Source organism: Geotrypetes seraphini, chromosome 8 (assembly GCF_902459505.1).
Source record: "Geotrypetes seraphini chromosome 8, aGeoSer1.1, whole genome shotgun sequence".
Lineage (NCBI taxonomy): Eukaryota > Metazoa > Chordata > Amphibia > Gymnophiona > Dermophiidae > Geotrypetes > Geotrypetes seraphini.
In genome coordinates this window covers 156,578,814-156,639,761 of record NC_047091.1, presented here as the reverse complement: position 1 = coordinate 156,639,761, position 60,948 = coordinate 156,578,814, and the positions used below count along the sequence as shown (strand labels likewise).

Here is a 60,948-nt window from a genome sequence, read left to right as displayed (position 1 = left end):
AACAAAACCCCCCGTCGGAGCCCCTACAAACTGTAATTTTCTTTGGCACGCACCTCCGTCTGCATTTTCTTCGGCACGCGCCTCCGGCTTGCGCTCAGTTGTCGGTGCGCGCCTTTGTCTTCCGCGGTTTTGTCTACGAACCGTCAGGAGGGGGGGGGTCTAAGCACTTACGTTACTCCCACAACTCCCCTATACACACACAATGTTGTAAATTACATTTACCAGGAATGGTTATGAATCACATGGGTTTATTTGATGTCAGCACTACAATAATTATTCTATGGTATTATATGAAAAGGAGTAACTTGGCTTCCAATTACTTATTCTGAAATTCTCATTCTCTGAGGATCTGTTTATACATAATTAAGTACGATACACTTTCAATACTAGAGGAAAACTAGAAAATGTCCTGGAACTCAAAATTGCATGGTCTCCATTTGTGTATCTGGGGCAGGCAGACTTTGACATCGATTAGATGGCACCAGAAAGCAGAGCAGATCCAGGGCTCTCTCTATCAACTCACACTCCGCCGTTAAGAGTGTACGCAGTGAGGTTTCCTCTCAAAGTCTGGTCATCTTCTAACGCTTTGTAAAGAGCCTTGAAGTTTCCAGCACCAAAACCCTAAAGCAAGCACAGAATCGAGGCATCAAAGTGAGGAAAGACAAGAGCCTGCAACGATTCTCAGTCATAAAATGCAGTTGACCTCAGTCAGCAAAGATTCCACCGTTTCCAAAATCTGAAACAATCTTGGCTATAATAAGACGTTTATCTGTCTTAACCCATCTCTGAAAAAAAAAAGACAAGATATTGATTTATAGTACACTAGTCATTAAGCCCGTTACATTAACGGGTGCTAGAATTCTGTTCACCCTCTATGTTGCCCCTTCCAGTCACTGCCTCTCTTCTCTTTCCATCCAGTGTCCGCCCCCTCTCTCTCTGTCCCATATGGCCTCTCTCTATCTCCTCTTTCCTATACCCTTGGTCTGGCATACCTTCCTCCTTCCCTCCATGCCCTGCCATCTGTTCTTTCCTCCAAGCCATTCTCTCCCCCTTCAACTACTTCATCGGGCAACATCAGCATTCACAATTCATTGCTGTTGCTGGCTTCAGGTATTCCTCTCTGGCGGGTCCTGTGTTCATGAAAACAGGAAGTAGGCAGGACCGGCCAGAGAGGAAGTCCTGAAGCCGCAACAGCAGTGAATTGTAAATGCTACTGCTGCCTGAAGCACCTGAGGCAGACGCTTCTCTCCCCTCTCAGCCCAACCCCCGCTGACTCTGCGACCCTCCCGGCGAGATGACTTAAATAACAAACCTCCCTCCAGTGTTGGCAGCCGCAGCACGCTAAACAGGCTGGTTCGCGGCTTTCTTCTGCCGTTGAGTCTCTGTGTCGCGTTATTGATGACATCATTAGTAACGCGACAGAGGGACTCAACTGTAGGATAAAGTCGCGAAGCAGCCTGTTTAACGTGCTGCAGCTGCCAACGCTGGAGGGAGGTTTGTTATTTAAGTCATCTCGCCGGGAGGATATGTGCAGAAGCTCTCCCCCTCCAGTACCTGTGCAGCACTTTGTGTCTGTGTCAATGCCGTCTATGAGTGGAGTCTGTTTCTCCCGCTTTGTCTAGCCGCCGCATACGCACTCTGGCCACGGACCTACAGATCAGGGATTACAGATCACGCAGGTCTGAGTGCGCATGCGCGGCTAGCGTTTTATTATATAGGATTGCCTTGGACAGAAAAGGCAAGCAGGTGGCGGGGAAGTGTGTAGCTTTTTCTATTCGCTTTTAATTTTTGATATACACTTCTCCCTCCGTATTCGCTGTGATAGGGGATTAACAGAACCGCAAATACAGAAAAACCGCAAATAACTTTTTCATATGTTATTCGCTGTTTTCTATTAAAAGCATCGTGGATATGGTGAAACCGCAAATAACATGGTGGAAGACCTGGCCTTTTCCTGAAGGAGAGGCAAAACACGGTGAAGAAAGTGCTGGGAATCAGAGATTTTCTCTGTAAACGCTTGGAATCAGCAATTTTTCTATGCAAGCTGATGTAATTTGGGGGGGAGGAGCCAGCAAGCTAAAAACCATGAATAATCAAAACCGCGATTGCTGAACCCGCGAATACGGAGGGAAAAATGTACCATCTTTTACTGAATCATCAGAGCCATTTACAATAAATGGAAACGCGAACGAACTACCGAAGCTTGGAACAGCCACAAAAAAGACCAGAAGAAATGTCACAAGGTGGTGAAGGATGCCAAAAAGGTTTATGAGGATAAAATAGCGCAAGAGGCCAAAAACCTCAAGCCCTTTTTAGATACGTAAAAGGGGAAAAAACCTGCAAAGGAGGCAGTGGGTCCGCTGGATGACCAGGGAAGAAAAGGGTGTATCAAAGAAGACAAACAAATTGCAGACAGACTGAACTCCTTCTTTGCGTCTGTCTTTACGAAGGGGGACATTACATCAATACCTGAAACAGTGAAAGTGTTCAAGGGAGAAATAGAGGACAGCCTCATTAGAAGTGGATTTGGACCAGATATACTACCAGATCGACAAACTTAAAAGCGGCAAGTCCCCTGGACCGGATGGAATTCACCCGAGAGTATTAAAGGAGCTGAAGGTGGAAATCGGTGAACTACTGCAAAACCTTGCCAATCTGTCAATCAAAACTGGACAGATACCGGATGACTGGAAGATAGCGAACGTCACCCCAATTTTCAAAAAAGGGTCAAGAGGAGAACCGGGAAACTACAGACCGGTGAGTCTTACGTCTGTCCCTGGAAAGATGGTTGAAGCACTGATTAAAGATAGCAAAGTCCGGCACATGGATACACACGACCTGATGAGAGCCAGTCAACACGGCTTCAGGAAAGGGAAGTCATGTTTGACAAATTTACTACAATTCTTTGAAACTGTAATCAAATCTATCGATAACGGGGAACCAGTGGATATAATATACCTAGACTTCCAGAAAGCGTTCGACAAAGTTCCACACGAAAGACTTCTCAGGAAATTACAAAGCCACGGAATAGAGGGAGACATACTAAGGTGGATAGGCAAATGGCTGGAAAACAGAATGCAGAGGGTAGGCATAAATGGGAAGCCCTCAGACTGGGAAAAAGTGACAAGCGGTGTGCCCCAGGGTTCGGTTCTTGGGCCCATCTTATTTAATATTTTCATCAACGACCTAGAAGAAGGAACGTCTAGTAATATCATCAAATTTGCAGACAATACAAAGCTATGTCTGACAATCAGATCAAAAAAGGACAGCGAGGAACTACAGAGAGACTTGAGCCATTTGGAGAGATGGGCAGAGAAATGGCAGATGAAATTTAATGTGGAAAAGTGCAAAGTGATGCATTTGGGCAGAAAGAACCAAGAACACCATGTCAGGTGCAACTCTGAGTAAGAGTGAGCGAGAAAAGGACCTGGGGGTACTGATAGATAGGACCCTGAAACCATCAGCACAATGTGCAGCGGCGGCAAAGAAGGCAAATAGAATGTTGGGCATGATAAAGAAGGGAATCACGAGTAGATCGGAGGGTGTTATAATGCCGCTTTATAGAGCATTGGTCAGACCACACTTGGAATACTGTGTCCAACACTGGTCTCCCTATCTAAAGAAGGATATAAAACTGCTCGAGAGGGTGCAGAGACAAGCAACAAAGCTGGTAAAAGGTATGGAGAACTTGAGCTACGAAGAACGGCTTGGAAAACTGGGACTGTTCTCCCTTGAGAAGAGGAGACTGCGAGGGGATATGATTGAGACTTTTAAAATAATAAAAGGAATCGACAAGATAGAGCAGGACAAAAAGTTATTTACTATGTCAAATGTGACTAGGACAAGAGGTCATGGACTGAAACTGAGGGGGGATAAGCCCAGGACAAATGCCAGGAAGTTCTGCTTCACACAGCGGGTGGTGGACACCTGGAACGCTCTCCCGGTGGAGATTGCTGCGGAACCCACCATTCTAGGATTTAAGGGCAAGTTAGATGCACATCTCCTCGGAAGGCAAATAGAGGGATACCGGTGACTAAGTTTTCGCCAGGTCGCACCTGGCTGGGCCTCCGCGTGAGCGGATCACCGAACTTGATAGACCCAGGGTCTGATCCGGTGATGGCAGTTCTTATGAGGGATTTTCAAAAGGTTTCCACACTTTTTTTTTTTTAAACACTATTTATTAAATATCTCAAAAGCAAATTACATTTCCCATAATCACCCTGTTTTGCCTGACTGACTAGTCACATGACATTCTATGACCCCCCAGCTCGTATGACTTCTCCCACCCCATTTCCCGCAAAAATATGAAAGTGCGGAAAGTTTTTGAAGAATCTTCCTGCAATAATAATAAACATTTCATATTCTAAAATGATTGAATATTTACATCTTCCAGAATATAGCACTTAAAGGTAACTCAAATACAAATTCATCAAGCAAAAATATCTTCTAAAAATAATTGGTGGCTAGACACACACACAAGTGAGCCAGATATACTACTGAATTGTTTCTTTCCCATAAATACAACATAGGAAAACCTCTAGTATTTTAGGATCTCTGGTCCAGTATTAGCTGTTGAAATTTTCTCTTTTCTAGAATGGAGAAGAGTCTAAGAGCCCCAAGGTCTGATCCTCAGCTGTTTTCTCAAAGTGAGTTATATTCATTTATAGTAAGTATTAACAGTTGCTCTTCCCCGAGTCATTGCAACAGTGCACAAGTCTCATGGAGTAGAGAATGATATAGGGACAAGTTTGTCCCCGCAGGAACTCAAGTTTTCCATCCCGTCCCCACAAGTTTTGTCCCTGTCCCATTCCTGTAAGCACTGCCTTAACCACCCAAGCCTTGAACACATGATTTTAAAGTGTTTGAGGCTTGAGCAGATGAGGACGGAACTTAGGCATTGGTGGAATGAGGCATTATGACATCACAATCTGAGCGCTAGAATGTTGCTACTTATGATTTTAAAGGGTTTGAGGCTTGTGCAGATGAGGACGGAGCTTAGGCATTGGTGGAATGAGGCATTATGACATCACAATCTGAGCGCTAGAATGTTGCTACTTATGATTTTAAAGGGTTTGAGGCTTGTGCAGATGAGGACAGAGCTTAGGCATTGGTGGAATGAGGCATTATGACATCACAATCTGAGCGCTAGAATGTTGCTACTTACGATTTTAAAGGGTTTGAGGCTTGTGCAGATGAGGACGGAGCTTAGGCATTGGTGGAATGAGGCATTATGACATCACAATCTGAGCGCTAGAATGTTGCTACTTATGATTTTAAAGGGTTTGAGGCTTGAGCAGATGAGGACGGAGCTTAGGCATTGGTGGAATGAGGCATTATGACATCACAATCTGAGCGCTAGAATGTTGCTACTTATGATTTTAAAGGGTTTGAGGCTAGTCAAATGTTTATTGTTAATTTGTGAACCTCTTTTAACTTACTATATATTGTAATGTACATCGCTTAGTGATTTCAATAGGCGATAAATCAAATTCTGTTAATAAACTTGATAAACTTGAATAAACTTGTGCAGATGAGGACAGAGCTTGCAGGGATGGGGCAGGGACAGGAAAAAAACTTGCTGGGACGGGAAAATGAGTTCCCGCGGGGCCAGGGAAAAATTAGCCTCCGTGTCATTCTCTATCATGGAGTCAGCTTCAAACGTTACCCCCTTCTAAACATAAAACAGAAGCTTTAACACCATCCAGACAGGGCTGGTGCAGGGGTATTAGGCGCCCTAGGTGAAATATTCAGCCTTGTGCCCCCCCCCCTCAATTAACTTTGATAATCCTAGCAACATAACAAGCACCCCCTCCCATAAGATTTTAATAATTGAACTGGTGAACAATGATCATCTCAACACCATCTCATTTGGACGTCAAACCTCGTCTTCCTGCAGGTAAAATTATGTGCTGCTGATCTTTGAGTTTTTGAGGCTATCGAGATCTATGGTTTTGCTTCGACAGCAGTTGCTCTTTGCTATCCCTCAGAAGGTTCTGCTCTGGGCGACTTTCTAGTTTGCTTAAAGCTTGGGCCGGCCCTGCATCCAGAGCCATTACTGCCTGTTCCCCCCACTCTCCCCTCTAGTCAAGGGAGTACAGCATCTTACCTGCTGTGTCCTCCTCTGCTGGTTTTCAGAACCACATGCGACTGTATTTGTGGGAGATCCAAAATGTGTTTATATTACAGTGGAGGGACTCAGTGGGCTGGTTTGCCAAGGGCCTACTCGGTGGCGCAGTGAGGGAGGGAGACGCCTGGGGCAGTGGAACTCGCCATCGCCTCACCGTGTGCCCCCTATCTTTCCCCGCAGATTGAACGCCCCCGTGTACCTCTTGAAATGTCTGTCAGCGCAAGCAGCATCTTTCACCTCCTGCTGGCGGCAGCCTCAGCTCCCCTCTAGTTTCAAGTTTATTTAAAAATTTGATTCAATTGCAATTTCATATTTCAAAACAATTTATAAGTATAAAATCGGGGTATCAATAAAACACAATATACATTAGACTCAGGGCTGGCTGGTTTAACTACAGTGTATTAAAGAAAAGGGAAAAACAATGTAGGATTAGAACATTAGGGTAGGGAGTTGTTACCCATTAATTTTCTTTTGTAAGGTTAGTAGATCTCTGATGAAAGCTGAGTACAAGGAATTCCTAATATATAACGGCATTGAAGTCCATATTTGTGGCGCCGTGACAGAGAAGAATGTGTCCCTCTGAGTGTAGATGAATCTTCGAGAAGAGACTGAAAGGAGATATTTCTCCTCAGATCTTAAAGATCTAGTGGGAGCATACGGAATAAGGTATCTTTCTAAAAATTCAGGAGCTTTATCCATTAATATTTAATGTGTCAGTAATGCTAATTTATAGGAAATTCTGTGGGTAACCAATGAGCTTTCTGTAAGAGTGGAGTAACATGCTACGTCCTGGTTTTGCGACCAGGAAGTGATGTCAGAAGGGAGCCGTGGCCGGCACGAGCAGGAGGGGTGGCAGATGCTGCTCATGGTGGCACACATTTCAAGAGGTACGCGGGAAGGATGATTTGTGCCGGTGCCCTGGCCAAGAATGCGCCTGGGGCGGTCCGCCCCCTGCCTTTCCTTACTGGGCCCACTGAAGAGCTAATCCTATCCTGTAAAGAGCAGATCAACGGTTCCTGTCCTTCAAGTGAAGAACTGACCTGGTGGTTATGACGCTGGATGACTTCCATAAACAGAGTTGGCCTGTCTTGCACTGGTTTGGTGAAAATCTGCAGCAGATAGCCCTTCTCATCAAAATCCACCAAGATGTTCAGCTCCTTGGGAAATAGAGAAAACATTTGGAAGGGTGGTTAAACGTCTCAAAACAGAAATAAGCTCTCTTGTGTCTCGCTTTCCAGGTATAAAGCCAGTACAGTCAAATCTCGGTTTACGAGTGTAACCCGGTTTGCGAGTGTTTTGCAAGAAGAGCAAAACACTCAGCAAACTTTTGACTCGCAAACCGAGCATTGACTCGATTTGCGAGCCCCCACCCGACCCGACCCCAGGAACCAACAGTATTGCTCCCCCCGAGGCCACCGGCGCTGCTCCCTCTCTTCACGATCGTCTCCTCCCCATCTACCGACCGGCCTTGTCCTTACCCGTGTGCCACCTGTGTTAGAAAGTGCCTGCCGCCGGTCTGCTGCTGAGCCTTGAGCATCTGCGCATGCTCAAGGCCTTCTGGATCTCATCCTCACCGAGATTCTCATGAGACTTGAGATCTCATGAGAATCTCGGAGAGGGTGAGATCCAGAAGGCCTGAGCATGCACAGATGCTCAAGGCTCAGCAGCAGACCGGCGGCAGGCACTTTCTATCACCGGCGGTGCAGGGGTAAGGACAGGGCCAGTCGGGGAGGGTGGGAAGAGGCGATAGCAGCACCGGCGGCCTCAGGTGGAGCATAGGAGTCGTGGTGCGTCCGGCAGGCGTGAGTCAGCACCTGAGAGTCCCAGCAGAGGGGGTAGTGGCATTCGGGAGGGGGGGCAGCGTCCGGGAGCGGCAGAGCCAACAGTGTCCAGTCATGCTCTGTGGCGGCAGTGGCGGTTTGCTTAGCCAGCATCACCCACAGTGAGAGGCAGTGAACAGCAGCAGAGGAGGAGAATCGGAGGAGCCGCGTGGATGGGTCTGTGGCATAGGCAGCGGTGGAGGCGTCCCTAATGGTAATTAAGTTTTTGGGGATGTGGAACGAATTGTTCAAGTTTACCCTAACTCTTATGGGAAAAGTTGCTTTGATATACGAATGTTTTGGTTTAAGAGCATGCTTCTGGAACGAATTATGCTCGTAAACCAGGTACCACTGTACATTGGTTTTGACCTGGCATGTTCTACTCGTACTTTTATATGTTTCCAGCTCAGTTGGTACAATTTCAAATATCCAGGGGTATTTCCCATATTTTACATGCACTCCCAACTGGGCTCCAGAAAAAAACCCCAAAAGGAGGACGGATCGAGACATCCGGGTTTTACTTCCGTTGCTTTCAATGGAAGTAAGGAAACTTAGACAGCGACATCTGGGTCTCAATCCATCCTCCTTTTTCTGGCGCCATACAGTAATATGTGTGTGTGTGTATGTGTGTGTGTGTGTGTGCGCATGTATGTGCATGCGCGTGTGTGTGTATGTGTGTGCGCACGCATATGTGTGTGTATGTGCACGTGTGTATGTGCGTGTGTATGTGCATCGTGCATATGTGTGTGCGGGTGTGTGTGTGCATCGTGCATATGTGTGTGTGCGTGTGTATGTGCATCGTGCATATGTGTGTGCGGGTGTGTGTGTGCATCGTGCATATGTGTGTGCGGGTGTGTGTGTGCATCGTGCATATGTGTGTGCGGGTGTGTGTGTATGTGCGTGTATGTGCGCGCATGTGTGTATGTGTGCGCATGTGTGTGTGTATGCGTGCGTGTGTGTGCATGTGCATGCGTGTGTGCGTTCTGCTAGGGTTCCAGAACTCTTGACATCACAGACCCTGAAACTGGACACTAGATGGCACCCTAAAGCAATGACCAGGACTCTCGCACACCCTCCCCCCCTGCTGCCTCTGCTCCAGCCAATCAGAAAGCCCAGTGCAGGAATCAAGCTTTCCCACGTAAAGTACAATACTTACCCATCTGAGCAGCTACACCATCTCACCAGTAATTTTAATATCACAATAAAACAGATAAGCATTAGAAACTTAAAGGCTACAGTAGTCTATATGCCAGGCAGGTCTCCAGTCAGTAAAACTTTCATGATATCATTTCAATACAGATGCACAATGCTGTTAAAATGGCATTTGTCAACTCATCCCCTTATTAGAAGGCAGATACCATCTATCCCCCCCCCAACACATATACTTTTCATCTCCACTATCTAAATAGCATTACTCTCCAAAATCTTAAGAGATTTCTGCAAGTTACAGTGAACTGGTGGGTGCTAAACTCTTTAGGACTGACCTGAAGTTTGTTGAAATCCTCCTTAATCTGAATCTTGGCCGTTTTCAGCTTCTCCCTCAATATCTTGTAGTATGTGGGCGGGACTGTCAGGAACTCCATGCCTCGCCGTTTAAGGTTTGTGATCTATAAGAAAAAGCCCTTACTCAGTCTCAGAAGTGTCCTCCAGTAGATCCCGGCTATTGCCTCGTTCATTTTCAGCAACCTGCCTCCTCTCCTGGAGGTTTTATCAACATAACGTGCTAAACAGAGATGTGTAACAAGAAAAGCTGTGGCATAGTAAGAAGGAGGGCAGTCAGCCGCAGGCACGATGTTGGGGGGGGAGGTGCTGGCACCTCCACGCCTCTTCCCATTCCTCCCCTGCACGCACACATCCCCTTCCCTTCCCCCTTACCTCTAGTTGAAGCTGTTGCTCACGGTGGTCAACAACATGCTCTTCGCGACCTCGGTGGCCCTCCCACTGATGTCACTTCCAGGTGCTGCGCATAGGAAGTGAAGTCAGAGGGAGAGCTGACGGGGTTGCGAGGAGCACATTGTTGACCGCCATGAAGAACTTCAACCAGAGGTACAGAGGAAGGGAAGGGGGGAGGGAGCACGCACGGCAGGCGGGATTGGGGAAGAAGTGGGGGAGGGGGTAAGCGTGTGTGGCAGGCGGGATTGGGGAAGGAGTCGTGGGGAAGTGTTTGTGGCAGGCGGGATCGGGGAAGGAATGGAGGGAAGCACGTATGGCAGGCAGGACCAGGAAGGAGTGGGAGGGAAGCAAGTGTGGCAGGCGGGATTGGGGAAGGAATGGGGGGGAAGCGCATATGGCAAGCGGGACCAGGAAGGGGTGGGAGGGAAGCAAGTGTGGCAGGCGGGATCAGGGAAGGAGTAGGAGTAGGAGGTAAGCGCGTGTGGGAGGCAGGAACGTGGAAGAAGTGGGGGGGGGGGGGGTGGAGACAAGAGCAAGGGAGGAGCGCCACCACCCCAGGAGCCTCTCACTCTTGCTATGCCACTGCTGGGAACTGCCAAACAGGCTGGAACAGCTCTTACGTTGGTATCCATTGATTCCATGCTAGTCAATCTACCAAGGCTATGTCCTCCTCTGTTGATTTTCCCATTTGTGGGAGTTTTAAAATATATTTTTTTTACAGTGAGGAATGGGAGGGGGGAGGACGGGCTGATTTGCCTAGGGCCCCACCAAAGAGTTAATCCTGTCCGAAGGGCTGGTTGGACTAACTCAATATATTTTACGACAAGTTTTCAAAGGCAGAACCAACACCTTCGGATCAGGTATGAGCAAATGATGACAATATCAAAATATACGTGAGACGTGAAAATCATTCCAATGACAGCAGTGACAAGACAAGAATCAATTCACAGAGAAATCACATCAAACATCACGAAATAGACCAAGGTGGGCATTTTTCAAAACTCGGATACTGCATCAATGTCCTTATAGCTAGAATATTAAGGGCTAGATTCACTAACCTGTCCAATCGTGTCCGTTCCATGTGCGATCCGTGGCAGGCTGACGAATTCTCAACGCATCCTCATGCAAATGGGGGTGATCAGAGGCACGCCCCCCCCCCCCCCACCGACCGCACGGATTGCTAGAGAGCGATCCTGACGCATGCAAAGGCCATCTTCTTTGCCTATAAGATGGTCTGCGCATGCTCACTGCGAAGGAAGAGCTGGAAACTTTTTTTTTAAAATACAGAGCTGTTCGTGAGCCTGTAGTTTTAACCTGTGGGTTGAAAGCGAGGCTGCACCATGGGTTAAAACCACGGAGTCGGGGCAGAGAGCGGGGCGGCAAGAGCAGAAGAATCAGGACAGAGAGCAGGAGAATTGGGGCTGGGAGCAGGGTTTTTGCACAAGTGACCGGTCCTCAGCAGACGCTTGTTTTTGAATCGGCCGGCCCAGTCGGTGTTCCTGAAATTGCTTTGCGAATCGTGTCCTTCCGACTTTGCATGTCGTTCCCCCTCATTTGCATGTGCGGATCGGATCGGAGGATGATTGGCACAGAGGTTAGCGAATTGGGTCAGAGAAAAATCGGGTCGGTATATGATCGGTGGGCTTAGTGAATCTAGCCCTTAGAGGTAATTTGAAAAAGTCTAGGAGCTTTTGCTGGCTTATACAAAGCTACATAGTAACATAGTAGATGACGGCAGATAAAGACCCGAATGGTCCATCCAGTCTGCCCAATCTGATTCAATTTAAATTATTATTATTATTTTTTTTCTTCTTAGCTATTTCTGGGCGAGAATCCAAAGCTTTACCCGGTACTGTGCTTGGGTTCCAACTGCCGAAATCTCTATTAAGACTTACTCCAGCCCATCTACACCCTCCCAGCCATTGAAGCCCTCCCCTGCCCATCCTCCTCCAAACGGCCATACATAGACGCAGACCGTACAAGTCTGCCCAGTAACTGGCCTAGTTCAATATTTAATATTATTTTCTGATTCTAAATCTTCTGTGTTCATCCCACGCTTCTTTGAACTCAGTCACAGTTTTACTCTCCACCACCTCTCTCGGGAGCGCATTCCAGGCATCCACCACCCTCTCCGTAAAGTAGAATTTCCTAACATTGCCCCTGAATCTACCACCCCTCAACCTCAAATTATGTCCTCTGGTTTTACCATTTTCCTTTCTCTGGTTTTTACTATGGGCAAGCAAAGTAATTGCTCCAACGTTAATATTAAGCTTCAAGTTTCTAGTTTCTTCATATAACTTCTATCAAACATATCTAGACAGTTTACAATAAAATTGGTTATATAAATAAAAGCTATGTTAAAAAAGTTAAAAGGTTTACATAGAGAATACTTAAATAATTAACATGAAGCCAAGAGGGGACGGGAATACATCGTATCGTTAAGAAAATTTAAAAGAAGGTGGGAAGAAGTGACACACAAAAGTTTGGGAAGATTGAGTTTTGCTCAAATGAAATGTTTATTCTCATGTGTTGAATGCATCCTTAAACAGGAATGTTTTGAGTTTGGATTTGAATTTTGTTAAGGAACATAAAAACCATAAGACTAGCCTTACTGGGTCAGACCAATGGTCCATCAAGCCCATAGCCCGTTTTCACGGTGGCCAATCCAGGTCCCTAGTACCTGGCCAAATCCCAAAGAGTAGCAACATTCCAGCATCTCAAAGAATAGCAAGATTCCGGAACCCCAATGAGAGCAACATTCCAGAGCTGAGATTGTGATGTCATAATGCCTCATTCCACAGAGCCTCAGAACCAACCTCATCAGTGATATTACAATGGCTTAATTGTCATATACTTGGATAACGTAAGAACATAAGAATAGCCTTACTGGGTCATATCAATGGTCCAGCTAGTCCAGTAGACCGTTCTCGCGGTGACCAATCCAGGTCACTAGTACCTGGCCAAAACCCAAGGAGTAGCAATATTCCATGTTACTGATCCAGGGCAAGCCGTTCCCCCATGTCTTTCTCAATAAAACAGAGTATGAACTTTTCCTCCAGAAACTTGTCCATACCTTTCTTAAAACCAGCTATATTATCCGCTCTTTCGTGTCTAAAGTCATGAGGCATTGCATTCCATAAGGAAGGAGCCGTGACAGAGATCATGGAGCATTTACCTCACTGATCCACGGTAGAAACAAGTTTCAAATTTAATTAAAAATTTGATAAATCGCAATATCACGATTCAAAGCGATGTACAATTTAAAAATGGGGGAAAACCAACTACATTCAGATTGCAATAAGACGACAAAAAACAGACCAATACAGAAGGAATGCGGGTGGAACTACAACATATTAAAGAAAAGAAAGACATAGAAAGGTAAAAACAAAAGGGGGAGGGGAATAACTTTCCTTTATGGTATTCCGTTAAAAGTGGGATCACCTCGTGAAAGTTTCATGTTTCGAATGCGTCTTTGTACAGCCAACATTTTAGGGTTCCTTTGAATCTATTAAGGATTTTTTCTTCCCTAATATGAGCCTGCAGCGAGTTCCATATTTGTGGAGCTGTAACCGAAAAAAATTGTATCCCGTCGCGTCTTTATGATTCTTAAGGACAGAACAGAAAGAAGATTTTTGTCCTCTGATCTTAAGGTTCTTATGGGAGTGTATGGAATAAGATATCTTTCTTGAAATAATGGGGCCTTTAGCTGTTAATAGTTTGAAGATTAATATGGCTATTTTGTATGAGATTCTGTGTGTTATAGGTAAACAGTGTGCTTTCTGAAGGAGAGGTGTTACAGCTTTGTAAAAGGAGACCTTAATTAATTAATTTGGCACCCACTTGATAGGAAACCCAGATCACATTACCTTGTCACTTTCTGATTACCCATCCCCTCTCCCTACACTGTTCTCTTGAGACTGTCATTGGAACATATTTCAGGCCTCACTTAAAATACATTTTGATATTATCATCTTCTGCTCATACCTGACCTGTAATCTATGAAATGAAGTAACAGAGCACTCAAAGCTCTGGACGGTGAACGGAGCCAAAGCAAATGACTGGGAATGGAGGGAAAGAGGCTGGCCATGTTTACTGGTGAAAGATAAAAGCCAGAGATCAACTGGGGCATAGTCTTCACCTGCGAGGCGCCAGGGTCAGGTCCAAAGTTAAAGGTGAAGCATAACTCGGGAGACCCATTTCAGAACCACGAGTTTACACCCAGTGACGTATATGACGAACTATTGAAACTCAAGGTGAACAAAGCCATGGGACCGGACAATCTGCACCCAAGGATGCTCAGAGAGCTGTGTGACGTCCTGGAGGAACCGTTAGCCGTACTCTTCAATCTCTCTCTCAGTATGGGAAAAGTCCCATTGGACTGGAAAACAGCTAACGTCGTTCCTCTGCACAAAAAGGGTTGCAAGGCAGAAGCTGCAAATTACAGACCGGTGAGTCTCACTTCGATTGTGAGTAAGCTCATGGAGACACTAGTCAAACGCAAACTAGACACGATCCTTGATGAGGGGAACCTACGCAACCCCCACCAACACGGTTTCACCAAGGGTAGGTCATGCCAATCCAATCTGATCAGCTTCTTTGACTGGGTAACTAGGAGGCTGGACCTGGGAGAGTCCCTAGACGTCGTGTACTTGGACTTCAGCAAAGCTTTTGACAGCGTCCCCCACCGTAGATTACTGAGCAAGATGAAATCAATGGGATTAGGTGATACACTAACTGCATGGGTCAGCGACTGGCTAAGCGGGAGACTTCAGAGGGTGTTGGTTAACGGTACCCTCTCTGAAACGTCGAGGGTGACCAGTGGAGTGCCGCAGGGCCCGATCCTTTTCAACATATTTATAGGAGACATGACTCAGGGGCTTCAAGGTAAAATAGCATTATTCGCCGACGATGTCAAATTATGTAACACTGTGAGTGACACCGCAAGTAAAAATGATTTGTCCGACAGCATGAGGCAGGACCTGCTTTTACTGGAACATTGGTCCACTACCTGGCAGCTGGGCTTCAAAGCGAAAAAATGCAAGGTCATGCACCTTGATAACAATAATCCGTGTAAGACATACACACTGAATGGTGAAACCTTGTCCAGGACTACAGCAGAGCGGGATTTGGGGGGGGTGAACATTAGTGGAGACATGAAATCAGCCAATCAAGTGGAGAAGGCTTCATCTAAGGCTAGACAAATGCTGGGATGTATCCGTAGAGGCTTTGTTAGCCGGAAGCCAGAGGTCATTATGCCGTTGTACAGAAGCATGGTGAGACCTCATCTGGAGTACTGTGTGCAATTCTGGAGGCCGCACTACCGTAAGGATGTGCTGAGAGTTGAGTCAGTTCAGCGAATGGCCACCAGGATGATCCTGGGGCTCAAGGATCTCTCGTATGAAGACAGGCTGCACAAGTTGCGGCTATACTTTCTCGAGGAATGTAGGGAGAGGGGAGATATGATAGAGACATTTAAGTACATCACTGGTCGCATAGAGGTGGAAGACGACGTTTTCCTTCTAAAAGGACCCTCGTCCACAAGGGGACATCCGTTGAAAATCAGGGGGGGGGGAAATTTCATGGGGATACCAGGAAGTACTTCTTCACTGAAAGAATGGTGGACCATTGGAATGAGCTCCCGGAGCAGGTGATCGTAGCCAGCAGCATACAAGATTTTAAGAATAAATGGGATGCCCACGTCGGATCCCTACGAGGGTAGCATAGAGGAGGGCAGCTTGGGGATGGGTGATAGAGTGTAGATTAGGGGAGGGTTGTTGGAGTGGGCAGACTTGATGGGCTATGGCCCTTTTCTGCCGTCATTTTCTATGTTTCTATGTTTCTATGGGATTGAAACCAGGAATGAAATTAGACCCACTAGATCAGTTTAAGGGTTCTTATCTTTCAAATATAGAAACAAAGAATACTTTAACAGAGAGAGATTCTGAGGCACTCTGGTAACCATAAGCATCCACCCCAAGGATCCAGTACTCCCAATCTCCTTATGCGATGGTGTGTCCATAACCCAATGCAGATGTTGACATTTAAACACTTACAGCAGTAATTATGTCAGGAGTGTTCATTCCAACGTGCTGGACACCTGCCCCGCCATAATAATCGATATATTCCTAAAAACAAAACCAACAACACCGAGTTAATCCATTCCCGCAGCAGAAATTAGAATTTATAACAGAATCTCACACTAAGAAAACAAAAAGACACCACTCCAAACTTTTATCTAAGCCACTGTAGAATTTTAAAAAAGTGTAAACGTAAATAGGCAAAGAGAAGCTAAGGGTTGTAGATTTATGGATAGGTTGTCAGAAAATAGAAAGAAACTTCTGGGAGGAATATAGGAACATCTCTTACAGCAGCAGTGTCAGCAGGTGCTGATAGGTGCGGAGCACTCTCAATATTGAGCAAGCTCCTCCATTGTGTCCAGGGAGGGAATTAGCTCACACCCGAACTTTGATTCCCCACCGGTCAAAGGCTGTAAATTTAAAAGTCATCACCAACATCTTTTCTCACATCAAGCAGCTCTGTGGGGTAAAGACCTAGAACAATTACTCACGCCTACTACCTATAGGGAATTCAGAAAACGTCTAAAAACACATCTGTTCCTGAAATATTTAGGAAACCAACCTATAGCCCTCAACAAATGATCTCCAGAGCTGTCAATCACCAAATCTATACTCTGTTGATTCTACTCTATCTGTAACTTCTTTAATCATTGTAAACCGCATAGAACTTCACAGTCCTGCGGTATATAAAAAAAACCTGTTACTGTTGTTAAACTGTTAGATTGCGAGGGACAGGGAAATATCTAGAATACGAGGGGGTGCTGAAAAGTTCTCAGCCCAACCAAGAAGAGAATGACGTGGATATGGTTCGATCAAGGATCTGAAACAAGGTCAAAAACATAGAATTTCGTTTCTGCAAATTGGTACTTAACGAAATAAGACAACAATCTTTTCAGCTACAAGGGCAATTTAGGAGGTTGGTAGGTTGGGCTAACTTTTCAGCCCCCCCTTGAAGTAATAAAAGTGAGCCAAGATTAGGGCAATCAAGCCATTGTGACATCTTATTGGTGGAATGAGGCATTATGACATCACAATCTCGGCTCTGGTTACCAGAGATTGAAAGTCTTCACACTACGAGGGGGTGCTGAAAAGGTCTCAGCCCAACCAAGAAGAGAATGACGTGGATATGGTTCGATCAAGGATCTGAAACAAGGTCAAAAACATAGAATTTCGTTTCTGCAAATTGGCACTTAATGAAATAAGGGGAAAGGGATTGGAACTTCTATACCGTCTTTTTGGAGTTTTACAACCACACTCAAAGCGGTTCACATACAGGTACATCAATCATTTTCTCTATCTGTCCTGGTGGGCTCACAATCTAATGTACCTGGGGCAGTGGAGGATTAAGTGATTTGCCCAGGGTCAAAGGATTTGAACCCACAATCTCAGGGTGCTGAGGCTGTAGCTCTAACCAGTACGCCACACTCTCCTCTTCAGCTAGAGGGGCAAAATAATGCTCAGAATTTAGGAAGTGGGTTGCTAGGGCTGACTGTAATTCATCTTGAGCTACTGCTGAAAACCTATTTGGCACTCTCAGTCTTTTAGAAATGTTGGTACCCATGCACACACTCCTTTCCCTTCTGCCTCCTCTCAACTTCTTTTCTTTTCCTCCCATTGTATCACCTTCCAATTTCATTCCTTTCCACCGACGCTCATCCCTCTCATTGTCTCCTTCCCCATCCACCTTGCCAAACCCCTTTTCAAGCAGGTCACTCGGAAACAGCCAGAGAGAGCTCTTTGTAGACCACACTAATTGGTTGGGTGTAGGGCTCTTTGTTCCAGTCCACTTCCATATTCTCTTTACGGTTTTAGTTTTGGCGCATTCAATTCTTCAATCTGGAGCAGGGGTCTACAAAGTCCCTCCTTGAGGGCCGCAATCCCGTCGGGTTTTCAGGATTTCCCCCAACGAATATGCACGAGATCTATGTGCAGGCACTGCTTTCAATGCATATTCATTTAGGAAATCCTGAAAACCCAACTGGATTACGGTCCTCAAGGAGGGACTTTGAGATCCCTGACCTAGAAATGTACTAATGACCACCCCTCCCGGTTTGATCCTGCATCAGTAACAATTACCAAGAAGTGCTCAGAACCCTCAGGTAGAGAAACCGCAAACGGGGACAAGCCCCTAAATGCGGCCCCCTTGCTCAATCACGGCACTCCCGACTGTGATAGGTTTTCACTTTTGTGCAAATTATGAACCTAGTTCACTTATTTATCTAATTACTTAAAGATCCATATGGATCCATCAGGGATCTCAAAGACCCTTGTTGAGGGCCGCAATCCAGTCGGGTTTTCAGGATTTCCCCAATGAATATGCATTGAAAGCAGTGCATGCACATAGATCTCATGCATATTCATTGGGGAAATCCTGAAAACCCGACGGGATTGCGGCCCTCAAGGAGGGACTTTGAGATCTCTGCTTGGAGTATCTCAGTTTCTGTTTAGTTCACTTGTTCCTTATTTTCCATCCTGTTCCTTATGCTCTTCTAATCAATGCTCACTTGTCATTCCATCTTATCTGCAGGTTCACTCTCGCTGTGCTAGGTCATCCTGTTTTTTCGATAGTTGCACTTACACAATGGAATCTTTCACCACTCAATCTTCACACTGAAATGTCTTTTCTACACTTTAAAGCTGCTTTGAAAACATACTTTTTAAAGAAAGCTCACATAAGGACATAAAAATAGCCATATTGGATAGTAGCAACATTCCAGAATCCTTAAGAGTAAAATGATTCTGGAATACCAAAGAGTAGCAACATTCCACATTACTGATTCCAGGACAAGCAGACTAGGAACTTTTCATTGTGCTTGTTGACCGCGTAACTACAAGTTCAACACAGTTTACAGAAGGCTATTAACAATAGCATAGTACAGGGGTAGGTAATTCCGGTCCTCGAGAGCCGGAGCCAGGTCAGGTTTTCAGGATCTCCACAATAAATATGCACGAGATAGATTTGCATCTCAAGGAGGCAGTGCTTGCAAATCCAGCTCATACATATTCATTGTGGAGATCCTGAAAACCTGACCTGGCACCGGCTCTCGAGGACCGGAATTGCCTACCCCTGGATAGTACAAAATGAATTAATTAATCAGATACTTGGAATAAAGATAGGTCTTCAGCTGTATTCTAAAATGTTTATAAGAATGGGATGTGAGCAATAAAACTTGGAATTCTTTATCGTGAGAGGCTGCTTGGTACACTAGTGTATGATCAAGACATTTTTTTACTTCTACAGCCTTGGACTGAAGGAAAGTTAAACAAGGGATGAGTTTTTCTACTGTGTTTATATGAAGCTAAAGAACTTAAACAGCACCCGGGCTTCCATAGAAAGCCAATGTAATTCGCAATAATAAAATGTGGCATGGCAATATTTCTTCAGGCCTGACCACTGTGTTCTGTATTAGTATCAGTTTCCCTAATTCTTAAACCCATTTACATTAAACGCTGTTACCACATCTTCTATCAACGCATTCCAGAGTTTAGTTATTCTTTGAGTGAAAAAATATTTCTTCTTATTGGTTTTAAAAGTATTTCCCTGTAACTTCATCGAATGCCCCTTAGTCTTTGTAATTTTTGATAGAATTAAAAAAAACCCCAAAACGATCCACTTGTTCCTGTTCTACACCACTCGTGAATTTGTAGACTTCAATCATATCTCCCCTCAGTCATCTCTTTTTCAAGCTGAAGAGCCCTAACCTTTTAAGTCTATTGTCATACCAAAGGAGTTCCATCCCCTTTATCATCTTGGTCACTCTTTGAACCTTTTCTAATTCTTCTATATCTTTTTTGAGATATGGAGACCAGCATAGCAAGACATGTTTTGAAATTTCACTGGGAGTTGTACGAGGGGGTGCTGAAAAGTTCACAGCCCAACTAAGAAGAGAATGACGTAGATATGGTTCAATCAATGATCTGAAACAATGTCAAAAAATAGAATTTCGTTTCTACAAATTGGCACTTAACAAAATAAGATAACACTCTTCATATGTAGTAGAAAAATAACGCTCCCAATTTAGGAAGTTGGTAAGCTGGACTAACAACTTTTCAGCGCCCCTTTGTATGTAATAAAAATGAGCCAAGTATAGGACAATCAAGACATTGTGACATAGAAACAGAGAAACATGATGGCAGATAAAGGCCAAATGGTCCATTCAGTCTGCCCATCCGCAGTAACCATTCTCTTCCTCTCTCTAAAAGATCCCATGTGCCTATCCCAGGCTTTTTTGAATTCAAACACAGTATCTGTCTCTACCACCTCTTCCAAGAGACTGTTCCACGCATCTACCACCCTTTCTGTAAAATAGTATTTCCTTAGATTACTCCGGAGACTATCACCTCTTAACTTCATCCTATGCCCTCTCATTCCAGAGCTTCCTTTCAAATGAAAGAGACTCGACTCATACGCATTTACATTATGTAGGTATTTAAGTGTCTCTATCATATCTCCCCTCTCCCGCCTTTCCTCCAAAGTATACAGATTGAGATCTTTAAGTCTGTCCCCATACGCCTTATGACGAAGACCATGCACTATTTTAGTAGCCTTCCTCTGGACCAACTCCATCCTTTTTATATCTTTTTGAAGGTGCGGCCTCCAGAATTGTACACAATATTCTAAATGAGGTCTCACCAAAGTCTTATACAGGGGCATCAATACCTCCTTTTTCCTACTGGCCATACCTCTCCCTGTGCACCCTAGCATCCTTCTAGTTTTCGTTGTCACCTTTTCAACCTGTTTGGCCACCTTAAGATCATCACATACAATCACACCCAAATCCCGCTCTTCTGTCGTGCATATAAGTTCTTCACCCACTAAACTATTCCATTCCCTTGGGTTTTTGCAGCCCAAATGCATGACCTTGCATTTCTTAGCATTAAATTTTAGCTGCCATATTTCAGACCATTCTTCAACCTTTGCCAGGTCTTTCTTCATGCTATTCACATCATCCTGGGTGTCTACTCTAGTGCAGATTTTGGTACCATCCACAAAAAGGCATAACTTACCAGAAAGGCAAATCTTACCAGACAGCCCTTCAGCAATCTAATATAATAAAATGGTAAGCCGCGCATGCGCACTTCCTATGCGTACGTCCGTTTTCCGTGAGCTGTAGTGGCCCATAGGAAGTGCGCATGCGCGGCTTATGGTCTGGCCTCATGCGAGGCAAGACAAGTGCGCATGCGCGCCCTTCCCTGCTCTCCACCTGCGGAGCGGCGGCTGCCGGCCGCTAGCACCCCCTGCTCTCTCAGTTGCCTCCCAGCTCCAGCGGCGTAGGCAGTACTATAAACACGCTGCTTCGCGCCCTTCTCTGCCAATTTCCTCTGCCGCGTCTCTGATGACATCATCGGAGACAGACGCGGCAGAGGAAATCGCCAGTAGAAGGCCGCGAAGCAGCGTGTTTAAAGTGCTGCCTACGCGGCTGGAGCCCCAAGGTTTGTTGGCGGTGGGAGGGTCAGGAGCAGGCCGGATCAACAACGGCAGTAAAAGAAGGGGGAGGGGCCGAACGGAGCAGGGAAAAGAAGGTAAGAGAAGTGAAAGGGGGAGTGGGGGAAAATGCTGCTACTGCTTTTACACAGGAAAGGGGGGGATAGGAGGGAAATGCTGTTGCTGCTGCATAGGGAAGTCGGATGGAAATGCTGCTGCACAGGGAAATGGGGAAAAATGACAGACAGACAGCGGGAGGGAGGGAGACAGAAAGAAAGAAAGACACAGGGGCAGGGAGAGGGACAGAAAGACAGACAGAGAAAGGGGGCCAGAGAGAGAGTCAGCGGGAGAGGAAAAGGGGGCTGCTTTGGGGGGAGGGCTGGTGCTTGGGGCAAACAGCTTTGCTCCGGGGGGAAGACAGAAGGGGCCATGGAGAGACAGGGAGAGGGATAGGGGGCTGCTTTGGGGGGAGGTGTGCTGGGGACAGACAGCTTTGCTCTGGGGGGGAAGACAGAAGGGGGCCATGGAGAGACATTTGGGGGGGAGGTGGGTGCTGGGGGCAGACAGCTTTGCTCGGGGGGAGGGGGAGACAGAAGGATACAGACAGCGGCCAAGGAGAGAGAGATAAAGAAACACAGACAGACAGACACATCTATTCTAGCACCCGTTAATGTAACGGGCTTAAAGACTAGTATTGTTTATAAAAATGTTAAAGAGAACAGGCCCAAGAACAGAACCTTGAGGCACACCACTGGTATCATCCCTTTATTCAGAGTGATCTCCATTGATCACTACCCTCTGTCGCCTTTCACTCAACCAGTTCTTGAACCATTCCATCACTTTGGGACCCATTCCAAGAGTACTCAGTTTATTTATTAGACGTCTGTGTGGGACACTGTCAAAGGCTTTGCTAAAACCTAAATACAACACATCTAGCGCACTCCCTCTATCCAATTCTCTGATCACTCAGTCAAAGAAATAGATCAGATTTGTCTGACAAGACCTACCTCTAGTGAATCCATGTTGCCTCCGGTCCTGTAATCCTCAGGATTCCAGAAACTTCACAATTCACTAATGAGGTTGGTTCTTATTGGTGGAATGAGGAAATATGACATCACAATCTCAGCTCTGGCTACCAAATATTGAAAGTCTTCACGGTGCGAGGGGATGCTGAAAAGTTCTCAGCCCAACCAAGAAGAGAATGATGTGGATATGTTTCAATCAATGATCTGAAACAATGTCACTGCTGCCCAACATAAGGCCCCTCAGCCTATATAGCAGTAGTTCCCAACCCTCTCCTGGAGGACCACCAGGCCAGTCGGGTTTTCAGGATAGCCCTAATGAATATGCATGGTGCAGATTTGCATTCCTAGCACCTCCAATATATGCAGGTCTCTCTCATGCATATTCATTAGGGCTATACTGAAAACCCAACTGGCCTGGTGGTCCTCCAGGAGAGGGTTGGGATCCACTGCTATATAGCATGTGGTATTTCCAGGTGGTCCGCCATCCAGTTACTAGCCAGGCCTGACTCTGCTTAGCTACCAATAATAAGAGTAGGCCTAATCAGGGTGGCTAGGCTGTAGACATAAATGGGCATCATAGTGTTCCATAATTTGTACACCTCTAGGTGGATCAACCAGAAAGTGGGAATCTCAAGCAGAACATTATCTGCTGAATGCAAAGCTCTGGATGGGTGATACAGCTTCTGAGTTGAAACAATAATGAGGGAGACCATGCCATTAAGGACTTTAAAAATCAGACAAAGAAACTTAAACTTGATTCTTTGTTCTATTGGTAGCCAATGAAGAGATTTTGGATCAGGAGTAATACGAATATATTGGGCAGTGCTAATCAGAACTCTTGGCAGTAGCATCGTGCACTATTTGAAATGCTCTCAGATAATTCTTTGGGAAGCCTAACAATAGACTATTGAAATAGTCAAAATATGGAAAATATTACCGATTGAATAATTAACGAAAAATTGGATGAGCTCAAAATATCCTGAAGACATCTAACTAAGCATAATTTGAAAAAAACACTCCACTCTTGGAAACCTGATCTTAGATGTTTCATAGTTAAACCAGTGTCCAACATGACTCCCAAATTATGCATTTTGTTAAGGATTTCTATCTCCACATGATCAATGATGCAACATCGAGGGATATCAGTTGAAGGATAATTGGACAAAAGAATTTGTGTCTCAGCCATGTTAAACTTCATACAATTACCCTTTAGTCATCGATCCCTTCAACATTGTGCACTGTGAGGGAGGGAGGAGTACCTGGATCTGTGATATTCTCTTGCCCGGGGCAGGCTCGTTGATTGGCATCTTGATGGTTTCATCATAGTTGGCCATTACAGTGGAGCGAAGGGAACTGTACTCCGTGTGAACCTGCTTGTCATCCACAGACCAGAAGCGATGGAAGAGAAGGGTCTTCTGGTACCTGATGGAAGCATGCAAGTGGATTTAATGCATTAAGATCATACAAGTTCATCACTGCTTCTCTGAATGTCTTGCCAACACTTTCTACCTATCAGAGTCATCATAAAAACGAGGTATTATGGTTCTTTTGTTTGTCCATGTGAACATAGAGAAATATCAGTTGTAGTTGATTACTGTACATCTATTAAAGCCCATGAAATGCTAGTCACAGATATATGGAGTTAATCTACTATAAAGTATCACCCAGAACTTAGTGGCCCTATTTCTAATAAAAGCAATCACATGTACTCTGGCCACTTTGTCAATTTACTGAAAAGACTTTGCAAATTTGCTCAACAGCTAGTCCGTGCCGATTGTAGCTCAAATTCTTTGAAAACCAATGAACGATTCATCTCTTGGGCAGCTTTAGCCCCCATAAATTGAGAGATGGGAGTCTCCATTTCCTCACAAGGTTCCAGTGCCATTAAACTGTATAAATATACTGTATGTCATTTCTTGCACTGCAAAGTGTAAAACAGGAGAATCACCTCCACAAGTCAGACATGACAAAACAAGCAGTGGAGACGTTTTTAAAATGTTAGTAATTTTTGCATTCTTTGCATTCTTTTGTGTGTCCATGATCGTAGACTCCTGATGCAGGCCATTGCGGCCGAAACATGTGCATGTCGAGTCATCGAGTTACTGAAGTAAATTAAAGAGATTTGTGAAACACATAAAGCTCACCAACTTTTATTGGGGATATCTCCACTGCTTGCTTTGTCATTTCTTGTACTGCACAATTACGAGCCAGTATCAAAGCAGTGATGTCAGAAGGGAGCCAAGGCCGGCATGAGCAGCAGGTGGGAGATGCTGCTCAGGCCGACAAACATTTCCAAGTCGTATGCGGGAGGGCGGCAAAGAGGAGGAGAGGCGCCAGCATCCCCTCCCCACCCCCACCTTACTATGTCGCTGCATGTGGGTCTTTACAAGGTCTCAGGTTCTTACCATTCTACCACCGGAAGCATTTCATCATCAGGCTGGTTGCCCACTATATGATCGATGAAATCCAATGTGATACTCGGTCTGAAGAGCAGAAAACACAGAGTAGAGAAATGTACACGTGACAAAATGTTTCAGGGCGCCACAATGAAAATACCGGGCGGTTGAGAACAGAGCATGGACAAAAAGGGGATGAAAGTTCAGGCAGTGTGGGCTCAATTCTATAAATGTCGCCCCAAAAAAATTGGTGCCAACTAGTGCGGCCCTAAGCGCAGTTCTATAAAAGTTAGGCGCACTGTAGAATCATGCTTTGCGCCACCTAAGTAGCGTTAGGTGTTGCTAGGCATCCCAACTTTTAGGCGTACTGTATTTATTCCAGGGGTTTCTTGGCCTACGTGCCTGCGTCTAAGCTGCTCGCACTGCGGTGCCTAAGTCAAAAGAAGGCCCCTAATCGTGCCCGCTTTAATTATGCGCTTTGGACTAGGCGCATACCACTGAGCGCTAGGTACGTAACTTTTGATTAATCCCAATTAACACCAATTGTGAGCTGTTAATTGCCAATTAGAAGCACTAGGGGTCCTGATGAATAAAGTGTAAATGAGCCTGAGCAATTAGTACGAGAATGAAATGACGCAGCCTAATGTCCGATTTTCATCAGAGTAAAAATGCTACTGTTTTAACTTTTATTTATTGCAATGTTCTTATTTCTGTAATCCTCCTTAAACCAACCGTATTAGTAAAAGTGGGATATAACTGTCAGCTCAATTAAATTAAAAATGTTTTTCTGCCGGTACTTTTTTTTTTTTTGTAAACAATAAAAAACAGCATTGTTTTGAAAATGCAAAACTATGTGAATTGTTCTCTCCCCTGATCTAACCTCGCCTTGGGACACCTCCTCCGATATGTGGATAGAGGTTGACACATGCTTTATCTCTGTGAAAGAGTGCCCACTTTTCAAGTAGTCCTTTAACTCAATTTGATAACTCTACGCACACATAAATGGATTTTGAAAATTGTCCCGTGTTCAGAAATAAAGATGTTATAATGAAAGGCAAATCCAACAAATTCCTTTCATCGCTCTCCAATAGTTGTAGAGGCATTAGTTGAGATAAAGAAAGGGAGTGAGGGTTCTTGAAGACACATTTAGAAATATGCACAGACCAAGTCTACAGAGCTTCCCGCCATTTCATTGGAGGCCCCCCTCCCCCCACCAAGAGTTTCTTGCATCCCTTCAGATCCTGTCCTGAGCTTTCAGAATCAAAGGGGAAGGATACAGAGATTGGCATGTGCCACACAGACACTTCCTGCCCTGAAAACAGTGTTACTTGAGTGGGGTTACCATATGGCTCTGGGAAAAAAAAAAAAAAAAAGAGAGGATGGATTGAGATATCTGGGTTTTATTTCCATTACTTTGAATGGAACTAAAACCCAGAGATCTCAATCCGCCCTCTTTTTTTCTGGAGCCATATGGTAACCCTACACCCGAGTGACACTCCAAGTCCTCACTGTCATGAATGGACAGTTCTTTCACAAATTCAGTATCGTCTCATTAAGCCACTAGCAATTAGTTTGCTATTTTTAAAAAAATGTAATATTTACATTGCAATTAAGACAGAGAAAGAAGGGCTCCAAAGAAAAGAACATTCCAGTTCTTGATATTTTCTATGCGTACTTACAGCTTAGGTGACAGGGGGTCCTTGAAGAGCAGAGCCTCATAGCCTGGCAAGAAAAGCCCCTTGTAACCTGCCTTCTCCACTAACGTATGTGTTGTGTCTCCAAACTAGGAAAAAAATTAATACATTGAAACATAGAAACTTGATGGTAGATAAAGGCCACATGGCCCATCTAGTCTGCCCATCCACAGTAACCATCATCTTTTTCTCTCTCCGAGAGATCCCACATGCCTATCCCAAGCATATGTGTCACATGTGAGAGAGCATGACAGATCACCAGCGTCGATATATTAAACACAACTCCTGCAGATTCAATGCAAGGTTCATTTTCAAGCCACAGGGTAAAGAAACACAGGTTAACTTCATTTAAGCTCCATCTGTGCATAGGTACGAGATGCCCTGGCCACCATCTTCGGCAGTTTATTCAAAATTTAAGCAGGAAGGTCCAGTCTAGACAAGGGCGTAGTTTGACTGATTTGATTCATGGGGAAGGACGGGGGGGGGGGGGGGGGGGGCAGGGGCTTGGTACATTAGCATACATACATCTCATATATATTCATTATTGTTATTTAAAAACACACACATCCCCCCCAGACTAAAACAGTGAATATGAAGCCAGCAAATCAAAAAAGGGAAGAAATATTTTTCTATAGCTGAAATGGTCCACCATCAAGGCAAATTTCTCTCATTATGTCCCCCCCTCTTACATTCACACCAATTAGCAAGGGGAGAATGCACTTTCCATTCCCCCCCTCCCCTAGGCCTGACACCAGCACCCTCCATTTTTCTCCTCCAAATCCCATCTCTTTTTTTCCTCCATCCTTACCATCAATTCCCCATACCATGTTACCCCAAACAGACAGCACTTTTTACCTAGGGCCATCCAAAAGAAGCATTTCCCCTTACTCTTTGGCTTCACTTTTCTTTTTTCTACCATCCTTAGGATTAAAAGATTTCTTCTCGAAGAAAAGAGGCCCAGTGACCCTGCCCTATTCCGCCCCCAGCCTCACACCATTCCTCCCCAGCCACATCCTGCCCCCTCTTCTCCTTTTCTGCACTAGGAGTCGCATCTGGAGAGCCTCTGAGCATGCGTGGATGCGGAGTGATGACATCACAGATCATCGCATCTGCTCAATGCTCAGAGGCCCTCCAGATGCACCCCTCACCCCCCCCCCCCCTGTGTTCAGAAAACCTGGACAAACTACCAGGGTTTGAAAATCTCTCTGGGCACCCATTCAGTCCTCTAAAAAGGAGGACATGTCCGGGTTTTCCTGGACATCTGGTAACCCTAACATCCTCTCCCAGAGGCAACACTTACCTCTGAGCAGGGCCGGATTTTCCTATAGGCTAACTAGGCTTCAGTCTAGGACCTCAAGATCAAGAGGGGCCTACATTCAAATTGTTAGCAAAATTAAAATTAAACTATTCTAAAAACAGTGAACACAAACACTGAACCGAAAATAAGGAGAAATTCTACGCTTCGGGATCGGAACCGGCTCCGGCCGCAACGGGGCGCCGACTCGGCTTCTCACTTTCTTTTTCTCGCCCTGGGAGGAGGATCGGGGAGGGAAAGACGTCAGTCCGGAAACAGCTGGGCAAAGCCCAGCCCTGCGGGGAGAGAGGCAAAACGTGGATCCGTCAGGACAGGGCGGCCCAGACTGTCATCGGGGGTGGGGTGGGGTGGGGGGTTTCAGTGGAAGGGGGATGGGAGGCAGGCAGGCTGGCATCGGAGGGGGGGTGGGGGGTTTAATGGAAGGCAGGCAGGCAGGATGGCATGGGGGTGTTCAATGGAAGGGGGATGGGAGGCAGGCGGGCAACGGAGGGGGGGTGAGGTGAGGAAGGACGCACTGGGGGCACTATGGACATAGGAAGGGGCAATGTTGTGTGTTATGTTTGATTAGTTATTGTTACAAGTACTATAAATGGTGCTGAGAATAAATGTCCAAATAAGTGTTCTCGACTTTTTTAAATTTATTATCCGTGTCACATTTTTTATAAAGGTTAGTACCAATAACAACATGTTTCATTTAACATATTGATATATATCACAGTAATGATGTATTTTATTATCTATCATGTAATTTACAAACTTAAAAATGGGAGGTGAAAGGGCCTCATAAGTGGAATAGCCTAGGGCCTCTTTTCATCTAAATCCGGCCCTGCCTCTGAGGCGTAATTTTTTTCCTCTTGGCCTCCTCCATTGACAGCACTTACCCCAAGGGGGGCGGCTCACAGCAATCTGCTGCCTGAGGTGAGGGTTGACGTGGCGTCCCCTCAAACACCCAAAAGACAGGGTCCCCTGAAAATTCTGATCAGAAAGGAGGGTGAGGAGGTCCCCTCATTCTAAACACTAGTCAAGCAGTTGCCCCATGAAAAGACGAATGCAATTTATATTCCCAAGCTATACAAAGAAAAACTGCCAACACTGGTTATACTTGACAAAAATTATTTGAGTTAAATTATGTGGCCCGGAACGCTAATGTAAAAAAATAAAAATACTGACCCCTGACTGTCCATTGTCACAGTGTTAAATGCAAGCATATATTCTGTGTCCTCAGGAGCTTTCCTCATGCAAGAATGGGCTCAGAGATGAATTAGAGTATTTCATCATACCAAAAAATAAAATTCTAATTCTGGGTTTACCTTAGTATCTTAGTACTCTCCAGTAGTAGATATATTGGGTTTGATATTCAGCCAGCAGCTCTCACTGTTTTGCTGACTGCTCTATTCCCCTCCACCTACATCTCCTAATCCCAACCATCTACTGCTCTTTCTCTCTCCCTCCCTCCAGTCCCATCAGTTTTCTTTGTTCCCCTCCTCTCAAACATGACCCCCAGTTCCATCCATCTACTGCTGTTCCCCTACCCCAAGCCCCATCCTTCTTCAGCTCCATACCTCCTTTCCTCCACTCACATCACCTAGCCCCAACCACTTTCTGCTCCTTTCCCCTCCTTCCCCCCTCTCTCTACTCACAACCCCTAGTCCTATCCATCTTCTGCTCCATTCCCCTCCACTCCTAGTCCCATCCAGTATCCCCTAGTTCCATCCAGTACCTCCTATCCATTCTCCTCTCTTTATGTCCACCACCATTCCTTCTATATCTCTATCTGTCCTCTCCAGCACCTCAGCCCTAAACCTCCCATGTTCAGTATCTGAGTTTCCATCCTTCTCCCTGTTTTCTTTCTTTTCTTTTCCCTTTCTCCTGCACCCCACCCCAACCCAGGGCCAGTATCTCTTCCTCATCTCTCCCCTGTTCCCTCCCATAGTCTTGCATCTTTCTCTCTCTCTATTTCTCTCCCACTCCATGGGTCCAACATCTTTCCCAATCTTCCCCCAGACGCCACTGTTCTCTGTCCTCCCAATTCCAAAATACCATATCTTTCTCTTTCTACTTTAAGCTCTGTGAGACACAGTATCGCTTCTCACTCTCCCCATACTACTTCCGGCCACCAGCAGGAACAAGAAGCTGTCAAGAGAAGGGCTTCTAGGACAGGTTACTGGTAGTGTGTCTTCATTGCTTAAGCCTCTGGTGGCCAGGAGATTGGAAGACTGCAGCACGGGGTGAGTGGGAAGTGGTATTGGACCTGCAGGGTTCATATGAGAAAAAGATGTTGCACCACTCGCTGGATTGCCAGCCTGGAAACAAATTGAGTAGAAATCCAGGTGAAGACAGCTTGTTTGAGGAGGCAATGCCCCCCTTTGCCCCACCTAAACTACGCCCATGAACCCAGATCAGGATATCCTCAGCCAGGTTGTGAGGTACAAATCCATGCAGGGATATGGAGTTCCGGTTCAGGCTCTACCATGTAACTCACAGACCTCAGGAACCTATTTCGAATTGCTGAGAACCATGCTGGATCACCTGGGTGGCTGTAAGTCCAGATTCCAGGATCTTCTGCACTTCATTTGAGCCAGCATTTGGGTCAAAGGCAGAGGTCCAGATTCTTGAACCAGCTGTTTAGCAAGTTCAAGGCCAACCAGAATGTTCTTACTTTGACAGGGTCATAGTTATTGTCTATGAAGGTGAATGACACAGTAGGAGGATGACGCTATAGCAGGGATCGCAAAGTCCCTCCTTGAGGGCCGCAATCCAGTCGGGTTTTCAGGATTTCCCCAATGAATATGCATTGAAAGCAGTGCATGCACATAGATCTCATGCATATTCATTGGGGAAATCCTGAAAACCCGACTGGATTGCGGCCCTCAAGGAGGGACTTTGAGACCCCTGCGCTATAGGGATGTGATTTTATTTCTAGGAAGGCAAAACCCTTGCAAAGAGGATGATCTGTGACTTATTTCAGAACTCCGATTGCCTTAAACATTTGGAAAACATCAAAATGGAAAACTCTCTTAAACAAATGCTATACAGAACTATTAGAGAGTAATGCTAGAGATAACATTTATGCACTAAATTTATATAGAACACTGGTATATTCATGCACATATGTGTGCAAATATAAAAAAACCCACTTAAGTGCTATTCTGTAAATGTGTTCTACAGTGTTTATTTTACAAGCAGGCATAAGGACAGGGAATAGGTGGGACTCGCACTTACACATGTAACTTCCAGCATACAATAGTTACACGGTTCACGGAAGTTTCGCCCCCCACATTTCGCCCCCAGCAATTCGCCCCTCACATTTCGCCCCCGCACATTTCGCCCCCCGGATGTTTCGCCCCCACACATTTCGCCCCCACACATTTCGCCCCCCGGATGTTTCGCCCCCACACATTTCGCCCCCACACATTTCGCCCCCACATTTCGCCCCCCCACATTTCGCCCCCACACATTTCGCCCCCGTCTCGGAGCGCAAATCCTTACCTCGGAGCGCAAATCAGTCCAGCTACTGTTGTGAGCGCGAGAGAAGCCAAGGGGGATCGAGGCTTCTGGAGAGATGCAATCAACTGCAGCATTAGACAGCTGTATTAGAGAAGGGTGGGATGTGTGTGCTGAACACGGCTACTTTCCCCTCCCCCCATACACGCCAGTGATTATCCAAGCAGGAGCACCTGGCCAAAGCGAGACAGCGTCCCGCGAGAGCTGTGCGCGAGCGAAGCCTAGGGGGGGTAGGTCAGTCCAGCTACTGTTGTGAGCGCGAGAGAAGCCAAGGGGGGGTAGGGAGTCGAAGTCTGGGGATGAAGGGGGATCGCGCACTTGGGCCAGAGCGAGACAGCGGAAAGGGAACATGAGCTGTGCGCGAGCGAAGCCAAGGGGGGGTAGGTCAGTCCAGCTACTGTTGTGAGCGCGAGAGAAGCCAAGGGGGGGTAGGGAGTCGAAGTTTGGGGATGAAGGGGGATCGGGGCTTGGGCCAGAGCTCCGTGCTATGTGTGTCATGCACACATGGAACGTTAAACATTGTGTGGCAAGCATGGCATGAGGGATTGTAGCAAGGCAGGAAACTAACTGCAACAACTCCAAATCTAGCCTCAAAACCTTTCTCTTTAAAGATCTATACCTAGGTTTAATTACTCATGAGACTCAGGCAATGGCCACATATCAGACATTCCATTTCTCCCTCTTCTTTTCCCCATGCCCCTTTCTTTTTATGCAATGTGTCCCAACCATTTTCCCCTTTTAGCGTGTTTTGTCTTTAATACCATGCAGTCTGTCTTTTTACTACCCCATTTTTACTTATATTTTAAATTTTGTACAATGTAAACCTCTTTGGTAATTAACGCAGTATATCAAAGCTAAATAAACTTGAAATTTGTATACATTTTGGCTTCTTTTATGCACCATGAAGAATATGCGCTCCCTGTGAAGAGTGCACACCATTTGCAGAGAGCATATATTGGGCATGACCTGGATTGGCCACTGTTGGAAACAAGAGGCTGGGCTAAAACAGGATTTTTCTGAATTTGAGAGGACCAAAATACATAATTAACTTTTTTTGCTTCATTTTATCATGTTAAAATGGTGATTTGTTTCAAAAATCGAAAATTTGGTGGAGATGTCTCCTTTATCCCCAGAGCGAAGTCATTGATTTCTGTGATGTTTATGATTTAATTTTTTTTATTTTTTACTGTGCTAAACAAAACAGTCAAATAACATTCAAATAACAAGTAAAATGAAATACAGTGATAAAGTGAACAAAAACTAACCTGTCAAATGAAATAACAGTCCAAACACAACACAGTCAAATAACAAGTAAAATGAAGTGATAAAGTGAACAAAAACTAACATGTCAAATGAAATAACAGTCCAAACACAACACAGTCAAATAACAAGTAAAATGAAATACAGTGAACGTCAATCAAAATTCAAAATTGTATGCTATTCCTCTGAGATAGTCGATCAAATTTCGATTGTCCAAGTCCTCCACAATACGCCGAATTCTTGCAGAAATAGCCGCGTATTTCTTGTTTCGCGCATTGACAGGATTGCCTGCTATAATCTGCGTGATTTCAAAATTGTGAAGGCCTTGCTGTCTTTTCAAGCAGTTGATGAAGCGGTATATATTGGGGAAAAGTGAGCCGCAGGTTTCTTGAAAGCTGCGATGCCAGCCCTCGACGTCATTGTTCGTCCGATGTTGGCCTTTCAACGTTCGTTGATGAACATTCCAAAACACAACTGGAAACAATGGATTCTGGCGTCCTCTTCGGTTCATTCGACCAATGTAGGTGTCCTCGAAATAGTTGGCAATGGGTAGTGCTTCTTCTGGAAATTTGGGATCTTCCAGCAGCTCTTCAAATGATTGCACAACAATGGCCGGAGGCAGAAAAGCAAGAGCTGGTATCATGCGGATCCACTGGGCAAATTCGTGGTCATTTTGGTAGCGCACTTTCAATCCTTCATTCTGAACTCTTCGCCATATTGACTGCGACAAGTGGAAGAAGCAGCCTGTTTTCTCCATGTTAGGAAACTCGATTTCAAACGCTTGAATTGCAGCTTGTTCAAAATCGGTCATCAACTGCTGCGGTTGGAGACCTGGCTGCATATTCTTAAGCTGCTGTAGCATCTGTCGATAGGTTGTTCGGGTCTTGTTCGGCAACAGCGCGTACAATGCTGGAATGATGACACCACCGTGAACTGCATGAATCGTATAAAGCTGCTCGAACAAAGCTGGTGCAGTAGAAAACGTGCCATCAGCGAACCATTCACTGCTCTGTGCCAACGAGTGGAGATTATCCCTCGTTCCAAATATCAATATTCGGCTGGTTCCAGTCCCTGAATAAAAATAAAAATAATTTAGGCATAAATTTAGGCGGTGGATGGAGGAAACCCCTCAGTTGGGACGGGACATACATGGGCTTTTCAAAGTCCAAAAAAGGGTCAGAAATAGTCAGGGGTGCAGAAAAAACACCATTTTTCGACGAGCTCTATTCGCTGGCATCAAAAAATTCCGAAAGACAAAAAAAATATTTTTTCTTCATTTTTTTGAGCTATTACGTTAATGGAATGTTTCACAAATTCTACTAAAATTCTACCAAAAATTGTACCAAGTAATTTAGTAAAATTAAATGTGGAAGATTATATAGCAACAATAATTCAAGATAACGCTTAAAACGGCTTAGAAGACTCAGACATACTTGTTTGACCAATTCTAATAAATTAAGAAATTTTGGGCCATTTTATGTGCCACAAAGTGATATAAAATGCGAGCAAATAACGCCTACATGTACGAGTACATAATGCTAATAGCTTGAAAAGAAAAGTTTACCCGAGTCCCACAAAAGAAATTGCTGTTGGACGCCATTGATAATGATCTCCTGAAATTCTGGCGGGATGACGAGTTGATCAATGGTTTGAGGCAGCCGCGGCATACCCTCGACTTGTCTTGACGATCGAATTGATCTCTTTAGCGAATCTTTTCTAGGCAGAAGCGCTCCAACGTTTGCATGGCTGCCTGAAATGACCTCACTAAGAATCTGCTGTGGCGTCTCCTGTGTCGACCTTGCCCTGGAAGTAACTTCATTGATTAATCGAACTACTTCAGGCCTTGCTGCCTGTGCTGCATGATTATGTATATTTACGATTTTCACAACTTCGCCATCAATTCCTTCAGTCCAAACGCGTCCTTTACACCTTGACCGCTTTTCGCATACCCAAATAGCATGTCTGTCATCTGCTGTTCGTTTAGAGAATACATAAATATGATTTTCGTAAACTAGCTTCTTCTTGCCACGCTTTGAAAGAACTGATTCCATAACTAAATAAATCACTACACAGATCAGTTAATCAGGAAATCGAAAGGACTAAATGACCAAGAGGCAAGAACATGTCATATTTATAGAAGCTCTGGTGAATTTTGCAAAGTCATTGGCGCCAGATTGGCCGAATTTAGCACTGGCGACTATACATACATTTCGCCCACGCACCTTTCGCCCCTGAGCGTTTTCCCCTACTTCAGGCCTTGCTGCACTTATCAGCGCGCTCCAGCGGGATAAGCTCATGTTCCCTTTCGGCGGACCTGCGGCTCGTCGGAGGCGCGCGGCGTACGCTCGCGGGACGCTGTCTCGCTCTGGCCCAAGCCCCGATCCCCCTTCATCCCCAGGCTTCGACTCCCTACCCCCCCTTGGCTTCGCTCGCGCACAGCTCATGTTCCCTTTCGGCCCAAGCCCCGATCCCCCTTCATCCCCAGGCTTCGACTCCCTACCCCCCCTTGGCTTCGCTCGCGCACAGCTCATGTTCCCTTTCGGCCCAAGCCCCGATCCCCCTTCATCCCCAGGCTTCGACTCCCTACCCCCCCTTGGCTTCGCTCGCGCACAGCTCATGTTCCCTTTCGGCCCAAGCCCCGATCCCCCTTCATCCCCAGGCTTCGACTCCCTACCCCCCCTTGGCTTCGCTCGCGCACAGCTCATGTTCCCTTTCGGCCCAAGCCCCGATCCCCCTTCATCCCTTTCCGCTGTCTCGCTCTGGCCTTGGGCCCGATCCCCCTTCATCCCCAGGCTTCGACTCCCTACCCCCCCTTGGCTTCGCTCGCGCACAGCTCATGTTCCCTTTCGGCCCAAGCCCCGATCCCCCTTCATCCCTTTCCGCTGTCTCGCTCTGGCCTTCGACTCCCTCCCCCCCTTGGCTTCGCTCGCGCACAGCTCTCGCGGGACGCTGTCTCGCTTTGGCCAAGCCTCGATCCCCCTTGGCTTCTCTCGCGCTCACAACTCCCTCCCCCCCTTGGCTTCGCTCGCGCACAGCTCTCGCGGGACGCTGTCTCGCTTTGGCCAAGCCTCGATCCCCCTTGGCTTCTCTCGCGCTCACAACAGTAGCTGGACTGATTTGCGCTCCGAGGTAAGGATTTGCGCTCCGAGACGGGGGCGAAATGTGTGGGGGCGAAATGTGGGGGCGAAATGTGTGGGGGCGAAATGTGTGGGGGCGAAACATCCGGGGGGTGAAATGTGTGGGGGCGAAATGTGTGGGGGCGAAATGTGTCTGGGGGCGAAATGTGGGGGGCGAAATGTGAGGGGCGAATTGCTGGGGGCGAAATGTGGGGGGCGAACCTTCCGGATCCCTAGTTACACACACATATTTCAGGCATTTAGGTCTAGGTGCTAGTCCCTATACATATATAGGCACATACTGTATATACACGGTTACCCTCAGATTCCTTTATAGAGTAGGTGCCCTCTAGGCATCTAAATATAGATGAATTGCCTTCCAAATATATATATATATATATATATATATATATATATATATATATATATATATATATCAAACACTGCAATGACCTCTTGACTTTTCCTTACCGTTTGCAACACTGCAAATTTCACTTTTCCGTACTTGTCTTCCTCTATCCAGGGCTCCTTTATGATCACTGCTCCCCGTTCTCTGGCTTTCTGTGCAACAGAACATTACACAACTTGCTGTTAGGATGGAAAAATGTCTGATTTTGTACAGAGCGTAAATGTCAACGAGACCCTCAATTCCAAACCGCGCATGCAAATGAGGGGGAACGGCATTCAAATACAGGCAGGCAGCGATTCAATAAACAAAATGAGGGACACCGACAGGGCTGACCGATCTCAAAATAAGCGACTGCTGAGGACCAGTCGCTCAGGTCCTTTCCGACTGCCCTGCCTTCTGCCGCCTTGCTCTCTGCCCTGCTTCTCCGCTCTCCCCCACCTGACCTTCCAGCTCTGCCTGCCCTGACTCTCCTGCTTTCTCTTCCCCAACTTTCCAGCACTCTGCCCCGATCGCCTTACCTGCAGTGCGAGCCCGTGGTTTTAACTCGCAGTTTAAAGCGGGTTAAAACCACGGGCTCGTGAAAAAGTTAAAAAAAAAAAAAAGTTCTGCTATAGAGCGATCCGGGCGCTCGGTTGGGGGCGTGATTCGTGAATCAGCCCCCCGGAAACAGATCGGATCCCTCACGGATCAGATCCGATCCATGACCTTAGTGAATCTAGCCCAAAGACAGCATAGACTTAGGGCTCCTTTTATTAAGCCGCACTAGCGGGGTTAAGGCACGCGACTTTTCATCACGCGCTAACCCCCGCGCTGGCCTAAAAACTACCACCTGCTCAAGAGGAGGCGGTAGCGGCTAGCCCAGCCAGCGGTTTAGCGCGCGGTATTACGCGCGTTAAACCGCTAGCACGCCTTTGTAAAAGGAGCCCTTAGTCAAGAGAAATCCCGCCTCACCAAACTGCTACATATTTTTAAAACAGTGACTAAACAGGTGGATAAAGGTGAGCCGGTTGATATTGTGTTTCTGGATTTTCAGAAGGCATTTGACAAAGTATCTCTTGAATGATTCTTGAGCAAATTATTTATTATTTTTATTTTAAAAATTTCTAGACCATTTACAACTAAACGGTTTACAAAATTTACATTCTGTTTCAAGAAATTCCTGAAACAGCCCTAACTTCAAACTTACCGTCCTCCCCCCCCTTCCTCTTCCCGCCACACAGAAACTACATAACCTACTCATTACCTTTCTAGAAAGAAACATAGAAACATAGAAGATGACGGCAGAAAAGGGCTACAGCCCATCAAGTCTGCCCACTCTGCTTACCCACCCCCTGTCTATGCCCTAATGACCCAATTTCCTTAGCTTGACCCTCGTAGGGATCCCACATGGGTATCCCATTTAATAGAAACATAGAAGATGACGGCAGAAAAGGGCTACAGCCCATCAAGTCTGCCCACTCTGCTTACCCACCCCCTGTTCTTCCATTGTAAACCCCAGTTTTTTTTTTAAATCTCTTCTGTAATCCACCTTGAACCGCAAGGTAATGGCAGAATAGAAATCTCTAATGTAATGTAATGTGAAACAGAAACATAATAAAATGAGCATAAAAACCAACCTTAAAAATCATGGCTAGAAACTAATGGCATAACTTTGCATAATAACAATCATAAGCAGTTTATCGATTCTACCAGAGAAGAAAATTATGTCTACAAAAAAAAATAAAAAAGGCATCTACAAATAACTGCGTTTTAAGTAATTTTCTAAACATACCCTTTTCATAACAATTCCGTATCTGACCCACCAAAGAGTTCCAAATCGTAATTCCTGTGCAAAAAAAGGTCTTTTTACCAGTCGACAAGCTTTGGATTCACAGTCGTCTTCAGTAAAGCCAAATTCTCAGAACGCAATGATCTTTTTTGGTGTTTAACTAAGTATGTTATTTTTAAATAATTCTGGAATGTTCCCATACGGAATTGATGACAAATCATTAATGCTTTATACTGTACTCTGAAGGCGACTGGTAACCAATGCAATTTTTGAAGATGTGTCAAAATATGATCATATTTAGACAAACCCATTATCAATCTTGCTGCCGCATTTTGTGTGACCTGCAATGCTCTGCATCTTGTTTTAGTTATTCCAAGATAAAGGGCATTGGCTAGGATGCAGTGTCCTATTGTGCATTAAGAACTGGTTAAAAAAATAGAAAACAGAAAAGGGTTACATGGTCAATATTCTCAATGGAGAAGGGTAAATAGTGGGGTTCCCCCAAGGATCTGTGCTGGGATCACTGCTTTTAGACATATTTATAAGTGAACCGGAAACAGGGATAACAAGTAAGGAGATCAAATTTGCTGGTGACACAAAGTTATTCAAAGTTGTTAAATCAAAAGTGGATTGTAAAAATCGCAAGAGGACCTTATCCAAATGACATTTAATGTGAACAAGTGCAAATGCATGTAGAAAGAAGGACCCACACTATAGCTGCATCATGCAAGGTTCTATATATTAGGAGTCGTCACCCAGGAAATGGATTTAGGTGCCATCATTGATGTTACGTTGAAACAAGTAGAATGTTAAGGAATTATTAGGAGAGAAATGGAGAACACAACTGAGAATATTATAATGCCTTTGTATTGCTCCATGGTATCACCGCACTTTGAATATTGCATACAATTCTGCTCACTGTATCTCAAAACATATAGAGCAGAATTAGAAAAAAGTACAGAAGAAGACAACTAAAGGGGATGGGATGAGTTCCTTATGAGAAAAGATTAAAGAGACTAGGGCTCTTCAGCTAGAAGAGTCAGCTGAAGGGAAATATTACAGAGATCAATAAAATCCTGAGTGGAGTAGAATGGGTAGATGTGAATCACCTGTATACTCTTTCCAAGAATGCAAGGACAAGGGGACATGCAATGAAGCTGCTAAGTAGTAAATTTTAAATAAATTAGCTCTGGAGTTTGTTGCCAGAGAGTGTGATAAAAGCAGTTAGCTTAGCAGGGTTCAAAAAAAGGTTAGGACTAAACTAAACCTTAAGTTTGTATACCGCATCATCTCCATAAAGATAGAGCTCAGCATGGTTTACAGGTAATTCAATAAATGAGGGAAGGACATAATAAGAAATTAGAGGTTATGAAGAGGATATCTAGCTTTACATTTTAAATAGATAGCTTTACGTTTTGGAGAAAAGCCAGGTTTTCAGATGCTTTCGGAATAATTGGAATGAGCCTAGGTTCCACAGCAGGGCAGGGAGGTTATTCCAAAGCTCAGTGAATTTGGAGTGAATTTAGGACACGTTCCTAAAAGAAAAGCCTAGAGACTGTTGTGAAGATGGACTTGGGAAAATCCATTGCTTAACCCTGAGATATGTAGTATAAAATATGTTTTACTCTTTTGGTAAATTGCCTGGTACTTATCTGATTGGCCACTGTTGGAAACAGGATACTGGGCTTGGTGAATCTTCAGACTGTCACAGTATTGTGATGTTTATTAATGAGCGTAATATTTATGTAAGCTTCAGCTGTAACATGTTTTAGGGCTTAATTTTCCAGATTGCACTGTGCTCCAAGTGTCTGCTTATTAGTGGTTTGGCCTGTGTTCCAGGAAGATAGCCAATTGACTATGCCCAATGCAGAAAGCTAGTGAAGGCAGAAGCATGTCTGCATGCTAGTGAGATATCTGCATGCAATTTATGGTCATACAAGTTTCACACCAAAGACAGTACTGTGTGGATCCATGTGTAGGACACTGAAGTGCAGCATTAAAATGTGAGAATTAGTGGCAACCATTTAGCAAGCAGCTTAGTGGCGGGCAGGAGCGCAAATAGCTGACTCCTGCCTGGTATACTATTGTTTAAGGGTCTAGAAAGAAACTAAAGTGGAAAGCAGAGTGCAAGGACCAACAGGGAAGCAGAGATGTGCAGAAATGAAGCGGCTTGATTTACCTGCACAATGAAATCACAGTCCTCTACTTCAAAGGCCACATCTTTCACACCATCTCCATGTTTTATCAAGTGTTCTCCGAGCTCTACAAAAGAGGGGGGAAAGACTGACATGCCGAAGCTAGCCGATTCAACCCTACGCTTCCACTGCTTCCATCGTCTTCGACTGAGCAAAGAATGAGTGACCCCAGGCTAGGTCTCTCATTCAGAATCCACAGAGGTAAATGAAGGCAGACAAAAGACCATATTGCCTATCCAGTCTGTCCATCCATGCCATCTACTATTCCTTCCTCTCCCTTAGAGATCCAGGATTGGTGCAAGAGTATTAGGCACCCTAGACATACCTTCAACCATGTGACCCCCTTAATTAACTCTCTAGTCCCTTCCCTTTTCTCCCCACCTCCCACTGTCTGGCATCTCTGTCTCCTTCTCTTCCATCTCTCCCTCCCTCCCCCTCTGTGGTTTGGCATCTCTCGCCTCTCCTTCCCTCCCCACCTCCAGTCTGATATCTTTATCTCCTTCCCTTCCATCTTTTCCTCCCTCCCCACGATTTGGCATCTCTCTCCTCTTCATCCCTTCCCTCCTTCCCTCCACCTCCCATCGTGTGGTATCTGTCTCCTCTCTTCCCCACATGATTTGGTGGCTTTCTCCCTTACCAACCTCTCTCCCCTCAATTGAATGCAGCAATTCTCTCTTCCTCTACCCCTCCCCCTGCAGGATCTGGAATCTCTCTTCTCCTTCCTTTCCTTCCCCTGGGGTCTGGCATCTCTCTCCTCTCCCTTCCTTGGTCTGGCATTTCTTGCCTTCTTTCCCCCACCCATAATTTGGTGGCTTTCTTCCCCTTACCTCTCCCTCTCCTCAATCTGGTGCAGCATTTCTCTCTTCCTTCATCCACTCCCCCCGTGAGATCTAGTGCCTCTCTCTCCCTTCCCCTCCTTGCACACTGCAGCTTTCAATCTTTGGACTGCTGGAAGCATCATTTTACTAAACATACTGCCTTTAGTGGCCCCAAAAGCTTTTCCTTTGCTGCAGCATTCCCCCCTATGCAGGGACAGGAAACTGAAGCAGATAGAAAGCTTCTGGGGTTACTGAAGGCAGTGTATTTAGCTGACTGATACTGCCAGTGGCCTGAAGATTGAAAGCCTGCAGTGTGGGGAATGGAGAGAGGGATGCTGCTGGGAGAGGGAGGTGGGATGCTGGAAAGGCAGCTTGTCTGAGAGGGCAATGCCCCTCTTGCCCCCCAAATTACACCTATAACTGCAACACTGAAGAAGTAAAAATAAAAAATTCATTTCCTTTTCCATCAAACATAATACAAAGGCATCAGCTAGGCACATTACCCAAAGCTAATATATTTCCGTTAATAAGCTCAAAACAAACTACTTTTTACCATCTTTGTTCTCAAGACATTTTATTTTTCCATCATGTTAGTTCCAGTTTCTCTTTTCTGTTTTCCTATATGTCTTCTGCTAATTCTTCTTCTAGTGGCTGCTCCAAATTGTTTTTCCTCCTCCTGTCTTGTTCTATTCCCTCACTACACTTGTCTCTGACATATTGATCTTACCTTTTCAGCTATTTTTTTTATTTTCATCTACCTATCAACTTACCACCTTCTTCTCTCACTCTTTAACTTACCAAGTTCCCATCTCACTCCTTCCCAGTTTTCTATTCTCTTCCATCTTCCCATTACCACAGTTCTATCCTCTGTGCTCACTATCGTCCCCTCACTCATCTCCTCGCTCCCCTCCCTCCTTGGTTCTCATGCATTGTTCCACCATTTCCAGCACCTCTTACCACCCTTTTAGCCTGACATTTGTTCTCTCTTTCTCCTCTCCCTATCCCTGTAGCTTAGCATGACCCTGATCTTCTCGTTCCACCCTCCCCAAGCATCTTTCTTTCCATTCTACTCCATCCCTGTGGTCCAGCATCTCTCACTCTCTGTTTCCTCCCTTCCATTGTCCAAAATCTCTCCCCCATTCCCTTTTGCCCCTGGACTCAACATCTCTTTCCTGTGAGCATCTCTCTCTCCCTCCCCTCTAACCCCCATGGGAACCATATTTCCCTCTCTCTCCCATTGCCCACTTTCTCTCTTTCCCTCCCATGTGTCCAGGTCCAATATTTCTTCCTTCCTCCCCCTATCCACAATTACATTACATCAGCATATATGAATCACTAACACACCTCAATAGGCTGCACATCTTTCTCACCTCCCCTTTAGCATTTTATTTATTCCTTCATTCAGTTTTCTATACTGTTCTTCCAGGGGAATTCAGAACGGTTTTCACATGAATTTATTCAGGAACTCAAGCATTTTTCCTGTCTGTTCCAGTGGGTTCACAATCCATCTAATGTACCTGGAGCAATGGGGAGATTAAATGACTTGCCCAGGGTCACAAGGAGCAGTGTGGGTTTGAACCACTGTGTCACTCTAGAAATCAAAATGTAGTAAAAGTGAACCAAGTATAGGACAATCAAGCCATTGTGACATCACTGATGAGGTTGGCTCTTAGGCATTGGTGGAATGAGGCATAATGATGTCACAATACCAGCTCTGGTTATCAGAGGCTGAAGCTTTTAATACTATTTATTTATTCAATTTTCTAGACTGTTCTCCCAGGGGAGCTCAGAATGGTTTACATGAATTTATTCAGATACTCAAGCATTTTTCCCTATCTGTCCTGACAGACTCACAATCTATCTAACGTAGGGGGGATTAAGTGACTTTCCCAGGGTCACAAGGAGCAGCGTGGGTTTAAACCACTGCATTACACTCTTCCCCATCCATTGCTCCCTCCCTTCTGTAATCCAGTATTTCTTTCTCTTTTTGCCCACCCAGAACTGACAGCAGCCATTCACGGAGCGGCGTGGGACAAGGTAAGCACGCAAAAATCTCGTGTCTGCCTTTTGTGCCGCTGTGACGCTGCTGCTGCAGCTAGTTTGGGAATCAGCCGGAGGGAAGGGCAGGACCGCCGGAGGAACTAAAATAAGGTAACGGGGTAGGGGGAGGATTGGGGTTGGGCATTCGCTCCAAAAGACGCACCCTTATTTCCACCCAATTTTTTGGGGGGGAAAAATGCATCTTATGGAACGAAAAACACGGTATTTTATTTTACTTACCTTGGTTTCCAGGACTCAAAGCAGAAACGAAGACAAATATTATCTGAAAGACAAACAATAAATACAGCTTATCGCATGGATTCCAAATAACCAACTTGTGGACTGTAGCCCTTTTTCCATCTAAGCTCGTTATTCTTGCTTTCTATATTGTCTCAAGGACTGTCTTTCTCTTGTGTTCAAAAGGTTAGTTATTGTTAGAGTTACCAGATTTTGGGGAATGAAAAACCGGACCCATGGCCCCACCCCCAGTTCTGCACGAGTCACGCCCCGTTCCACCCCCACCCCTAGGCCCGCCCCCAGCCAATCACCCCACAACCTGTTCATTCGTCGGGACGGCATCTGTGCATGCACTGGTGTGATACGATGACATCACACGCATGTGTGTGACATCACCGCGTTCCATCCGCCCATGCGTGGATGCCCTTTCCCAACACGATTTTGACAGGAAGCTTTTCAAAACCCAGACAATGTGCCGGGTTTTGAAAAGCCATATGGACTCCCGGACATGCCCTTGAAAAGGAGGACACGTCCGTGGAAATTCGTATTAGAGAATGACACGGTGACAAAATTCATCACCGTTCCCGTCCCCGCGGATAATCGCGGGAAACCTTCTTCATGTCATTCTTTAAAGAGAGAGGGAAGAATCAGAGTATGAATGGCCACAACCACTGACCCGCAAGCTTTGCTTTGAAGAATGCTGGTGTAGAAGGACCGAGGTTGAAACAGACACTACAGAATGACAGTCTCTGGTATCCAGAGCAGATATTGTGATGTCATAATGCCTCATTCCATCAGTGCCTAAGAACCAATCACATCAGTGATGTCACAATGGCTTCATTATCCTTGGCTCACATAAGAATCAGAGTATGAATGGCCACAACCATTGACCCGCAAGCTTTGCTTTGAAGAATGTTGGTGTAGAAGGACCGAGGTTGAAATAGACACTAGAAAATGACATGGCATTATTTCCCGCGGTTATCCGCGGGGACGGGGATGGTGATGAATTTTGTCACTGTGTCATTCTCTAATTCGGACGTCTGATAACCCTAGTTATTGTCAGAGCGACCTTAGACTAGGTTGCCATTGTCAGACTCATGCTCGATGCTGGATTCTAAGCAAGTAAAAGGGAGTCCTGCTATCTGTATGTGAAGTTTGGGGATTTCTGAGGAGACAGGGGGAAGAAAGGGGACTTGTACACCTCCTTTTTGCCGCTTTGGCATTTGAAAGCAGTGGGCACTGGAGGATTAAGTGACTTGCCCAGGGTTACAAGGAGCAGCCCTGAGATTTGATCTCACAACCTCTGGGTACCGAGGCAGCAGCTCAACCAGTGAAAAATTGAGGATGGGGTGGCCAGAAGCCTGAGCCACATTCTGACTACGGATTAGGTGAAGACGGATTGAGCGAGAGCTAAAATGGTAGTGAACAAGCAGATTTGATTTGTTTGTATTTTTTGCATTGTATGTTAGAGTTTTATTGTTTGCATTTTTCACCTTGGGGGGGGGGAGGGAATGTAATTGTATAACTCGCACAGAACTACAGGATGGAGTAATAAATTTTAAAATAAATAAATAAACTTCATTTTTTAAGTGGAAAAGGGGCTGGACTGCCATTTTTTTTAATATGAAACAAAATGACATAACTAAAACGACAGAGAGGTACCCCATGAATGCCTACTTCGGAAACTGAAGAACCATGGGGTGGAAGGAGACGTACACGGATGGATCAGTAATTGGTTGGTGGGTAGGAAGCAGAGGGTAGGAGTGAAGGGCCACTACTCGGACTGGAGGAGGGTCATGAGTGGTGTTCCACAGGGGTCGGTGCTTGGAAGGCTGCTATTCAATGTATTTATAAATGATCTAGAAACGGACGAAGTGCGAAGTAATAAAATTTGCAGACGGCACCAAACTATTTAATGGGGCTAGGACTATAGAAGACTGCGAAGATTTACAAAGGGACCTGAACAAACTAGGGGAGTGGGTGACGAGATGGCAGATGAAGTTTAATGTAGAGAAATGTAAAGTCTTGCACGTAGGAAACAGAAACCCGAGGTACAGCTACACGATGGGAGGGCTGTCGTTGAGTGAGAGTACCCAAGAAAGGGACTTGGGGGTAATAGTGGAAAAGACAATGAAGCCGTCGGCACATTGCGCAGCGGCCGCTAAGAAAGCAAACAGAATGCTAGGTATAATCAAGAAGGGTATTACAACCAAAACAAAAGAAGTTATCCTGCCGTTGTATCGGGCGATGGTGCGCCCGCATCTAGAGTACTGTGTCCAATATTGGTCGCCGTACCTAAAGAAGGATATGGCGATACTCGAGAGGGTTCAGAAAATAGCGACACGCTCGATAAAGGGTATAGAAAACCTTTCATATGCTGAAAGATTGGAGAAACTGGGGCTCTTTTCCCTGGAGAAGCGGAGACTTAGAGAGGTTACGATAGAGACTTACAAGATCATGAAGGGCATAGAGAAAGTGGAGAGGGACAGATTCGTCAAACTTTAGAAGACTACAAGAACGAGAGGGCATTCGGAAAAATTAAAAGGGGACAGATTCAAAACCAGTGCTAGGAACTTCTTCACCCAGAGGGTGGTGGACACCTGGAATGCGCTTCCAGAGGGCGTGATAGGACAGAGTACGGTTTTGGGGTTCAAGAAGGGATTGGATGATTTCCTGAAGGAAAAGGGGATAGAATGGTATAGATAGAGGATTACTATACAGGTCCTGGACCTGATGGGCTGCCGCATGAGCGGACTGCTGGGTATGATGGACCTCTGGTCTGACCCAGCAGAGGTATTACTTATATTCTTAAATTCTTATGTTACCTGACTTGCAATTAGTCTTTTTTTCTAGCACAGTTCTAGTTACAGAGGTCATCTTACTCAGGGCATCCTAAGACTTCAGCTACCAGATATTTTGGGGGAGGGGGGGCATTTCTCATTTCCCAGAGAGTTCTGGACAAAGTCTTCACCCGAAGCAATGGAAGCTAAAGTGACTTGCTCGAGATCACAAGGAGATAAATGGACTTCCCTGGGTCTCAGCCTCTGAGTGGTGTCCCCCCTCATCTCTGCTCCCCCACCACTCCTTCCACAATCCCCCCTGCTGTGCGTGTGCCCCCTTCCCTTCCCCCGCACCTCTAGTTGTTCACTGCCCGCGAGCAACAAGAACTTCAACGTGCTCCTCGCGACCCCGCTGGCTCTCCCTCCGTTGTCAATTCTTATGCGCGGAAGTGACATCAGCGGGAAAGACGACGCAGCCATGAGGAGCATGCTGAAGCTGCTGCTCGTGGCAGTGAACTAGAGGCACGAGGGAAGGGAAGGGGGGAGTGTGCATATCGAGGGGAGGAGTGGGAAGAAGCAGAGGGCAGAGAGGAGGAGGGGTGATGGCACCCCCCCAATATGGTGCCCAGGGCAGACCGCCCCCTCCTTATGTCACTGCTCAGCCTGCTGCTCTAACCACTATAGAGTTTCACAATCATTGCTCCCCCTTCTGCTCAGGATCTTACCTTGCCCTGTTTTACCACATGTGAAGCCAGATCTCTGCTGTTGGTCTCCAGGCCTTTGTAAGCCAACGGCTCAAACCCCAACTTGTCGCAATAAAACACAGCTGCCTTTGAAGAGAGAGGAACACATTATAAATATTGAAATCCCATCAATGCAAAAGAAAAATCAAAGCCTCCCTGTGCTTTGGTATCCCATGTGTCCCTATGCCACATCACTCCACTTTATCCCGCTTGCTCCTCTCCATATAACCTCAATCATAACTCCCAGTTAACTCTAATTGTTGAGCTGGAAAGAGATAGGACTTTGTGCATCTCTGCATAGATTCTAGAGCCCCCTCCTGGAATGTGCTGTTGACCAGCCAGTCATCCAAGTAGAAGTACAGGCGCATTCCCAGTCTGTATAGCAACACTGGGAATATGGCAAGGCCCTTTATGAAAACTGGGAGCAGACAGGAGGCCAAAGAGTAGTATACAATGCTGCTAGTAGAGTTCCCTTACTCTAAATCAGGGGTGTCCAACCTTTTGGCTTCTCTGGCCCGCAATGGCTGAAAATTTTTTTTCTGGGGCTGCACAAACGCGCAAACGCTGCAGCAAGACAGTGGAGGGAGCCGGCAAGACGGTAAACAACCAGGGGCAGAAGAGGAAAACACTGCATCGCTCTCCACCGGGACCGCACAAAATACTTCACGGGGCCGCAGGTTGGACACCCCTGCTCTAAATCTTAGGAGTTCCTGGGAGAGGGATAGATCTGAATGAGTAGGATTACCAGATTTTCCTTTGGGAAAATCCGGACCCATGCCACACCCCCAGGACCACCCAGCTCCACCTTTGTCACGCCCTATTCTGTCCCCCAGCCAGCATCTGCGCATGCGTGCATGCATGCGAGCGATGTCACTGTATTGTGTTCGCGCACGGGCGTATGCCCCTTCCTGATGTAATTTTGTCAGGAAGATTTTCAAAACCTGGACAAAGTATGAGGCGGTCATATGTGGAACATTATTACATTTTAAGCACCCCCCCAGATCGATATAAATGCCATCTTTTCCTTATAATGACTGGGATAGGCAGAAGTACGCTACAGGGCTTCAAAGAAGGTCTGGACAGGTACCTAGAGGACAAAGGGATTGAGGGGTACAGATAGGAGTAGAGGTAAGGTTATAGGGACAGGATTAGAGGTAAATTATAAAATTAGTCAGAGACCACTGTTCAGGCAATGGGCCTGATGGGCCGCCGCAGGAGCGGACCGCTGGGCAGGATGGACCTCTGGTCTGCCCCAACGGAGGCAACTTCTTATGTTCTTATGATAGCCATGCAGATGATAACCCGAAACTGGAAGAATTATGATCGTCTAAATTTCCCTTTCTGGTGGGCTAATCTGTGCTCCTGCTATAGATTTGAAAAAATGAATGCAGATAGTTTGGGGCACAGTAAATTTTTAAAATTAGTTTGGGGTCTGTCGGCATTTTATGTTACTTTATTATAACAGGTCTTGTTTATAAGTCACTTTTTGTTTATTTTCATACACATCCAATGACAGGTGGGGGGGGGGGGGGAGGGGGATATCCCTGTCCTAATTTGACCTTAGAGTATTTACACTTGGGGTGGGTGGGAGGAGAGGAGGATTTATTAATTTGATTAGGGTAAGATTATTGGGGAACTCTTTGTTGCTTTGTTTTATGGAATAATCATTGAATGGGTGGGAGAAAATGATTGATTAATTGTAAGTTGAATGTGCTTGTATTGACATATTATATGTTATATATTCATGTATTGCACTATTGAAGTATGAAAATCAATAAAAAATTAAAAAAAACCCCAAAAGTACCAGGTTTTGAAAAGCCGTCCGGACCTCCAGACATGTCATCAAAAGGAGACATCTGGTAACCCTATGAATGAGTATGTAAGCATCCTTCAACTCCAGAGAGCATATACCAATTGTTTTCATGGGAGGTATGGTGCCCAGGGAAATCATCCTGAACTTTTCTTTGTTCAGCGCCCTTCAGGAAGAAATCTCCCCGAGACCAAGACCCTTAATGCTCCTTTTCTATCCTCCTCCTCCCCCCGTTCTGATCTACTCCCCTCCCCCTTCTCCCTCCTCTCTCCCCACTTCGCTCCTTGCTGTTCGCAACTCTATGATCAATTCAATATGCAACCACTTGTAACTACTCTCGCCTTGCTGTTTGCAACTCTATGATCAATTTGATATGCAACCACTTGTAATCTCTGTTTAACTAATGTGAACCGCCTAGAACTCTTCGGGGTATGGCGGTATACAAAAATAAAGTTATTATTATTATTATTTTGGGGCATGAGGAAGAACTTGGGGGGGGGGGGAATCTCTTCCCCTCTTTCTCCGGTGACACAGGCTTGACTGCATGCGACTTTAGAAAGGAAGCGAGTTCCTCTGCAAGCACTTCCTTGTGCCGCGAGCTTAACTTTGATACTCATGGTGGGCAATTTGGAGGGAGCTACACGGTTATACAAAAACATAGGGGTCCTTTTACTAAGGCGCCCTTACCAATTTAGCGTGCGATGCGCTAAATGCTAAGGCGCACATTATATTCTATGAGTGCCTTAGCATTTAGCGTGCGCTAAATCAGTTAGCACGCCGCAGTGGGTGTAAAGATCCAGTGATGATAGTGGCTTGTGCGGCATACGCATGAATATTACATTACTTTGTCATTTATACTCTACATAACCTGATTTATAACATAACATAGCATATATAACATAACTTCATTCTTCTATACCGCCAGAATCAAATGATTTCTAGGCGGTTTACACCGAAGAGAGCTGGACAATCGGTGAAATACAAAATATAAACAGCAAAAGTACAACATATTTCTTAAGAATAATCAGAGTAAAATTATTGTAATTTAATATAAATTCTATTTAGGAAATGAATCTATCAGACAATACGGTCTTAATTTCTTTCCTAAATGCGCCATAGGTCAGCCTTGCTCCATTGATGTAATTACCTAACCAGGACTGCTTTGTACCGTTCACTAAAGTCAATGCAGTTCACAACTTTAAGAATCTGAGACAATGTCGGGAATTGTACAAAGTGGCAGATTATCACATCCTAATTATGTATCACAGAAATTTATAAAATAAATAGGTTTTCAAGAGTTTCCTATATGTTTATACGATGCAGCGTTTCTCCACACAGAACACCTTGCCTTCCTATAGTAGGTAACGGAGACTTCTTACCTGGCTTGGATTCTACAGTGTTCCAGCGTTGGTCCAGTGCGGGCCTTCAATATGTGTCGCAGACTGTGCAACATACTGGTTTTCCTGTCTCTTTCACTGAACTGCAGACGAAGTTTCGTCTCTTGCCCACGGATTGGTTTGCGTACCGACAATTTCAACACTATCTACAGACCTTGACTCCGACAGTGCTGCGGGAGGATGTTCAGGACAGATTACAGGAGGCGCTTTCCCTCACTGCTCAGGAGCCAATACCACTAAGATTCTATCATAAGTGGTTGCAGGAACATGCTGGCGACTTGGACTTTCTCACCTTGGCCCAGAAGTGGTCAATAGATCTCCAGCTACCTATTTCAGCTGATATGATTCGTAAAAGTATTCGTCGGAGAAATGCCTCCAACATGTCATCGGTAGAGAGAGAGAGAAATTACAAGTTCCTGTTACGTGCTTTTTACACACCTAAGAGAGCACATGTGATGGGGATCAGTGCGGGACATTGTTGTGGGAAGTGTGCATATCCTATGGCATCTTTTGGACACATGTTCTGGACTTGCCCCTTGGTATCTTCCTTTTGGATACAATTGGTGTCTTTGATGGCGCGGCTTTGGAGATGTTCTTGGAGATTGCACCCCAGTTTCCTCTTCACCTTACAGATTTGTTTTCACCCACCTAGACCAGGTTGCGCAGCCTTCCTTCGAAAAACTGTGTTGCTGGGACGGAAATGTATTTTATCACAGTGGCTCTCGCCGCAGCCTCCGACTATTCCTCAATGGAGGGCATTAATGTTACATCAAATGCTATTGGAATGACGAGATATTGTGGATATGTCAACCAAAGCTGGACGATTGTTTTATCAATGTTGGTTCCCTTTTAGTTTGACTTTTACTCCTTACGTTCAAAACCAAATCTGGGAAATTTAACTAGTCTGCCTCTTACATTATTCTTTCACTTTGTTTGAATTACTGCTACTGCTGCTGCCTGGGTGGGGTGGGGGTTGGGGAGGGTGGATGGTTGGGAGGGTAGGGATTGGAGTTGTATTATGTTTATGACAATGTGATCTGTTGCGATTTGTATTACCTTTGCGGTGTTTAATAAAAATGATTTAAACATACGATGCAGTGTTAGCTATTAACCGACTAAAATTCCTTACCTCCGATTACAGCCTGAAACGAGAGTAACCTATCAAAAAATTTTTTTGCATCGACATTCCTTGACAGAGAGGAATGGAAAATAAGATAGTAGGTGTTGGGACCGTTTTGATATCATCAGTTCGAAGTGATCCTTCCGATAATTTGCAGTAAGGCCTTGTAATGTAGTGATCCAAACTTGAATACAACCCTGGCTTCAATTGGAAGCCAGTGCAGTTTCTGATAAAAAGGAATACCTGATGAAGAGCCAACCGACGGTCTTGAAGATATTCCAAATAATATACACATTAAATTGAGGAATGTGTTGAATTGTTGTTGTGGTTATGAGTTGGATCCCTAGTGTATTATAACCAAATGACAGTGAACTTTTTTTTTTTTTTTTTTAAATTCTTTATTCATTTTCACTTCAATTAACAAGTATGGTTCATAGACAAAATCGCGCGAGACAACGGCACGCAGACAACTGAGCGCAAGGTTGACGGCGCGCCGAAGAAAAGCACTATTTTAAAGGGTTCTGACGGGGGGTGTTGGTGGGGAAACCCCCTATTTTACTTAACAGACATCGTGCTGGCGTTGTGGGGGGTTTGGGGGGTTGTAACCCCCCTCATTATACTTGAAACCGAACTTTTTGCCTGTTTTTTAGGGAAAAAGTTCAGTTTTAAGTATAATGTGGGGGGCTACAACCCCCCAAAACCCCCACAACGGCAGCGCAATGTCTGTTAAGTAAAGTGGGGGGGTTCCCCCACCACACACCCCCGACGGGCTCCCTTAAAATAGTGCTTTTCTTCGGCGCGCCGTCAACCTTGCGCTCAGTTGTCGGCGCGCCGTTGTCTCGCGCAATTTAGTCCCGTCACCAACAAGTATACAATATGAATTCAGGTTAATTTAACAGCATTTTTTTTTTAAAGATCCTCAAGATTGCTTTGCTAGCAGAGTTACCCTTCTTGTCATGTTTGCTAATGTGAGAGATTAAATAACTATTCTGAAAGCTTATTTTAACAAGAAAGAGATGGTGTTTTATGGAGCCAACGGTATGGGGGTTTTTTCCCCTGAGGTTTTCAGAGCCACACAGATGCAAAGGAAGATTTTGGGGTTTGTTTGTTTTTAACTTTCAAACCACCCGTTTAGGTTCTGGGGGCAATTTTTTTTCCCTAAAGTTTCTTTGTAAATGCATGATTGCATTATGCGAAATAGTTTAATTTTTTAGGGAGCTGCTCAATTAGAAAGAGTTCTTATGGGCCATGAAGTATGATTGAGACACTTATGGAATATATAGGAGTTATTTATTTATTCAATTTATATCCCTTCCTCCCCAAGAAGTCCAAAACGGGTTACATGGTAACATACGTAACAGTTGGCAATAAGACATATTACAATTAACAACAAGGAATAGGAGACTATGGGGCTCATAATCGAAACTTAAACACGTCTAAAAACCTGCCCAAGTTGGCACTTGGATGACCTAAAAGACGGGTCGTCCAAGTCCTGATGATCAAACCAAATTTCTGGACGTGCTGTGGGACTTTTTAGGCCTCTGAATGCTGATGTGCACTCAGAGCTGAAAGGGGCGTATCTGGAAGAGTGGTTAGGGCAGTATGTGGGTGGGATGGGGGCCAACCTAGACTTAGTCATCCTGCAGGAATAATCGAATGTTTTAATATATCTCCTGGATAAAACTTAAACATTGTGAGTTAGATGATGTAAAATTAGGTAGAGTGACCAGATAATCACTGCAGAGACAAAGTAAAGACCCCCACATACTCCCCCAGTTTTCACTGACCCCCTCACAAAGATCAGAATAAAAACGTAGATACCTGTCTCCAGAACATCAGCACCTGGTATAGGAAAGCCTAGTAGAGCTACACACAGGTGTCTTAAAATAGGGGGGGGGGGGGAGGGTTAGTGAACCATAGAGAGGAAGACCCACTCTAACCACTACATTTATGGTGGAACAAATGGTGGAACCCCCCTCAAGCCCTACTCTACTGCCATAAAGGTGTCACCTGCAGCCATGAGGGCTTTTGGGGTTGTAGACAGGTGGGTATAGTGGTTTGGGGGGGGGGGCTTACCATAACCTATAAGGGAGTTCTGATGAGATGTTTATCTGGCACCCTTTTTGTGAAGTTCACAGCGGTACCCTGTATGGTGTCCCGCTGCTCTGTTGCCATGTCTGGGTGGCCAGTCCAATTACAAGATTGGCCCCTCCCACATCCAAATGGTCTTGTTCTGGGCGTTTGGGACTTGGACGAAATTTTGGTTAAAAATGTGGTATAGAGATAGACATCCTGGCGGTCTGGGCGAACCATAGCCTGGACGTTCAGATAGACGATTAAAAAAAAAAAAAAAGATTCTAGACCTATTTTTCAAAAATGGGCATTTTCCCGCTGCTGACTTTGGCCGTTTTTCTTTGTTGGGGGTGGGGGTAAGGTAGATCCGGGGAGGACATATGAGTCCAGTCCTCCGCGGGTGTTTGCTGAAAATGCATACCATGGTTATTATTGTAGTTGTACTTACTGTTGCTTAATAAAATAGATTTAAACAAAAAAAAAAACAAGCAAACCAGTAAGGTGTGCCTCCGGCTTTAGCATTGGGAAACTGACAAAATTTCCCCTGAAAATGTTAAACTCTCTCTCATCGTAGCGGACCATCCAGCATGAATTCCACTTTGTGGCTTCCTAGGTTTATCAACTTTGGGTCTCTGCATAACTGAGTTTGGGATAACAACAGCCTCCTTCCACCTTCATACTGTAAGCAATCTATTCATTGCAACATGATTATGGATACAAATAATCTATCCAGTGGTGCGAAGCCCTCCACTGTCTTACAACACCTGGAGCTATGCCTTTAAACAGGAGCACCAGATGCAGCAATGAGATTATAATTAACGGCAGATTAAGGGATTAGCAATACTTTTCTGCAGCAGGCTTGCCCCCTTCAGCACTCAACAAAAAAGCCGGTGATCATAAAAGCTCTGTTACAAAATAATAATCCATGCATGCACCCCTGTAGAGTCCCAACGTAGAAGAAAACTTGCAACTTACCTGTTTCGCGTTGCCAACCCACAAGGTAACGGAATGGAAATTGACAATTCTGCCTCTTTCATGCTAAACAGTAGGAAGAAAAACATTCAAATGCTGCATTGTTCAGAAAAAAAAACCCATATCACACAGAACATAAGATTGCCGCTGCTGGGTCAGACCAGTGGTCCATCGTGCCGGGCAGTCCGCTCACTCAGCGGCCCTTAGGTCAAAGACCAGGGCCCTATTAGAGTCTAGCCTTACTTGCGTATGTTCTGTTCTAGTAGGAACTCATCCAACCTTGTCTTGAATCTCTATGTAACCATCTCCGCCAAGGGCATTCCACGAGGGATGACAAGGTCGTATTGTCTATGGGTTTTACCTTCATAATTGCATAAAAAAATATCTACAGCAAGCATTTAAACTCTATACTAAACGTCTTCAATTCAGTTCGCCTTTCTTTTTTCACTTTCATAAAAGTGTGTCAAAAAACCCCCCACCAAAGCCGCGGTTGATAGAAAACCACAGCTGAAGCTGGGCTGTATAGTGCTGGCTATAGAGTGCACTACTATATACATGGGAAACTGTTATTGCAATACTGCTTTACAAATTAAGCGTAGCCCCCATTTATTTCAACTAGCCAGTACTGAAAGAAATCATTCGCTAATAGCTTGAAAACAGTCACCAAAATGAAAATGAAAATGCTTGCGCCGGCTGAAGAAACTCCAGAGCCCTGAGCCAGCTGTGCAGTGTAATGAAGAAGCCACAGGAAACATGATCTCGCGAGATCGGCATCAGGACGTGTGTCCCCCCTCCCCCCCCCCCCCCCCCGAGAAGCCAATGTGCTCAGAGCGTTGCCCTGACAGCCGGCTTCTTTACTACATTGCACAGGTGACTTGGGATTGCTCCAGATTGCTGGAGGTTGGGGATTCCGCCACCGCCCCCCCTCCCAACACTATCTGGTTGCTGAGGGAGGGGGCTGGCAATCCAGACCCAGCTGTAGCTACCCACCTGCCGCATTCAAGCGAGCCAGAGATTTCAAATAGTTAATTTGTTTTCATCCCCCTGAAGGGAGTATTGGATCGCAAAGATCGAGTCACGATAGGTATTGTTAATCTATATTTCTCTGCATTCATGTGGACTAATGCTGCAACCACAGCTAAAGGCTGCCACAGCACCCCTTGTTTGTGGGTTCAAATCCCATACTGCCCCCTTGTAACCCTGGGCAAGTCACTCAATCTAAAGTCACTTTATCTATTCTGTAAATGCTGTAAAGTCTGTATTTCTGGGAAGGGGTAAAACGTGGACCTCACGGACCTTACGGACCTCGCGGATCTAAAACCGCACGTCCTTAAAAATCCGAGGTCCATGCATTGACAAGTCCGCCTTCACTTTCCCTGCAGCTCAGCTCAGGCCCCCGGCTCTCTCGCGGGCCTCACGGATCTGAACTGCACATCACATCCTTAAAAATCCGAGGTCCGCGCCACTTTTGAGGTCCGTGCCACTTTTAGTCTCTGGCTCTGACAGAGCTCTATGACAATTTAACTCTGACGGATCCTAGCATAGGGAGGGAAAAGCATTAGGATCCGTCAGAATTAAATTGTCATAGAGCTCTGTCAGAGCCAGAGACTAAAAGTGGCACAGACCTCAAAAGTGGCGCGGACCTCGGATTCTTAAGGATGTGACGTGCAGTTCAGATCCGTGAGGTCCGCGAGGGAGCCAGGGGCCTGAGCTGAGCTGCAGGGAAAGCGAAGGCAGACTTGTCAATGCACGGACCTCGGGTTTTTAAGGACGTGCGGTTTTAGATTTGCGAGGTCCGTAAGCTCCGTGTTTTACCCCTTCCCTGTATTTCTCACTAAAGTTTGTCCTACCCATACTATGAATGTACTTTTGTAACCCCCATTGCCCCAGGTACATTAGATAGAGCGTGAGCCCACCAGTACAGATAGGGAAAAAAGCTTGAGTACTTGAATGTAAACCACTTAGGCTATAAATGGTATACAGTATAAATAAATACTTCATCCAAAATGGACACAGGGAAAAATGTAACTATGCTAACTGCACCCTGAGGGAAATATTTGCTTTGGGTACAACCGTTACACTGTCTGTTCTTGGTATTTACATTCACAATGTGCAATTTCACCTATTGGCGGCTGCATCAATTGCAGCCAATACTCTCCATTCACAGGCTGTGTTTAGTATTCCCAGACTAGAGAGTTGCACGGGGACAGAAATCCCACCCATCCCCACCCGTCCCCGCCAGGATCCTCTCCGTCCCCACCCGTCCCCGCCAGGATCCTCTCCGTCCCCACCCGTCCCGGTCAGGATCCTCTCCGTCCCCACCTTTCCCCGCCAGGATCATCTCCGTCCCCACCCATCCCCGTCAGGATCCTCTCCGTCCCCACCCGTCCTCGTCAGGATCCTCTCCATCCCCACCCATCCCTGTCAGGATCCTCTCCTCCCCACCTATCCCCGCAAGGAATTACCTCCATCCCCGCCCATCCCCATAAAAAGCAGCAATTACTTCTGACAAGTTCATCAATTCCACAGTTTCTTTTGTGTTTGTGTTGCTGTTTTCCTTGTGGAATCTCTTTGGTGGAACCCTCTTTTTGTTTTCTGTTCAGGTAATTAACTTATAAACCCCCTCTTTTACTAAGGCTGACGTGTCCATTATATTATATGGAAGAACCCTGTTTCCAAAGCCTTCCATCCCTGTGGGAGTCCCATGGGCTAGGGTGGGATTCCTGCGGGATCCCCGTTCCCATGCAGACCTCTATCCCAGACTGGCCCTTAAACAAACCCAGCTTTTTTTTGCTTTCATTTTCACCTGTCAGGCTTTGCTTCCAGATGTTTCCCCCAAGTGTCCAGATTGTGAATTACAGGTACTTCAAGTGATGTCCCATACACACATAATATTCCCTTCCAAGAGAGACTGATGTTAGACCTAAAAGATTCATACACTTGGTTTGAATTAAATTGAATATATTTATTGAAATAGGAACTCAAGTGCTTGCATAAAAGATAGGATAATTTTATGAATAACTTTATTAATTTATTCTTTCCTTATTTTGCTTTATAGTGTTAATTTATTTACCACTCTGGTCCTGATGAAGCTCTCTTAAATGAGAGCGAAACGGAGATCTTCCGTCGCTACTGTGATCAGAGGGTATCACAGTAGCTGTGTATGAAGCAGCACACCCGAGCTAAGTATCATCATATTTATATTACATTATAAAATTGAAATAAGGAAAAATTATTCCAATTAATGGTATTAAATACATCATACACTTTAAATTGAATAAAAAATGTATAAGGACCAATGATAGCTCGCGAAATAGTCACACGCTAAGACTAGTTCTGTATACCTGTGACTGCGAGCGCTTGAGTTCCTATTTCAATAAATATATTCAATTTAATTCAAACCAAATGTATGAATCTTTTAGGTCTAACATCAGTCTCTCTTGGAAGGAAATAGTGTGTTTCACAAGAGCCATACACACCTAATCCAGCTAGTGCATCTTAGTAAAAGGACCCCCCTATTTTCTCTATAGGGTCCACTGTTCACTTTCTGTGGTTTTGAGGCGCAATGTGTACTGCTGGAACCTAACCTCTATTTTCCCAAAGACACCATTTTTTTCCCCAAAATATTTTCGGGAACCATACTACCACAAATAACAAGACGGGACTGACCCCATCCTGTTTATTTATTTATTTTATTAACCACAGTTTCATGGAGAGATTCACCCAAAGTGGTTTACAATAAATTGCTTAGTAATCGGGTTCTCTTTAAGTATCTTGAGTCCTGAGGTTCTGGAACCTCATATGGACTCACGAAAGAATTAGACCTCTCTCGTTTTGTTTATTGCTTATTTATTTTAGTACAGGAATGTATGAAAAGAAAATTATCCAGCATATATTGACAATAGTTTCGTACAGCCAAAAACCTGTTTATTAAAGCACAAGGGGGGGCCACTGAAAAGTTCTCAGCCCAACCAACAAAGTCGGAGCAGTCTCCATCGAAGGCTATACACTTACCCCCTCTTTACTAACACGCAGCGTGGGTTTTAGCGCCGGCAGTGGTGGTAACTGCTCTGACACTCGCAGAATGAGCGTCGGAGAAGTCGCAAGATTGTTGGCGGTATATAAGAATAAAGTTATTATTATTATTATTATTACTGACGCTGCTGGCGCTAAAACTCTCGCTACCTGTTAGTAAAGGAGGGTGTTAGTCAAGCAATTTTCCACTTTTTTCGTTCCATATTTTTCCAACAGAACAATAAAAGTGGAAAATCACCGGACTTAGGCCCTCTTTAACAAAGGTGCGCTAAGTGTCTTAGCGCAGTGGTTCCCAAACCTGTCCTGGAGGACCCCCAGGCTGGTTGGGTTTTCAGGTTAGCCCTAATGAATATGCATGGAGCAGATTTGCATGCCTGGCACATCTCTCTCATGCATATTCATTAGGACTATCCTGAAAACCTGACTGGCTTGGGGGTCCTCCAGGACAAGTTTGGGAACCACTGTCTTAGCACATGCCACATTAACGTGTGCGCTAACCGCTAACATGTCCATAGGATAACATACATGTGTTGGCGTTTAGCGCATGATTAGCACATGCTAATATTGACTGCGTGCTAAAAAGCATAGCGCACTTTAGTGAAAGAGGGGGTAGGTGTATAGCCTTCGATGGAGAACGCCTCGATTTTGTTGGTTGGGCTAAGAACTTTTCAGCAGCCCCTCCTATGAAATTTTCTGTGTCAAATTCACTTAACTTTCCCTTTTGTAATCTTTTATAGCTTGAAATGTATTAAAACTTCACCATTGCAAATATAACAAGAAATTCACCTAATCATGGTTTACAGTTAGAGGGTAAGGAACACCTGTGCAAGCCTTAAATTCAAATTTCTAGGAAAGGTCCCTATCTTGTTTATTTATTCATTTTATTTTTTTTTTTTATTAGTATAGGAATGTATGAAATGAAAAATATCCAGGATGTTTCATGAAGGCAGAACTTATTGACAATAGTTTCAACAGCCAAAAACCTATTTATTACAGTATGAAATTTGCTGTGTCAGATTCACCTGACATTCCCCCTTTTGTAATCTTTTATAGTTGTAGATGTATTAAAACTTCACATTGCAACTATAAAAAGAAAATTCACGTAATCACGGTTTACAGTTTACAGGGTACAGAACACCTGTGCAAGCCTTAAATTCAAATTTCTAGGAAAGGTCCCTACTTTGGCAGTCAAGCAAACACTTTCTAGGTCATTGTCCTCATCTCTGCCTTGCTGTACAATGTTTGCTTTACTGGGGGAAAAAAAGAATAGATCTGTTATCTTCACTCACCTTCTCTCCTTTGTCTGTGTAAGACGTCTAGAAAATATATTTTTAACAGTATTAAAATATCAAGTGGTTTTACATATTATAATGCATTAAAAAAAAAATCATTTTCCATCGAGTAATTGAAATGCACTAGGCACGAGTTTCCTCGGGAATAAATGAAACTCACAAAGTATGTATCGTCCGGTTGAAGAGGTCACCTTGGAATTGTGGCCGAAAGGAAAAAAAAACCCCAAACCCTTGAAAAGAAGAACATTTTGTAAACTTACCATTGTAGGGCAAGACAGGAAGAGTGTGCCACCTCTGCCAGACCTAGATCGGGCATTCCTATATAGTGCTGAAATTGGGCACAGCTCCACCTCCACCCATCACCTTTGTAATTTGAGGATGTGCCTCATCCGTGTTCTGGGTCTGTAAGTAATTCAGACTCTGGATGCAGATGGTTAAGGCTCAGAATTGCATAGATTATGTAATCAGGAACTGTATTTAATAGAGAACACAACAAAAAGCCAGATGGCATTGGTGTTTCTTTGATTTTTCTAATACATAAGGCCATTCAGGAGGCATTTGAAAGCGTCTATGACTGGGTACTACTAATGACTGGGTAGGCAATTCAGCATGGTTTACATTAGCTTCTATAACGGTGTTGCGATACATGAGTTTCAGTAATATTAAAACTATATGTTCTTGAGAAAGAGGTCTTGTGACGCCTTACTAGGGGGAAGCAGCTGAATACTGTTTCTCCTGCTACCCTCTGAAATAATCCGCTATTTTGCCCCACCTATCTGCTCCCAGACAGTTTTGCAGAGCAGTGAGATCTTGGGAGAAGTTAAGTGGGGTTGTAATTGCCCAAGAGAGAACATAAGAATTACAGACCGAAGTTCCATCAAACCCAGTATCCTGTTTCCAGCAGTGGCCAATCCAGATCACAAGTACCTGTCAAAATCCCAAGGAGTAAAACAGATTTTATGTTGTTTATCCTAGGAATAAAGTGGAATTAGAAGAGGTACAGAGAAAGGTGACAAAAAATTATAAAAGGGATGGGACAACATGCCTATAAGGAAATGCTAAAGTGGCTAGGGTCCTTCAGCTTGGAGAAGAGATGGCTCAGGGGAGATATCATAAACTCCGAAAATTTTCTACTTTTAGGTACCCCCATCCCAACGTTCTATCCTACCCTATCCAATTTTCTTCGTCTATCTATGTGGACACAATAACATTGTAACTTTTTACCCCACATGTTTTTTCCAACCCCTCCAGTAGTGTCTGTTTTGTTAAGTGTTCACGAATATGTTTGTTAATGCACAATAATGATCTTAACTGTTTTTACCCTTATATTTATTGTAATGTAATTCGCTTAGAATCTTTAAGCGAACCATTAAATTTAAATAAACTTGAAACTTGATATGACAGAGGTTTATGAAATACTGTGTGGATGGAAAAGGTAGATGTAAATTGCTTTTTTACTCTTTCCCAAAATACTAGGACTAGGGGGCATGCGATGAAACTACTTTGTAGTAGATTTAAAACAAACTGGAGAAATGTTTCTTTACTCAGTGTGTAATTACACTCTGGAATTCGTTGACGGAGAATGTGGTGAAATCAGTTAGCTTAGC

General features: G+C 45.0%; 1 protein-coding gene across 2 annotated transcripts; it reads right to left on the bottom strand.

Moving 5' to 3' along the window:
- Window positions 1-228: 228 nt before the first annotated feature.
- Window positions 229-59,624, bottom strand: LOC117365915 (4-hydroxyphenylpyruvate dioxygenase-like). 2 transcript variants are annotated; one of them, XM_033956864.1, is made up of 14 exons: window positions 59,602-59,624; window positions 59,339-59,365; window positions 54,018-54,080; window positions 46,625-46,729; window positions 43,123-43,165; window positions 40,009-40,091; window positions 36,124-36,213; window positions 26,443-26,546; window positions 24,773-24,850; window positions 23,627-23,789; window positions 15,894-15,965; window positions 9,432-9,554; window positions 7,168-7,284; window positions 229-621 (listed from the first exon to the last, which is right to left on the bottom strand). In XM_033956864.1, exons 1-14 carry the CDS (start codon window positions 59,602-59,604, stop codon window positions 520-522), a joined length of 1,173 nt encoding a protein of 390 aa, XP_033812755.1. In that variant the 5' UTR covers window positions 59,605-59,624; the 3' UTR covers window positions 229-519. The 2 variants fall into 2 exon arrangements, with proteins under 2 accessions (XP_033812755.1, XP_033812756.1); XM_033956865.1 differs by lacking the exon at window positions 229-621 and adding an exon at window positions 633-785.
- Between the last annotated feature and the right edge of the window lie 1,324 nt (window positions 59,625-60,948).

Coding starts and splice junctions, on each gene's coding strand:
- LOC117365915 (XM_033956864.1), bottom strand. Junction 43,166..46,624: donor ATGTGGTAAAACAGGGCAAG/GTAAGATCCTGA, acceptor TTTGTCTTTCAG/ATAATATTTGTCTTCGTTTC. Junction 7,285..9,431: donor AGGATTTCAACAAACTTCAG/GTCAGTCCTAAA, acceptor CTATTTCCCAAG/GAGCTGAACATCTTGGTGGA.